Source organism: Neofelis nebulosa, chromosome 2 (genome assembly GCF_028018385.1).
Source record: "Neofelis nebulosa isolate mNeoNeb1 chromosome 2, mNeoNeb1.pri, whole genome shotgun sequence".
Classification (NCBI taxonomy): domain Eukaryota; kingdom Metazoa; phylum Chordata; class Mammalia; order Carnivora; family Felidae; genus Neofelis; species Neofelis nebulosa.
Genome location: NC_080783.1, coordinates 210191648 through 210248251, shown reverse-complemented (window position 1 = coordinate 210248251; position 56604 = coordinate 210191648). Strand labels below are relative to the sequence as shown.

The 56604-nt window shown below is 54.9% G+C and overlaps 1 protein-coding gene and 1 non-coding gene across 2 annotated transcripts; both read right to left on the bottom strand.

The window, feature by feature from the left end:
• Nucleotides 1–11579: 11579 nt before the first annotated feature.
• PADI2 (peptidyl arginine deiminase 2) lies at nt 11580–53694 on the bottom strand. The gene is made up of 16 exons (XM_058718925.1): nt 53494–53694; nt 40435–40618; nt 39430–39502; nt 33638–33699; nt 31392–31509; nt 30799–30924; nt 25009–25187; nt 23194–23297; nt 22369–22480; nt 21745–21852; nt 18852–19003; nt 16810–16954; nt 16026–16119; nt 14237–14322; nt 13425–13553; nt 11580–12777 (listed from the first exon to the last, which is right to left on the bottom strand). The coding sequence occupies exons 1-16, from the start codon at nt 53583–53585 to the stop codon at nt 12544–12546; spliced, it is 1998 nt and encodes a 665-aa protein (XP_058574908.1). The 5' UTR covers nt 53586–53694; the 3' UTR covers nt 11580–12543.
• LOC131505874 (small nucleolar RNA SNORA72) lies at nt 45577–45709 on the bottom strand. The gene has a single exon (XR_009258628.1). It is a non-coding gene; the product is annotated as a small nucleolar RNA SNORA72 (small nucleolar RNA).
• Nucleotides 53695–56604: the final 2910 nt, after the last annotated feature.

The following is a 56604-nucleotide window of genomic DNA, read 5'->3' as shown; positions in this document are numbered from 1 at the left end:
TGTCAGTAGTATCACTCATCTCTTAGTGATGAGCTTAGTGGCTTTGGTCAGACATTTGTCAGACACGGTGTTGTTTGCCCGAGACTGTCCTGGTTTCAGCACGGCTTACTTAGCTATTTAGCAGCAGAATCCATTGCTTGAACACCTGCTATACGCCTAGCATTGGGATCCATCATCTCACTTAAGACCCAAAACAGTCTTACGGGAGAGGTCTGTGCATGAAGTCTCCACTTTGGGCATCTCAGCTGCTTTCCCCAACCTCTCCGGGGCTCATCCCAGGACCAGCCTCCCTCTGGGGGCTTGATGACCTCAGTCTTCCGAGTCACATGGTCTCCTGGGTCACCTGGGGCGTTTATGCAGGTAGTTAGCTTTCCAGGTACTTGTGTTTGTCAGGAATGATGTTTCCCTTCTCTGCCTGCTTGTTTGTGACATACGAAGGGCGTCTTTTCATAGTCTTTGGTTTCCTTTCACAGCTCATGTAGATGCGGCTGGGGAAATTAAGATGGCCAGGCAAATTGGTTTGTTGGGGCTAAGTTTCTGGAGCCCTGGGCTGGAACCAGCCAGCTACACTGCTGTCTGATCTCATTAAAGGAGGTGTGTAGTGAGGTCACAAGAAACAGCCTGGACCCCTGGGTCTAACCTTGAATCTTCTCAAGGCTGTGTGACCTTGAACAAGTCCCTCCCCATCTCTGGCCTATAGTTTCCTTGCCTGTAGCATCAGGGTGTTGGGCCAGCTGATTTAGGGTTCTGGGATTCATGTGACTGTCTTGGGGCGCTGTCTTGGCGGTGACTATTGACAAGGCTGAGGTCACCTTGGCTTTCCACTGGGGCTGACCCAGCACTGGAATAGGGCTTCTCCAAGTCTGCCCCAGGGCCTCTTGGGCCACCCAACCTGGATGGAATCATGGGAAGATTATCACCCTCTCTCTAACTCCTCCTGGCTGAATCGTCTTCTGAGATGAAGGGAGAGCATCCTCTCCCTCCAAGGAATGTGTTCCTAAAGAATGGGGCCCATTGGCATTTTCACGACTCTTGTCTCCAAGGTCGATGCTACTCCTAGATAAGTGATAACTCTTTTACTGTACCCAGGTCACCTTGGAAAGAGCCATCTGAGGCCAGCAGAAGTGAGACCTTGATTTATGGAGGGGCTCCTGGTGCCAATGGGCCCACGCGCCCTGCAGTCACATCGTTCCTGGGCTTCATGGGGATTTGGGGAGCTCAGAGTTATGGAGGAACAAATTCCTGGGCGGCTGCACCTCCGCCCTGAACTTTGGGATTCCAGAAAGGCACAGCTGCACAGCTTAGAGGTTTTCATGGCCAGCTCCTGACAGATCTTCCCAAGGTGTCCTCATGGTGAGAACCAAGGTTTTTTTCTTTGTCAGTTTCCATTTGTCTAGCGAGTGAAGTATGGCTTTTCAACAGTTGGCTAGTCACTTTAAGTTTATGCGGAACCTCATCGCCTGCAAATGTGTTTACATAAACAGTCTGCTTCGTCCTCGTAACAACCCTTCCAGTTGGAATAACTCCTCCCCCTCCCCCCGCCCCCATTTTACAGACTTTCTTAGTCTTTGGGTAATGAGAAAGGTGAGCAATCGGGGGTGAGAATCTTGCATCAGGAGTGCTTTCTTTCCCAAGGGCTGGAAATCCACTCGAGAGTTAAAAATTAAACCCCAAGAGCATTGTGTTGTATCCACTGTCATTTGTACGATCAACTCTATTTCTAGTGTCTTGTGATTTAGGGCAACCTGCACTGATTCCCCTCCCCCACCCCCAACCAGAGGGCCAAGGATTTAAGAGAGATTTATTTTAATATATATATATATATATATATTTATTAAATATGAAATTTATTGTCAAATCGGTTTCATACAACACCCAGTGCTCATCCCAACAGGTGCCCTCCTCAATACCCATCACCCACCCTCCCCACCCTCCCACCCCCCAAAAGAGATTTATCAGGTAAGATTTAGGGGAGAAATATCAGATAATTTTATTGCCTGGGAGAGTTATTTGTCTCCAAGAAAAACCCACCTCACCCCAATTCATCTCTGTGGTGGGACTTAGGATCCGTGCCATCCAAAATTTAGGATTTCATGCTCCTTTGACCAATGGGCTGTCACTCTCTTCCATCCCTCTGGCTGACCCCCTCCCGCCCTTTGTCCAGCTGTCTCCTGAGCATCTGTCTGGGTGTCCCAATGGCCTCTGAAACTCAACCTGTCCCCAATCATACATACCACCTGAGGCGCTCACATCTCTCTTTTCAGCACCATCTACCCAATCTCTAAGCCAGAAACCTAGTGTGGACCTGACTCTTCCCCCTGCCACATCCAATCAACCACCAACCCCCAGCATGGCCTCCAAGGTCTCCAGGTCAGCTGCCACCTCGAGAGGTGCACAGCTGCTCCTGTGTACCAGGCCCTCTGCAGGGCACTCTGGGGACGTTTTCTCTGTCTAATCATTACAGCAACCCCACGAGGTAAGGATTTATGTCCTTCATTTCAAGTTGAGGCAGCTGAGCCCCAGAGAGGGTCAACGCCTCACGTAAGTCACACAGCCGGGAGGTCAGGTCGGTATCCTCTGTTAGAGAGACGGCTGGGCTCTGGGCCTGCCACCCAAGGAACACAGTGGTTCACGGGCTCTTGGGAACGTAGTGGTTGCAGCTACTGTGTCTGGTCCACCTGCAGAGGGGGCCCCTGCCTCACGGAACTGCCCAAGCCTCCCTAATAGCCCTTTTCATCCTGCCCTTAGAAAGGGCTTATCTAGCCCCTCTTCCCTCCAAACCCCACCATATAATTAGACTTCTCAAAATATTCTCTCCGAGTGGGATGGGGACAATCATATGCTACAGACTTCTCCAATTTCATGAGCAGCCTCTGTGGAACTCCCGGAGCAAAAGTCACGAGCCACTCCCAGTCCAGATGGGGCTGCGTTTCGCACAGCTGAAGTCAGCTCAGCTGCTGGGACTTAGCGAGTGGCCCAGGGCCTTCTGGGGACTGTCACGTTGCTGGGCCCTATAGCATCACACCACAGCACGCACCACACATGCACACACACAAAGAGCTCACCCACCCTGCTTAACCTCTGTCCCCCTCCTGTCTGCCTGCCCCATCACCAGCGTAGTCTCCAATTAGCAGTTAATTTGGTCCTCGGGGCGTGTGTGGGTGTGTGCTTTGTAAACGCAGTACATGATACAACTCCCTTTCCAGCCGAATCTGAAGTTTGAGCACTTCTTTCTATCAGAGACAGAGCCGTGTAAATGAAATGCAAAAAAAGGAATCAGTGGTAAATATTCATTGGTAGTGACTATTTATTGGCTTACTGCAAACAGCTCAAGTCAGAGGGGTGAAGAAACTTAAAAGCGATTTTGACCTTCTAGAGAGCAAGGAGGGGGAGTGTTTAAGTCTGCCGGCCTTTGGGGGTTCAAATCCTGTTTTATCAGACATTTGCTGTGTGACATCGAGCAACTTACTTAGTGTCTCGGTGCATTACTTTCCTATGGCGTAAAATGGGGGGAGAGAATCATGGTCGTCTCATGGGCAGGAGTAAATGAATTAGTATCTGGAAGGAAGTGTAAGTCTTAAACTGGCAGTAGGAAGCCCAGCTGGGGGAATAAAAGAGGCCGAAGAGAGCTGTGAATTATTAGAGAGAAGAGATTATGCTAATCAGGATGGGAAGACTGCAGCATAAATAAGATGCCAAGGGTTTCGGGCGGCTTTAAAAAATTATTTAAAACTACATACGTAATTAAATTCTCACTATGTAAAAATTTCAAGCAACATAGGTAACGTGTAAATCCCCTCGTCACGCTACCTTTCGCAGAGGTGATTAGTGTTGTCAATTTCAGGGATTGCTTCCCTATCTTTTTCTCTGCATGTACATACATATGTATGTTTCTATAGAAATCCATGGCTTTGCTTGGCGTTCTTTTTTTCTTTTTCTTTTAAATGCCAACATCACGTGCTCTGCCTCGGAGCTCTTCCCGCATCAGTGTCCAAAATCGATTTTATCTCCACGCTGCCAACTGTTCAAATGTAGGGATGTGCCGCAGTTTGATCATCCCTCAGGTGGTTTCTTAAAAAATGATTTTCCTATTAGCTTTTAATTTTTAATTTTTATTTTTTGAGAGAGAGAGAGAGAGCAAGCAAGTGCACGTGTGTGTGGTTGCATGCTTGAGCAGCCAAGGGGCAGAGGGAGAGAATCTTAGGCCCCATACTCAGCAAGGAGCCCATTGTGGGGCTCCGTCTCATGACCATGAGATCATGACCTGAACTGAAATCAAGAGTCAGATGCTTAACCAGCTGAGTCAGCCAGGCGCCCCATCATCGCCATTTCTTAAACGTGTCATACATTTACATCTCTGTAAATTGTTGTGTCTCTGCTCAGTTTGCCAGCCCTCCCTTCTCTGACCAGGGGAGGGGCAGAGAGAGAGGGAGACACAGAATCTGAAACAGGCTCCAGGCTCTGAGCTGTCAGCACAGAGCCCGACGTGGGGCTCGAACTCACGGACCGCGAGATCGTGACCTGAGCCGAAGTCGGACGCTTAACCGACCGAGCCACCCAGGCGCCCCCACAGCTCTTTGTGCCTTATTCATTCCTCCATTCAGCAAATATTTGTCAGGTGCCTACTCTATCAATCTGCCTCCTTGCTCTCCTGTCTCCCTGACTTGGCAGTCAGTTCCTGGGGAAGGGGGTGAGCTCATGTCTCACGCATAGGGGTTTCCAGGGAGAACAAGTATCCTGCTTTACCCAGCATGGCTCCAGTTTTCATCAGTTATCTGGGTGGAGTTATTGGTAGCGCCCCCTTTTCACTCTGGCTTAGATGAAAAGATCACGCGATCACTTGAGTTTTACGCACGATAGACGCTTACCGTAACCCTTCGTTGGAAACAAGAACGGATGGTGGATGAATGCATGTAATTTGCCGCTCACGATTTGAGATGCCGCCTTACTCTGGGCTGAAGACTGGAGGGAACGCGCTCCATTATGGAGAGGTCATTTCAACCTGGGCTCTGTTGCCGTTGAGGGGTTTGGTTTACGGAATCCTATAATCCCCAGACAGCTTGCTTATAGGTAGTGGGGCATTCTTGTTGTAAGATTCTAACGGGACATGCTGAGAAGTGACTGGCGCAAAGGCAGCATTTATGAATGAAAGACGACGACCCATTGAACTGGGGTTAGGAAGCTGTTTCTTCTTCTTTTTTTTTTTTTTTTAACGTTTATATATTTTTGAGACAGAGACAGAGCATGAACGGGGGAGGGTCAGAGAGAGAGGGAGACACAGAATCCGAAGCAGGCTCCAGGCTCTGAGCTCTCAGCACAGAGCCCGATGTGGGGCTCGAACTCACGGACCGTGAGATCATGACCTGAGCGGAAGTCGGACGCTCAACCGACAGAGCCACCCGGACGCCCCAGGAAGCTGTTTCTAAGACGAGGTAGTGCAGAGCAGAGCTTCAGCAGGTGAGCTGAACAGTTGTTTCATTGTGTTTCATTCAGAACATATTTGCCGGGGCGCCCGGCTGGCTCAGTCAGTAGAGCGGTTGACTGTCAATCTCGGGGTCTTAAGTTCGAGCCTCACGCTGGGCATAGAGATTACTCAAAAAAATAAAAATCTTAAAAAAAAAAAAAACCCAAAAAACCGCAAACGTATTTGCTGAGCACTAGGTGCCAGGAACCGCAGGAGGGAAGTAAAACAGTCTTTCAACATTTTCAGCAACAGGGTAGCAGGGAAGGAGGGCTCCAGAATGCAGGTCCAGAGACTGCTCTGTAAGACTGCCTGGCCGGGGGCGCCTGGGTGGTTCAGTCGGTTGAGCGTCTGACTTCGGCTCAGGTCATGATCTCGAGGTTCGTGAGTTCGAGTCCCACATCGGGCTCGCTGCTGTCAGCCTGTCAGCGCAGAGCCCGCTTCGGATCCTCTCTCCCCCTCTCTCTGCTCCTACCCCGTCTGTGCTCTCTCAAAAATAAATATTAAAGTCATCTGGCGGTATGCCCCATGACTGACAAAACGGGCCTTGCGGTATGCCCCATGACTGACAAAACGGGCCTTACTGACAGAGCATGAAGGGCTGAGGCAGAAACAGGCTTGACCTGAACCTGGCACTTTGCTTCGAGACTGGCAAGAGAAGCCCAGACCTTCGCTTTCTCAAAGATCACGGCTCAAAAGGAGCCTGGGCTGCCCAGAGGTGAAGCAGAGGGGAAGAGGCTGATTTCTCACAGCAGACAGGCTCGAGACAAGGCTGTTGAGCTGAGCTTTCTGCCTGGGCATGTCCTTTTTGTGGTTGTCCGGCTGGAGACGAGATTCCACACACTGTCACTTGATGTCACTCGCTATATTTAGTTACCAATAATATCGCCGTTAGGCCCCCTGGACCTGATGCCACTTGGGTCAGGATCCTGGATAAGTTCCACTTTCAGGCAGAATTCGTCCCTGGCTGCTCTTTTTTGGGGGGTGGGGTGGGGTGGAGGAGGGATCCTGCTTCTACACCTTTCGGCCATGCCGAGGTGTGGATTGGATCCCGTCTGGAATGAAGGGTTTGAGCTGATGAGGACCTCAACTCGGCTCACCCGGGACCTGCTGCCCACATCCTAGAGTAACACACAGAAGCAAGTTGTATCCCAGGCAATGGTGAGGGGAAGGAGGCTGGAAGTGAGGGAGTTATATTTTCCCTTTCACGGGCATGGGGCCAGTGGGGGTTCTCATCTTGACAGGGGGCAGAGGCGACCTGGCCAAAGGCACTCCCCTGGCTGAGAGAGAGGCCAGTTCGGGCAACACAGCAGCAGCCACAGGCAAGAGGACCTTCTGGAGGGACAAGGCCCTGCACACCAGGGCTCTGGAGGGCTGACGTCTATTGTATACTTCTCTTTTTGGTGTTATAATAATAAATTTTTGTTAGCCATTGCAGTCAGACTAGCCGGACTCTGGGGATTTTAGGAATGTGCCTACTCTTATAATTGGGGCTCAGCCTGGCAGAGAAGATTCTAGAACTATGCTTTCAAACCTGGTAGCCACTTGTGGCTATCGAACACCTAAAATACGGCTAGTCTGGGGGCACCTGGGTGGCTCAGTCAGTTGAGCATCTGACTTCAGCTCAGGTTATGATCTTGTGGTTCGTGAGTTCGAGCTCTACACTGGGGTCGCTGCTCTCAGCCTGTCAGCACACAGCCCGCTTTGGATCCTCTGTCACCCTCTTTCTGCCCCTCCTCCGCTTGTGCTCTCCCCAAAATAAATAAATATTTTAAAAGTATGGCTAGCCTGAATGAAGATTTTAAGTACAAAATATCCATCAGCGTTCAAGGACTTACTATAGAAGAATGTGAAATGATGTGGTTCTGGGGGTGGTCTGGAGTTGACAACCAAGAAAGAATTCTTGAGATGTCTTTGGTGCAAAAAGGTATTGTTTTCTTTTTTTTTTAATTAAAAAAATGTTTTTAACGTTTATATATTTTTGAGACAGAGAGAGACAACATGAATGGGGGAGGGTCAGAGAGAGAGGGAGACACAGAATCCGAAACGGGCCCCAGGCTCTGAGCAGTCAGCACAAAGCCCACCGCGGGGCTCGAACTCACGGACCGTGAGATGGTGACCTGAGCCGAAGTCGGCTGTTCAACCGACTGAGCCACCCAGGCGCCCCCAAAAAGGTGGTTTTATTAAAGCACGGGGGGACAGGACCCGTGGGCAGAAAGAGCTGTCCGGGGATTGTGAGAAGTGACTGACTGTATACTCCTTGGCAGTTGGGGGAGGTAAAGGCAAGGGGAGGTCTCCAAAGGACTTTCATAGGCTACAGAGGACTCACAGGGTCCTGGAGGCCTAGCTATTGTCAAGCTAAGGTTGTTTTTCCCTGGAGGAATGTCCTACTCTGCCTGCCTCAAATATTTGTCCATGTGCTGCAAACTATAAGCAAATTTAAGTTTCTCTACCATTTCCTTCTTGCCTTTGTTCCCCACATCACTATGGAGGGGAGGGTGATGTTGGGGCTCCAAGAAACTGAGCCTACAGGATTCTGGAGATGAGGCTATTGATAAGATTGCCTTTTTCTTGTAATTTACTAAGACATCTGTAAAGTGATGGAGACTCAGGTCCCACATGACTGTGATCTCTATCAATTAACCACTGGTTTTTCCCTTTCCTTTGTTCTTGGGCAGCCAGGAGTGCCTGAGGAACGTCACACAAGTCCCACCTGGGGAGGACAGGGGGTTTGTCGGGGTCAGCTTGCCTTATGCTCCCTCACCATGAAATATTTCGCTGATATTTAAAATTTTTAAAAAATGTTTATTTTTGAGGGAGAGAGACAGAACGTGAGTGGGGGAGGGGCAGAGAGAGAGGGAGACACAGAATCTGAAGCAGGTTCCAGGCTCTGAGCTGTCAGCACAGAGCCTGACGTGGGGCTTGAACTCACGAGCTGTGAGATCATGACCTGAGCCGAAGTTGGACACTTAACCGACTGAGCCACTCAGGCACCCCGATATTTTTAAATATTGATTACACGTTGAAATGGTGATAATTTGGATATATTGGGTTAAAGGAAACATATTAACTTCACCTTTTTTTCTTTTCTTTTTTTTTTTTTTTTACTTTTTAAAACATGGCTATGAGAAACTTTTAAAATTTCATGTGTAGCTTGCATATTTCTGTTGGAAAGTGCTGTTCTAGAAGTCTCAGGGTGACTTCCAGCAATCCTGAGGTAGGTGAGTAGCCAAGATATGAAAGTGTCACTAGACTGGATTTAACACACCAGCATCCTCTGGGGAGTCTCAGAAATGGGTGGGTCAGGAAACCACAGTGAAGATTGCCTTTGCTATGGCTTGGGCCACATTAGTTGGGTATAAAACGGAGGACTGACGTCAGAGGGCTGGACCCATGGGTTAAGTCTGGGAGTATAACTAGTGACTTTCATTTTGCAGTGGCTCCTTAAAATGGCATCACCAAAATATCAGTCCAGAATTCCAAGGTGGGGCTGAGGGGTAAGACCTCCTGAGGTATACCCCCAAAGAATTGGGAGTGGCTTCTAGGCCCAGCAAGCAACTAGGTGGCTTTATTTTAGGGCTTCAGAGAGTTTCACGAAGTTTCACGAAGACTGTGTTAGACCATGGCTATGTAGTATGGATTTTTCTACCATGGGTCAAATCACAAATATCTACATATAACAATTCCATATAAGAATATGATATTATCTACAGCAGTGGATACTGTTGGTGCCCTGCCGGATCGTCTTCTGGTTAAGAGCCCATTCCCCAGCTCCTGTGACTTTGCTGCTCACTGCAGCTGTGATCCCCTTTAGATGATTGCTCATGGGCTACTGGTGTCCCCTTGCCCATTTGGGGAGCCAAAGTCCCCATCGCCAGTGACTGCCTGGTGCAGGTGTACAAAACTCTGCCCCCAGTTGGGACGACTCTGAGCTGCCACGTATGTTCCAGAGCTCTTCTTTCAGTGAGCAGGCTGGGGCTAGACCTCAGGTCACATTCCTGTTTGGCTTCTTCCCTTTCCTCATCCTGCTTCCTCTACCCCCTTCCTGGTTTCTTTTGGACGGACTTAATAAATAATAAATCATTTGTTCCCAAATGCTCATTTCAGGGTCTGCTTCTGGGGAACACCACCAGAAATACATAGCCAGACTTTACTATGGGTATTGGTCTTGACCTTGGGTGGTGGCCATGTAATACATATGCATTGAATGTGTAGGGGGTTCTAAACTCTTGAGATTTCCTTGCTGAACCCTGACCTTGAGCCCAGAAGAGCAGGGGCTGAGCCCACCAGGACAGGGCCCATGTGTGGACTGCTTCACTCCAGGCTGTGTCCGTGAAACAACAATGAACGTCACACCAACACGTGACTTCCCCTCTGATGGTTTATTTTATTGCTATTTATTCAGGCTCTTCCCCAAACATGTTTCGATCTCCATCATGGCCTCGTCCAGAGAGTTGAAACTGTGCCCTGCTTCTTGCCCTCTTCACAACACCCCCCCTTCCCTCTTACACAGAATATTTCAAAATAAAGATCGAAACAGGAACTTAGCTGAATTTTGCAACACAGAAGTGTATCCTAGGCCTACATTTAGAGAAAGTGGGGGGGCGGGGAAGAGCAGTGAGTCCATGGGGGTGGGGGAGGCGTGCACGCGGAAGGCAGTCACACGGGGTGGGAGGCAAACAAGATAATAGGTATCTGAGTCCTGGGGGCTCCAGAATCATCAGAAATTACCGACTTCCCGATGGGAAGTTTTAGAAAAATCTGTAACACACACTGTCTCCACATGGGAGGCGTTCACTTCCCCTTAAGGTAGACTAGAAAAAAATGAAAGAAACCCCAAACCCCACAATAACCGAACACACACACGCAAACACACACACGACAAACTCTAAGTCTCCAGATAAACTCCTTCAAATAGGCACTCTGGGGTGGCAGATATCTGGGGCTTTGGCCCCAAAAGGCAGGGGGGCACGATAGCTCCTGAAAGCTCTGAGGTCTGATCTGTCGGGTGGTACCGGCCCAGCTGGATGGGAAAGGAAGCTGGTTTGAAAAAGAACCTTCTACCTTCATCTAAAATAGTGACTTACAGGAAGTTCTGTGCCCTGTGCATCTCCTGAATGTAGCAGGTTGGCATTGCTAAAGAGCGCATCACTGAGATGGCAAAAGCTGGCCATTTAGATGTGGGCATTGCATCTGGAGACCTGACTGGCTCCACGAAGCGAGGACAAGGTGCAGTCTGCTGCTAACCACCGTATCCTCAGAGCCCAGCACTGTGCCGGGCACTTAGTAGGCCTGCAACAAATGCCTGCTGATGGAATGAATGACATAAGCCAAGAAGAAAAATCCTGTTCTCTCAAGAAGACGGATGTATAACCTTTTCATTGGTTATAAATTGGCTCTTTTTAAACTCTCAAAGTGGAATTATACTTTACTTATTCTCCTGACATCAGCTGGCCCTACGCTTTTTTTTTTTTTTAGTTGAAACTGAGTCTTTCTGGTTGGAGCCAGGGAATTAGTCTAGTTACGCCCAAATTAGTGGTCGCTCAGCAAATGCACTGGTGAACTTCCATGGGACAGACGGTCCGTCTGAGGCCAGCTGCTGGCCCAGAACTGGCTGTTCGGCTGGAGGCCAGGCCAGGTCCTTACACGTTGAGTCTAAGATCTGGGGAGGACGGGTGGGTCTTTCACTGTATCCGGGGCGGGGCAGGGCTGAGCTTGGCTGGTGGTGAGGGGTCAGGGATTGCCCAGAGACTGGAGAGCCAGGAAGCAGAAGGCCAGGTGTCTTCACGCACTGCACTCTTGGGCACAAGGGTGCTGGTGTGGGGGGATCAAGCACTCGGGGGAGCCTGTGCCCATCAGAAAGACGAGGTATAAGGAGCATCTTGAAAATGGAGAAGGCTGTTCTGATAAAATCCGCTTCCCGGGAAGGTTCTAAGGTAAATGATTGGACCCTCAGGGAATAGGGAAGCTAGCCAATGGTGTCTACACTGCAGAGAGAAAGCCAAGGGGATCGGAGCGAGGCAGGGAAGGAATGACTAATTGGAGGCAGCCGCCTGGACACCCCAAGAGTGCTGAATTTGAAATGATGTCAGCAGTTCAAGGTATGTCTGGGGTCGGGGGGGGGGAGGCCCAGGGTCCCTTTCCGTAGGATCTAACTTGACCTTCAGGGCATGGCTACCAGAACTGGTGATCCCAGAGCCTCCAGAACCTCCTTCCCTTCTCCCCTCTTTCAATTTTGGACAAGAGACTAAGGACTCTTTGGGGGAATGATTTGGGTACAGAGTTTTGGTTTTCTTTTTTGTTTTTCGTATCAGGGTTATACAGACACTGGCCAAGTGCACGGCTGTTTTCAGGAAGGACAGAGTTGAGGCTCACCAGGGTGGTTTGGGTGGGTGCTAGGGCCCTTCTGAGAGATGACAAGGTACAGATATCCCAGATTCCTCATCTCTTGCTTCCAGTGGGACAGAATCCTTGTCAAGTCCCTGCCGGGCAAAGGGAAGCTCTGGGGGGTTCAAGGAGTCTGGAGAAGGAAGGGAGGAGGGAATTGTCAAGGCACCTGTAGTGTAAGCCCTGACAGTTGGGTTTTCTCTTCGGTGGCTCAAGTGCCTGACTTAAGCTTTGATTGCTGAGGTAGCCACTTTAGAGAAGGCTATCTCCAATAGGCATATTGCCAGCCACAGGACTAGATAAAAAGCCAGGCTTCTTCCTCCCCCCAGGCTCCTTTGTTTTAGATTTGGTTGGTTTCTATAGCTGACCATCTGGGCCCCTGGATTTCCCTCTTCCTGTGCTTTAAATTCCAGCTCTTATGTTTTAAGCTCACCAATAGGAGCGAGCCCGCAAAACCCTAGGCCCCCCCCCTCAACCCCCCCCCCCAAAAGCAGAACCCCAGGCCTGTGTGGTCTCTCTCTCCCTGTGACCTCGCTGTGTGGCCCCAAGCGTGCCGTCCCGCAGGTAATAATCCTAAAGTTTCCTGACAGTTACTGCCGAAGGGTATCTTGCGATCGTAAAGAACCACGAGGGCGGGCCCAGCCACGATACGGGTTATGGGTGAGCTGAGACCCGCACACCGCAGCCCCCTGAGATCAGGGTACCATGTGCCACCACTTGAAGGTGAAGGGCTTCCTGCGGACGTTGGTGCCGCAGTGGACTTCGCCCAGAAACTTGTGGTAGGCCGAAATGTCATCCACGAAGGTGCAGCAGAGGCCCAGGGGCTCCAGCAGGGAGCGCACGTGTGTCTCCAGGCAGCATACCTCCTCCACCTGGGGCCCGAACGGCTTAGGGATGCCCAGGTCCTTGTCCAGCACAATCATGTTCACCTGCCACGGGGGTGAGGCACCAGCTGCGTTTAGTGAGCGCCTACTACTCGCCGGGGCCCCGTGCGAAGCTCACTGAACCTTCCCAGCTACCCTACGATGCGAGTGTGGTGATTATCCCCACTTTACGGATGAGGAAACCGAGGCACCGATGGGGCGAAGCAACCTCCTACGTGGCAGAGCTGAAGTGGAAAAACCAGGCAACCTGCCTCTGCACGCACGCGTGGGAATATGCACACGCACACGCACGTGGTCAAATGTGTACATATCGGCGCGTGAGTATTTGCGTGTGCATCGATAGGGATCTGTGTGTGTGTTCTAACCTCCCTCCTTCTCATAGAAGACTCTCCTGTATGGCGACAAGGATCCCTCCTGTCCATAAAGGTCTTTTTAACTCGGAAAGCCCTTTCCGATCTGTTGAAGGATTTCCCGGGACCCCCGTGAGGCAGCTGTAGGAGGGGCATTCTCACCCCTATGAGGGAACGCGGCCCCGAGAGGACAGGTGCCTGGGGTGGATGGGCGAGGCCACGCAGCAGCTCATCCAGGGCGGGGACCTGGACTTCCCGACCCACAGACTTAGCCGAGGGGACCTTCTGGCTCTGGCTGCCCCTGGTTGGCCCTGACGAGGTTTGGGGCCCCGCGTGCCTCACCATATTTGGGAAGTAGGCTCTGGCCTGGCGTTTCTCATCCATCTTGAACAGAGCGGGCAGATCAATGATGTCCTGCTCTGTCAGCCCCAGCTCCTTCTTGAGGATGTCACGGTTCCAGTCCAGGCAGCGCTGGGGGGGGGGGGGGGGGCGGAAAGGGAGGGTAGGCAAGTCCGGGGACACTCCTGCCATCTGCGTCGACCCTGCTCCTGTCTGCAGCATCACACCTGGGGCCCCAGCACTCCAGGGAGACTTCCAGCACCCACCTAGCACCCCGCCACCTCTCCAGTGCCCCTCCCACCAGGGCTCAGTGACGGTGGGAATAAAGAGAACAAGACAGAAGAAGGTCACAGAATGACGCTTGGTGGAAATGAGACAGGGACTCAGAAGGGGGGATGCATCCATAGCAAACTTCAGGGAGCGCTGATCCCCTAAGAAAACATCAAAATCCAGGGCATGTATTCACACACGCATTTCCTAGAAAGCAAGTCCGAGGCTTGCATCGTATTTTAAAGGCGTGCGCCTCCCCCAATGTCATGGGTCTTACAGACCCTTGGCTCTTTAGCACCTTCCTTCCCAGGTCTCCTGTCTGCTCCTGGCCTCCGCGGGCCGCCACAGCCCGCCTCTGGCCCTCCACTTAGCTCCCAGCTTTGGCACAGCAGCAAAGCAGGGAGGCTGGACCGGAGGCTCATCGAGGCCCTTCCCTCCGTCTTGGACCCTGAACCCTCGGTCGTTCCCTATGGAAGCCCTGAGGACGTGAGAGGCGTCGCTGGGCACAACCCCATCCCTCCCAGGGCCCCCTGCTCCGGCCTCACCTGGAAGTACTGGTTCTCTTGCACGAGACTCTCGCTGGACAGAATCTTGTTGATGGTGATTCGCTTGCTGCTCATCCCGCCCAAGCCTGTGGAGGTCAGAGGTCCCGGGGGACAGTCGAGCCTCCGGTTCCCAGCCCGGGTGCTCCCCTCTGTCAGCCCTCCCCGCCCTGCTCCCAGCTATTGGGCTAACTGCTGGGATGGAAGAGATGGGGCCGGGGACAGGCAGGGACCCAGGAAGGTAACCCCAGGGCAGGGGAGGGCAGCGCACACACTTCCTTCTCCAGGACGGGCCATGTTGCTTGAGCCAAGGAAGGCTTTCCCTCTGGCCAGAGGGTGGAGTGGTACAGGAAGGTACCTGGGTCTCCCCCCCGCCGGAGCCTGCTTCTAAGGACCAGCAGCTGCCCAGAGTGTGGCGAAAGCAGGAGGCCCAGAGGTCGCCCTTGCTGTTTTCTAGAGCTGCCTCACGCTTGGCCCCTGCCCTGGTGTGTGCCTGCACCTGCCTCCTCCTATTCCACGCACGGCTTTTGGTCTGATTAGTCCTGCCTAACGCTCGCTGAGCACTCTTCTGGCTGCTTTACATGGATCAACTCAGGAATCTTTCCCGGATTCCTAGGAGGTAGCTGTTCGCAAGAAAGATGAAGAAACTGAGGCACCGCGAAGCTAAATGACTTGTCCAAGGTCTTTTAGCTTTGGCAGACCCTGTATGCAGACCAGGCAGTCTGATTCTAGAACCTAAGCTGTTAATTCTTCTTCTCCTTCTTCTTTTTTTTTTTTTTGGTGCCTGATCTGGGAAGAGTTGGCTGGTCCATCGCACTTCCCAATCTTGCAGCCTGTCAGTGGCAAAGAGACTGGGGCTGTCACACCCTGTACCTGTGCTGCCTCCACAGTGCCGCTTGGACCTGTCCGTATAAAGATAATGGCTCCTATATCCTATGGGTAGCTTTGGGGGTGTTTTTACTGTGTAAAGAAGCCTCCAGGAAATCCAGACTCATGCTGGCCAAGCCAAGAAAAAAAATTCCCCATCGGTTGGGAATAAAAACAGGACAGTGGTCTTAAATTGGCTTTGTTCTGGCCCCTAGTCACTATCAAGAGCACTGCCTTTGGATACGGAGGGCAGTGATGTACGTAAGTATCAACGAGCCTTAGGAACGCAGACTTTTGGGAGTAGGCAGACTGGAGATACCAACCTGAAAAGGGACAAAAAGTAATTTAAGAAAAACGTGTAAGAAATTGTTACGCCCTCTGTAACCTGGCTCGCCGTCTCCAGCCGATCAGCTTTCCCTCTTTCCATAATTAATTCAAGAGCACACCTAGTCTCCGTCTGCCTCTGTCCCAGTTAAGTGCATGCCTAAATTAAGCAGATAATTTCTCACTCTGGGACTGATAGTAACGACGTCTGGCTGTAGATCATGTCAGGCTATTCCCACTTTTCTTCCTGTCCCCCAACTGCATTATGTATATTTTTCTCTATCTCCCTTTCAAGCTCCTCAAATGCAGATCACAGGTCAGTTAGCTCTTTTTGGGGTCTGGTGCCACTTAAAGTGTTCACTTTAAATGTGTATGCTGATAATAGGGAGCAGAGGGCAGCTCGATGGTCCAGCTGACCACGGCGAAGGTCACAAGAGGCCGGGGCTGCTTCCCACCATGGTGACCTCACAGCCCGGAGCCGTCCGGACCCCCAGAAACTGGAGCCGGATGCTCAGGGGCAAAGTGCTCTGCCCCCTTCTCCTGGGCGTCTCTCTGGGGGGCTCAGCTCCCCACTCCCCGCCAAGGGCCCGTGGGCACTCACCTTTGAACATGATGGCCTCCCCGTGGCCCTCCCTCTGCTTCTCTCGGAAGAGCTTGTAGCAGGCCGAGGTACTGGCCATGAGCAGCCGGAATTGCTGTGAGAGAACGTCCAGAGGGACGGTGTCCACAGAAGGGAAGTGGCCGAGGAGCACGAGGGAGCCCCCCCAGGGACTCGGAGCCCTGTCTGCCTCTGGTCTCAGGCCTCCCCGTGCCAAGTGGCACAGACGGCCTGGCAGGGTTTTCTCCGCAATGCCATGGAGTCCAAGCTCAGAGTCCAAAGTGGCTTCGGGCAGAATGGAAGAGCTTCTCCACGTGGCCAAGAGGCCGGGCCATTTGTATGACATTCCCAGGGTATGCCGCTGCAGCCATTCCTTTCCCTTCAGAAAACAAAAGAGCCCCAGGCCCACGCCCCACAGCTCTCCAGAGCATTACAGTAGCCCCTAGCCCTGTGATTATTGGACACTTGAACTGTGTGGCTAGTCTGAATTGAGACGTGCTGTTCCGGGTAAAGTACACACCAGATTCTGAAGACTTGGTATGAATAAAAAAATGTAAAATCTCTCATTAATAATTTTTAGATTGATGACATGTTGAAATGCTAATATTTTGGTATATCTGGTTAAAAATTGACCCTGCCACAGCGACAACGTGCAAACCAACTTGAGCCTACTTCCTTCTTCCTCTCTGTGGTGCACTACCTCTAGATCCTGCCCTCTGCTGACGAGAGCTGGTAGCACATGAGTTCTCCACTATCCTATTCACTCAGGCCTCAGCGGCCAGCTCACCTTTGTGCCTGGGATGGGGACGAAGGTCATGAACTCATCGACGTGGCCCACGGTCAGCCAGTCTGAGTAGAGCTCCACGGGTGCCTGCACCTGCTGGGCTTGTAGGAAGTCCCGCACCACCTTGGTCATCCTCCGACCACCGGACCTGGGGTAGGGGTGGGGACGAGGTAGCTCTTCAGGGGATTTCCCGCTGTGCCTGCCTTACCAGCGGGCCTGCAGGAGTTCAGCCTCTGGGACCTAGCCTGTATCGAGGGCGGCATCAGCCAAAGTCACGGGAAGGAGCCTGAGGCTCAGGGCTGAGAGATCCTGGTGCAGGCACAGGAAGGCGTTTGTGCCCAGAGGCAAAGAAGGAGGCCGTGGCTGCAGCCGTGGCCTGTATGAATGGATGGCACGGAGCCCAGCCTTCAGCCCCTTCAGTTCCTGAGGGTGTCACGGGGTAGAAAGAGGCCAGCTTCTGTGCTCAGGGGTCCTGCCTGGACTGCTGGAGGGGGCTAGGGCACAGGCACAGTTCGAAAACCTGCCCTAGCCCATGTGCCTCTTTGTTGCATTAACTTCTACTGATCTGCGATCTTTAATCAGTTTAAGCAACACCTCCTCCAGGAAGCGCTTCCTGTTAGACTCTCTGAGGGCTTCGATGTCCCCAGTACCCTGAGACTATGACTCCAGGCCTTTGCAGTGGCCAAAATTCCTCTCTGATCTGGCCGCTGCCCGGGTCTGCTACCTCCGTTCCCTCCCTTCCTCCTTGCTCTACTCGCTCTGCTCGCTATCCCCCAAGGCTTTGCTTTTGCTGTTCCTTCTATTTGAAATGCTCTTTCTCTCTGATCTTCCCATGGCTGTTCCCTTCTCCTTCAAGCCTCAATTCCCAAGTCATTTCCTTAAACCCACGGAAGCTAACTTTACTCTTCACCACGTAGCCCTATCCTATCTCCTTCATTGCACTTATTAGCCTCCAGAAGGATCTCATTTATTTGCTGGCATCCGTGCTGATTTTCTGTACTCCTCCGACCCTAGCTGAAAATTTCCCAAGGGCTGGGCTTTGTCTATTTGGCTCACTGTTGTATCCCTACAGCCTAGAACAGTGCCCGGAAGAGGAGGCCCTCAAGAAGTATTTGTCTCTAAGGAGCCCTCCCTGAACTCCCCGAGGGGGACCTATTCTTTGGGTTCCCCTGGCTCCCTGTGCTTCTGTCTATCACTGTATATGTCCCTCCTCTGCCCCTTCTGTTTCGTGTCTGTGATCTCCACTGTCTCCCTGAAGGCGGGGCTGGGCTTCATGTTTAGAACGCCATGACTGGCACAGGGCTTGGCACTTGGCTGCTACTTGGAAAATACCTGCTGAATGGATGAGTGACTATGGAGTGGAGGGTGGCAAGAAGCTAGACCAATGGTCACTTCCTGGCCAGTGGCCTCCTCCCAGAAGGTAGAGCATCCTGTGTGGCTCAGAGGGACTTGGTGGCCAAATCCTGGCTGGTCCCATATAGGCAGGTTCCTGGCAGCCCTTCTGTGAAATGAGGACCGATAGCTCTTCATTGTGAAATGAAGACCGATCGCTCTTCCCACTGACTGTCCTCATCAAGAAAGAATCTGCCTTTTCACTGGGAAGTGGGTCATCCGGGGAGGGAGTGATGGTGTTACGGACAGGCCAGGGAGCCAGGGACTGGTGCTTTGGGGTAGGGCCACGTCTTCGCAGCCCTCTTTTATGCGTGGGCACCCCCAAGGACTTATTGGTACTCTCCCGCTCATTCTCTGTCAATTACCTTCTACAGACTCCTTTGTCCCTTCCCTACCTGGTTTATAGTCTCACTACACACCCTCCCATTTGGGGACGAGCTATGTATTTAGTTTTATATTAGATCCTAAGTCATGCTAAGATACAAAGGCCAACTTGGTTTCATTTCCAAGCGTGTCTACATCTTTTCAGAGTTGTGGAAGGGGTTCGTTCTCCCAGCCCATCACTCCACGCGTGAGCAGCCCAGGCCACTCCTAAAGAGAAAGAATAACTCCTCCACCCCTGCTCCCCCCAGCCCCGCCCTGGCTTCTCTTACAGAGGAAAGCTGCTTCCGATGAGGATCCGGCCCAGGGGGTATGTCTTGCCGTTGACAGTCACTGGTGGACTGACCTCCAGGTTCCCAAAGGAATCGAGGCTGGTAACAGGCTCATAGAGGGGCTCCCGGGTCACGTAGCCGAAATCTGGGCCCTGGGCATGGGACACACACCCATCATTAGTCTCCTGGAGCCCGAGGTCCTCAGCCCCCTCTCAGCCACCATCTGATGACTACTCTTTCACCACCTTATTAATCTGCCGCTTAGCGTCTAGAGCCTTGCCCATGGTCTTCTTATTCCCGCCAAAGAGCGGGGGCTGGGCACGGGGAGGCTGAGTTCGTGGGCGCGCTGGTGTAAGGGTGGGCATGCCTGACGGTATACAAGTGTGTATTAGTGTGTGTGTGCCCTGGGTCTCTGCATGTGCCTCTTTTTCTCAGACACAGAGACATATCGGTGACTTCAGAGTTAGTTCTCATTTTGTGCTGTTGAAATCCCTGCTCATTGCTTCATTTACCTGACCCTTGGTTTCCCAAGCTGTAAAAAAGAGGCATCCGATTAGATACTGGAGAGAGAGGGTGGTAGATTGTATCGTTGTTCCCAGCAACTTGCTACCCTTTTCCCAGTGAGAAGACTTTGCATCCTGAGCCGTGGCTGGTACGTGGGTATCTCCCCGTGGAAGGAATAGAATTCCCCGCCTAGTGTTGGACTTGGTCGTGTGACTTGCTTTGGCCACTGGCACGTGAGCAGAAGTATGCGTGCCAGGGCAGAGCAGAAGCCGTGAGATCCACTGCGTGTGCCGGCCAACTCTTTCTCTTCCCCTTGTGCTAGGAGAATGGCATTTCCCAGGCTGGGGGCTGCTCCTGCAGCGGGGGCTCTAGAAGGCGGAAGGTGTGAGGAAGCCGGACTGCAGGTAACCAGCCAACAGTCACTGCCGAGTTCAAGCAGTACATGGACCGTTAGTCGTTAGCCATTAAGATTTGGGAGTTGTTTGTTACTGCAGCCTTACTGAGGAAAAGCTGACCGATACACGCGGGAATGACGGACACGCAACGTATAGACCATCCCACCCATTCCCAGCCAACCGTATCTGTTCACTGAGCCCAGAGGCAGCCTCTGAATCCTTCTTAGCACAGGGCTCCAACAAACTGGAGTTGACACATAATATAGCCCTCTAGTGACTCTTGAATTTTAAGGTTCCTGCCCTGACTTTTTGGTGAAAAAGTAGGGGCCTTGCTTGGAGACTTGCCTTGGGGCCGGGACGAAGCTTGCCTGACAAAAATTCTTGTTTGAAAAGAAAACAATACCGTGGGGTGGGAAGATGTGGCTTGCCCTGGCCCAGCCGAGGGCTCAAGGGACAGCTGTGCCCAGTGGGGTGGATGGCTGCAGCTTAGCGCTTTCTCGCCTGGGAGCCCCAGATGGCAAGGTGTGATTTGCCGGGAGCTGGAGCAGCTGGGTTTTATGGCAGCACAAAGCCGGGCTTGGCCCAGGCCTCCGGGAACAATGCAGCCCGGGGCCTTGGAACCAGGCCAGCCCGGAACAAAGAAGGCAGGTGGTGACCCGGGAAGAGTGTGGGAGCAGGAGCTGGGAGGCCTCGGTTCTCATGCCTGCGGCCACCGTTGCTGGCGGCCAGTTTGATTCTACCCCTCCCAGTGTGGGAAGAAGTGGACAGTCCTCACCGAGGACGATGTCTAGGACTGTGGACTGACAGCCATAATGATGGCTAATAGTGACCATTGTATTAGGTGCGCCAGGATGCCCCAGATGTGCCTTCAGTCCTCACAACAATACGGTTTCTATCCCCATTTGCAGATGCGCAAACTGAGGCTTGAGGAGTCTAAGACGCGAGGCCAGGCTCTACCATTTCACCGTGGCGAGGGCCCCAGGTTAGGGAAGGTTCTCAAGAAGTAGGCGTGACCCTGTGGCCCTCTCGGGACTCCAGGAGAGGTTGCCATGCATGTGACCTTGGGAAAGCCCCCTGACCTATCCCCGTCTCTGTCTCTTGCTCCATCCAAGCATCCCCTGCCTGTTCAGGGTGGACGGTGAGGACAAAGGAGACAGGCTTCGGTTCTGCCCTTATTCTGCCAGTGGGTCAGGGCATAAGCGGGGTGGCAATGGCCTCTAGAATCAGGGAGTCGGATTGCTTTAAAGAAACACATACACTGGGGCACCTGGATGGCTCAGTTGGTTGATTTCAGCTCAGGTCATGATCCCAGGATTGTAGGATTGAGCCCTGTGTTGGGATCTGCATTGGGTGTGGAGCCTGCTTGAGATTCTCTCTGTGTCTCTCTCCCTCTCTCTCTCTCTCTGCCCCTCCCCTGCTCTCTCTCTTTAAACAAAAACAAAACAACAACAAAAAAACCACACATAAGCTAAAAAACCACAGCTTCAATGAGCTTTGAAGTTGGAACCATGATTTTCGACAATGGCTTCACTATAATTTTCCTCTTTGGAACTTATTTTTCTGCCAGTGGGGGGTGGGGCAGGGGCAGGAGTTAGGGTTCTTGCCCCATCTCTTTCCCATAGCTCCCATTTCCTGTGAGATAACTCTCCTACGAGAAAACTTTTTAGCCAGGGGATCAAAAAAGTCACGTCAGGGTGCTTTTCACTCCTGCCTTCCCAAGTGGGTGCAAGTGATAACAATAGAACATTTATCGAGCACTTGGGGTGTGTCAGGCCCTGGGGTAGTGTCGCACTTTCCTATGAGAAAATTCTCCAAGGAAAGGACCTTGGAGGTCACTATCCCAACTGACCCATTCTGCAGGGGAAAAGATGGAGGTGCTGGGCCACAGTCTAATTTGTCAAGGATGCCCAAGGTCTCCTGACCATTCTGTGCTGTAAGAGTCCTCAGGATTGTTTCCCCTGCCCCTCACCCCAAGGTGGCCCTCAGCATCTCACCAGAAGCTGCTTCATTGGGAAGTCCTTCAGGTATCCATCTCGGGGGGAGTCCAGTACCACGGGGAAGCCTTTATGGGGGGCCTCTATGTAGCCAAACTCAACTTCATCCTGTGGGGACACCAAGGAGAGCTGTCAGACAAGCCAGCCTCCCCAGTTCTTTTCACTAGCAAACGACGGCAGTGGTTTCTTACATATCCTTCTTCAAATAGTCTCTGCATGCTCCAAGCACGTTTGCACTCCTATCAACCCCACTTCTTAAAACATAATCAATAACATCCTATGCACATTTTCTTGCAAGTAACATCTTTGTTTGAAGTGCATTCTGTATATATAGGTTGGCTTCTTTTTAGCTGCTGTATAGTACTCCACAGTAAGGCTAGCCCATCATGCCATATTCCAGTCGCCTGTGGATAAACATTTAGGTTGTTTTATAATCTTTTGCTGCTATAAGGAGCAATGCTGCAGTGAATTGCCTTATACATTTAGATCTCTGTGCACATGTGCACGTATGAGTTGACAGCAGAATTCCCACACATGGAGCTGCTGGGTGCCAGGGCCCTGACATGAAGCCAACTCTCCCTGCGTAGCCATGGCCCACGTCCCTCCCAGCCCGGGGTTCCTCACCTGGATCCAGCGGTCGCCTCGATTTACATACTGGAAGCAGACCTTTAGTTCACAGTTGGTTTTCTCAACCAGGTTCTTCACCTCTTTCAGGAACAAGTAATTGTCCTTCATGCTGAGAAGTTTGGGGAAGAGAGGGAGGCCAGGAGGAAGGGTGAGGAGGGACAAGGGCCAGTCCAACCGAGGTGGCAACAAGCGGCTGGCACCTCCGGGCTGTGCTGGGCAGATGAGGCCACGAATGCGTTCATAGTGACCTTCGCAAAGGTGGAGCCAAGGCCAAGCGAATTGCTCTAGTCGCGGCGTTTGCCAAGGTCACAAACAAATAAAACGAGAAAGGGGGTTCTTGCCCCCACCTTCCCAGATTTCCAAAGAAAAGCTGTGTCTAGCCTAGAGGCAGGGGATGGGCCCGGGGCCTCAGGGTCCCATTCGGCTTGGCCGGCACCCAGGCAGGCCCTGCTTTTCCTTGTCTCTGCTTTTGCTGCAGGTGCCTAGCACATAATAGATGCTCAAAAAAAAAAAAAAAATGCTGCCTAAGATGAGCTGAACACCCATGGGAGGTTCCCAACCAGATGACACGGGCGAGAATGAGAAAAGAAATGATGGCTATCGTATTTGAAGCACAGACTGTACCAAGACCTTGGATTAATACTTTGCCTGCTTCTTTTCATGCCCACGGTGACCGTGTGATGTCAGCATTTCAGAGAAACGGAGGCACAGAGAGGCCCCGTGGGTCGCCCAAGGTCACACGGGCGGTAAATGACAGAGCCAGGATCTGAACTCAGGTCTGTCTGCCCCCAAAGCCCCAGCGTTAGCCCCTTGCTTGCTTACCAGCACACGAACACTGACAAGGGAGGCAGGATGTTGGGGGTCATGATCCACGGAGCAATCCGGAACACCACAGTGTCCGTGAAGATAGGTGTCAGGGGAATCTCCTGGGCACGGGACAAAGGAGGAGATCACAGAGTCTGGTCAGGGTGCGTCTCAGGCCTGCCTCGTAGAGCGGGTGGAATCGACAAGCAGCCTACATTTGTTGAACACGCGCCGCGTGCCGGGCCCTGGGGTAGCGTCACCTGTGCCCTCTCCTTTCTGCCCCACAGCAACCCCAGGGGGTAGATACTATCATAACCCCTTGCTTTGCAGGTGGGGAAACTGAGTCACAGACCTCTAGTCACAGGCTTGTTATGCGGCTGCCCACGGGCACGTGATCAGCAAGGGGTAAAGCCTGGATTTGAACCCAGGCAGTCACTATCAGATCTTGCCCCATCGAAGTCCACTTCCTGAAATTGGCCCACAGGACGGCCGAGCCGGCCCCGGGCCTTCTGCTTCTGCTCCGGGCACCTTGCCCTTTTCTACAGGTGAACGTTTCAAATGTTTGGGGGGAGTTTTGCAACGTCCAGGTTGTTCTTTAAGGAAATGTTCAGAAGGCTTGCCTGGAACCTGAGGGAAAACAAGCGAACTCCAGGGTTCCTTTCCGTACTTGGCTTTGAACACCTACAGGAAACGGCGCCTGCCCTTGGCAGAGAAGGCGGGAGCGGACGGGACTATGGGCCTCGCTGGCCTTTCCTGCCTGGGTCTGCTTTTTCAATCTCTGCTGGTTTCCACTAGGGGGGCCGGTCTGACACCCCGATGGTCAGGCTACTCCAGGCACAGGTGGGAACAGAAGCCTTCTCCTTACCTCGTCCGGTGAGCGTCACCTTTCCTGCCTTTCTTCTCCTGAGGGACCTGAGGGATTCTGAGGAATGGGTTCCTACAAGTTTGGATGCTCGCAACGGCTCCAGAAGGAGAAACTTTTGCCGTTTGTTTCATAGACGGGGAAACGAAGGCACGGGGGCAAATTCACCCGCCCCGTGTCTCAAGGGCTCGAAGCCGGGCAGTCTGACTCCGGAGCCTGTTCTCAGAAGTCTGAGCTAGACCCAGCCTCACCTTCTACAGAGCCCATTGTGTCCTGGCCCGAAGTGGTCTGGACCTGACAGTGGGCACGAGAGCCAGGTTCCTCCCTGTATCTGAGTAAAGCGGGCTGGGCCCGAGAGGTGGGAGTCTGGGCCTAAGACCCTTGTCAGCAGGATACATCTAAGTGAGGGTCGCTTCTCCTCCAGAGGGGCAGGTGCCCTCCTTCTCGTCCGGTTTCCCAAAACCAAGAACAAAGATGGGTGACATATGTGGCCATAGGGTGGGGGTGTGACCTGGGGCTGGGATTTGGGGTTCAGCCTGTGGGTCAGAGTTGGTGTAACCCACAGTCAGGTGAGGGGAGAGAAAAGCGGGGCATACGAGTAGTCGATAAACCTCACGTGTGTGGCCCAGTTTGCTCCCTGCGCTAACCGGGAGGGATCTGTGCCTCGGAACCACGCTACTGCAGGGGGGAGGGCAGACCAGGGGACAGACGTGGGGGATGTCAGAAACGTCACGCACAGGGAATCCTGGGGAGTCGGTGCGGCAAGCCGGAGGGTCCCCAGCGCACGGCTCCGAGGACCCTCGCAGACACGTGTGCCTGGCAGGGCGGGGGGAGCATCTAGGTCTCCAAGCTTGGGGTGGTCCAGGCTTGGAGGGCAGTGGAACGAGTGGGGGCCCCGAGACGGACCCTCTGGAAGGACTCCACCTGGTCCCCGGAGGCAGCCCTTCATGCTGGAGGCCTGGAGCCCTCACCTCGGCCATGTACTCCAGCAGGCTGACGTGGATGGACACCAGGCCCGGGAAGCCCTCGTCGGGAAAACGCAGGCCTTCCACAAAGAACAGCAGCTCTGCGGAGCCGCCCGTGTACTTGACCACGTGGTAGAGCTTCCGTCGGCCCAGGATGTGGATGTAACGCTGGCCAAAGAAAGGGTCTGGAGGGAGAAGGGCCGATGTCAGGTCCCCGCCCCCACCAGGGAGCAGTGTCAGGGGGGCAGGGGGCGAGACGGCAGAGAAACTAGTCCTCTAGACTTAGGGAGAAAAGCACAAGCAGAAAACGCCACCAGGAGGGCCATGGCCCGTTCGATGTCCCAGCACTGTGGCCCGCTCGCCATGTGGCGTGGAACCAGACGACCTCTCTGGCTCCCGGCTTCCTCGCCTATGAAATGAGCTAGCCCTCCCCGCCATGGTATACACAAAATGGCAGCAGATGATGGCTAAGCGGCTAGCCGCGTGGAGGAAGGACATTACGTCCCTGAGTTACAGACAAGGAACCCGAGTCTCAGGATAGGGAAATGGCTTCTCCGAGGCCACGCAGCCAGTGAGTGGCCAAGCTGGGACACAAAGTCATGTGCAATTCTGAACCCCAATCTCCCTTCCCCCTTAATAAACAAAACGTCGCCGTGCCCACTTGCACCCCAAATTCCTGTCTGCGGAACAGAAGTCACGTTGGCATGAAGAACCACACGTGGTCTCTGGCTGTACCTTCTCGTGGCTCTTCCCTCCGCTGGGAATGGTTGTTCCTCTCCTTCCAGGCCTGGATGCGTGTCCCTTCTGGGAATTATGCCCAGATCCCCCAGAGACCAAGGCAGGGGCTCTGTGTGGAGCGTCCGCAGCCCCCCCTCCTTGCCCATCACAGACTCTCTGAGGGAGTATGATCTTGGGGGCTAGTTGTCGGCCCTGAGAGACTGCCACCTGGGGGCAGAGACAGGCCTGGCTGGGCGCAAAGCCAACGTGGCACATGTTCATGTTGAATAAATATCTACCGAATGAACCAATGGCTTCCGCGCCATGCCCTATAGATTTTTCAGGCCAGAGCACACGTATTGAATTACAACTGTGTTGCCAGCATGGGCAAGGACCTCTGGGGAAGGATAGAAATGGTCGGGATGTAGCATCTCTCTCGGTCTACGCACGGTGCTCAGCCAACGAGAAGGTAACACGGGTGTGGGAAGCGTCATAAGTGAGCCACAGGAGAGAGATCCCGGCAGTTACTGGGGTAGGGAGGGTAGGGGAAGGGAGGTAGGGCGGGAAGCATGTGAGCAGAGGAAGGGAGACTTTGAGAGGCCCTTTAGGGTGGCAGAGGTGGGGCGTGGCGAGGAGAGGAGATACTTGCATTGCCAAAGGCATGGAGGTAGGACCCTATGCAGAGCTTCCAGAAGGAGTTTCTTTATGCCCTGCAGAGCTGGAAGGGCAGAATCAGGCTCAGCTTAATACTCATCGTCAATAACAATGGTAATGATGAATGACCAGTCACCCATGGGTTAGAACATGTCACCGGGACAGTCCTGGTACAAATAGGGTGCTTGATTAAAACGTGTAAATTAAGGGGCACCTGGGTGGCTCAGTCGGTCGAGCATCTGACTTCGGCTCAGGTCATGATCTCAGGGTTTGTGAGTTCGAGCCCCGTGTCGGGCTCTGTGCTGACAGCTCAGAGCCTGGAGCCTGCTTCGGATTCTGTGTCTCTCTCTCTCTCTGACCCTCCCCTGCTCACACTCTGTCTCTCTCTCACAAATCAATAAACATTAAAAAAAAAAAAAACCCTTGTAAATTAAATGGAGGAATCTCCGAAGCCCGGGTTCAGGACAGTCCCTCACATTAGGACAATATGCTCAACTAGACCCTGGTATAGGTCTGGTTAACTTATTCATCTCGCTGAGGGCAGGTGACCCTAGTGGTTATGACCTCCAGAGTCAGAGAGACCTGGGTTCAAATACCGCTCTAACTTCACAAGCAAAACCTTAGGGAGTTCACTTAACCTCCCTGAGCCTCAGTTCGCCCGTTTGTTAAATGGGGATAATAACACCGACGCCACAAAGTCATTGCAAGATAAAAGGACGCAGCATCAGTAACTTAGGGAAACCCAGTAACCCCGGGTAACCATCAGTAACCCACCTGGGGCCTGTTGGCATTCGTATTACAAGAGCCCGTCAGTGAGTTGGCACCGACCTTCCTGCGAACCTCAGGGCCTTCTCACTGAACGGCTTATGAACAGAAGGCGAAGAAATAATACCTCACCTCACCTTGCCTTGGGTGGGCCCAAGAAACGAGGCAGACAGACTCAGACACCGGATGTGCCAAGGAGCTCGTCACGGCCCGACCCGGAAACGACAGCGTGCGCCCTGAGTACCTCCCGATCACCAAGCAGATCCAGATGGGTGCACGTAATTGAGAGAGTTCTCTTCCAGGCCCTCAGGCCCACCCGTACGTCCCAGGTTGAACTTGCACTGATGCTCAGGGGAGAGGGCTCAGGCCTAGAAGCGGACCTGTCTTCGCAGGAAGCTCCAAAGCTTCCCCAGGACTCTGGGCACTTGGGCATTCGGCCTGGGCCTGGGCAGGGAAGGGGTCTGGTCAGGTAGCTGGGTCAGGTGCCAGGACACCTTCTTGCCCATCTGCAGGTGGTATTCTCCCCCTCGAGGCCTGCAATTTATGTTTCTCTCTTTCTGGTGACTTGGGTCAGCGCCGCGCGGATCGATTCCTTGGTGGGAACAATCCAGCCGCTGTCCCAAGGAGCCTCCTTCCCCCCCTGTCCCCAGCTTGGTGCGGGCCGCCTGGGCATGGCCGGCTCTCCCTGCGGGACGCCACAATGCCCTTCTGTTGAGCAGCCCACATGCCTCGGGCTGGGCCTGCCAGCCACCCTGACCTCTCCTTGGCCCCAGGCATTGGCCCTACCGGCCGGCGCGTGGTATGGGTTGGCATAACCCTTCCGGTCACTTTGGAGCCACTCCACCTCCCAAGGAGGCTCCTTGATAGTGCGACCAACTGTCCTGGTTTGCCGGGGACTGAGCGGTTTCCAGGAGGAGGGATTTTCTGTGTTAAAGCCAGGAAAGTCCTGGGCAGACTGGGGCACGCTGGTCACTGTATCCTTAGAGGACGAGGTCAGGCCCCAACGTTGGGGTCCTGGGGCAGAATCTGAGGCTGGAACACAGATACCTGTGTCTGCCTGACAGCACTGGGGACCACTGTCTATGGCAATGATTGTAATGAATAATCGTCAGAATAATCCCAACAGAAGCAACAGGTGCCACCTTTAGAAGCATTCCACGGGCCGGCTACTGTGCTGAGCACCCGACATCTGTTCCTTGTTTAATCCCCACCGCGAGCAGGGACGGTCAGGCCTCTCATCCCTGACCCAGGGATGTTCATGAACCCGTAGGAGTTCATCCCTACGTCCCAGATGAACTCACAGGGCGTGGGCTTGTGAGCAGACTTGCCCAGATGCAGGGTTTGAACTTCCCAGGCTCCGGAGTTCCCTCCTGGGGTCCCTTGGCCTCCAGCCCGGCCCCCAGCCCTTGGGGGACACAGGTGAAACACTGCATTCGTGTAACACAACACGCTCTCACCCATCGCCGTACTCAGATTTTGACCAAACCCGAAAATCTTTGCCCAGAAGGAAAGAAAACCGTCACAGATGGATTATTCCCTTCCCCCCACCTGTTCTTTCCAAGATTCCACATTTTGTGGGGAACTATTCTGGAATCGTCGCCGTGTCAGGAACGGGCCCCCCTCGCCCCTCGGGACAGCAGCCCAGATAAGACAGACGGGGCGACGGAGCCTCAAGGTGCTTGTCTACGCAGGGCCCATCTCGGATGGCAAGTGAGGGGCCGCGATGTGATTGCGGGGCCAGACGGCGACCCGCGCCCACTACCAAACAGGGCCCTCTGGATAACGTGCAGGTGTCACCGCCAGCAAATCATCCCGCGTTACAATTCAATGTCACGGTCGAGAGGCACAGGTGGAGGCCCGGTCCCGCCGGCAGCCCCTGTCGCTGTGGCAACCCTGGACTGGACGGGGTAAACATCAACCTCTCCGGCCCCCTGGGGCAGCAGAGCCGGCCTGTCTCTGGGGACGTTCCAACCTGTGTGAGGTCACTGTCCGGGCCCAGGGTGGATCAGAGGGAGGACTGGCTTTGGGTGGCCGCTGTCCACTGCTGTTCTGGTTAAATCACCCCCCGCGGTGAGGGCCCAGGGCCCCCGTGACCAACTCCTCGTGGTTCTAGCAAGCCTGTCCAGAGGTGGGCCCCAGAGGTAGGCTGGAGATCCGGGGCCCCCCAGACAGCTGGGCACACAGGGGAAGCCCCGCCCCACATCATGGCAAATTGCAAAGCAAACTATTTTGCTGAGAGAGGCTTTTAATACATAAATCAGATCTTGACAGCCCCTTGCTTAAAACCCTCTAATGGCTTTCCACTGCACTCAGAATAAAATCCAAGGCCTCTCTCTGCATGCCCTGGCCTCTGCCCAGATCGCTGACCTTGACTCCAACACAGCCACCACTTCTGGTCTCCCTTTTGCTCCTCCAACGCCCCAAGCTGGTCCGCTCCTCTGGGCTTTGTATGTGCTGTTCCCTCTGCTTGGAACACTCTTCCCTCAGCTCATGAATGGCTATTTCCTCCCCATTGTTGATTTGGGTCTCAGCTCAAATGTCACCTGCTCAGAGAAGCCTTCCCAGACCTTCCCAGGCTAGCGAGGCCTCCCCTCTGTCTCTGATGTTCCCTATTACTTGGTGGGTATCGTTCCCTCCAGTTGTGCTCCTTATCAGGTCTCCCTCACTCCCTCACTTATCAGGTCACCCCATCGCCTCCCCCACGGCAGGCCGGGACTGCAGAGTTCACTGCCAGGACCCCGGCACTGAGAATGGCACTTGGCACTGAGGGGGCTCAACGTGTATTTCTAGAAAGAATGAGACAGAGCGGGCAGCTGTGAGGGCTAGTTCTGCGGTGGAAGCAAGCTCCCTGCACAGCGGGGACCCAGGGTGCCCTGTCACCATCAAGAGGAGCAAGGGGTCAGCTCTGCAAAGGTGCCCAGAACCTCATTGGAGACCCTTTAAAAGTTAGAAGGCAGCCGGGGCACCCAGGTGGCTCAGTCGGTTGAGCGTCTCACTTTGGCTCAGGTCGCGACCTCACGGTTTGTGAGTTTGAGCCCCATGGGGGGCTCTGTGCTGACAGCACAGAGCCCGCTTCGGATCCTCTGTCCCCCGCTCTCTCTCTCTGTCTGCCCCTGCCCTGCTTGTGTATGCACATGCTCTCTCTTTTGAAAATAAACACTAAAAAAAAAAAAAAAAAAAGAGTCAGAGGTCGTTTTCTGCTCCAGAAAGTCCGAGATGGGCAGAAAACACCCAGGGAAGTGATGGGTGCATATTATGAAGGTGATGTGGCTCTAGAAAGGTGATGGACCTCAAAAGCCCTTCCTCCTTTGGTTCATGGGGAAGGGGGGACTCTGGGTTGTACATAAACCTGCGTCACTACCAACTCCTTTGAGGCGGGAGAGGCCCATCCCTGGGGCCTCGTGACTTCACAGGACAAGAGTGCTCCCAGCGGCTATTTCTAAGAGGCCAATCCTGGCCCTCTCCAGTCACCTGCACCCACAGGGGCCATAACTGCTAAGGGGTGGGAGGACAGGAGACTCCACAGAGGCGTCTGGGGAAGGCCTGGGGCAGAGCTGGGGATAACTTTGGGGAAGGTGGAGGGCAGAGCTGGGCCCCGGCGAGCTTAGCTCAGTGAGTGCTGAAGGGACGGAAGCGTTCAGAAGGGCAGGGGTCACTCACTCTCCACGTAGAACACGCCCACTTTGTCCGAGTCTGTCATGGAAATGTAGAGAACGATCTCATATCCCACGGGGAGGCGGTCTGGGCCTTTGGTCCGCAGGATCATCTGGGACATGTCCTTGAGGTCTGTGGCGAGGGCGGGGGGCGGGGCAGGGGGATGCACGGGGAGGTTAGAATTAAGAGACGTGGGGCTGGACTGTTGGCTCGCAAACAACCCTCACTTTTCCCATCAAGACAGAACCTGCACCCCCCCCCCCACATGCATATTGTGGAAACTGCAGAAAAGCATAAAACCCGGTTATCACCTCCAAAACCATGATCTCCTGTGACCTCTTGAGAATTTCCTTCCAGTCCGTTCCCTAGGTGTATGAGTATGTGTAACTCCTAAAAAATGTGGTTCCGATTGAACCACATTCGTAGATTTGTCTTTTTTTTTTTTTTTTTATTTTTTAGCAAGAGTGGATACTTCAGTCCACCATCCCCAGGAGACTGAAGGTCGCTCCAGCCTCTGCCTTGGCCCGGCCCAGGACTGAGCAGGAGTGTTTCTATTGCTTCTCCCTGCCCCCAACCCCGAGCGTGGGTCCCGCTGGTACCTTCCTTGCTGTAGACCTTCTCGTCGTTCAAATCCTCCTTGGGCAACCAGGGCGTGTCTCGGTCACAGTTCACCAGCAGGATGGCCCCCTGGCCCTCAGGGCCCCAGGTCCAGGATGCCTGCGTCGGCAGGGAGACAGGTCAGTGCCTTCTTGTCTACCCTCTGGCTGATTCCCGGCGCCACTGCAGATCCCACGGGACACCAAAGAGACAGCCCCAGGATGACAGAAAGAGCAGTCACCGCTCATCAGGGGCAGGGGGCACTTGGCAAACGCAAACTCCCCATCTGATGCCTGGAGAGGGGCAGTGTAAGCACTGGAGGTAAGCTCAGGAGGGGGACGGTGGCAGAGGGAGACCCAGAGATAGGAAAACTGACCGGGGCTTTTATGAGCCTTGTGTCTGGTGTGCCTGTGCCTGGAGGAGGTGGAGGCAGGGAGACGGAGGGAGGCCAGAGAAATGAGCCCGCCGACATTCTATGACCGGCTCTGAAGTCCACAGGGGATCACGGGGAGATGCCTGGACGGACAGACACCCAGCTGTTTGCAGACATGCTGAGTGGTCCAAATGGGACCTGCAAGGCGATCCATTCTCTACGCTGCAGCCAGGGCCGAATTGGAACGAGCTCCAACCAGATCATGTTGCTTTCCTGCTTTAAGCCCTGCCGGGGGCTCCCTGTTGACTTAGGATAAAGTCCCGATCCCTCACCGCAGGCTGCAAGGCCCGGCGAGACCTGCCGGCTCTCCTTCAGCCCCCCTCCACCTTCCCCCTCGCTCGCTCTGCTCCCCCAGCTCTCAGGCCTGTGCCCTTACATGTTGCTGTGCTCACTGCGTGCTCCTGTGTCCCCCTAACCTGGCCAACCCCACTCCTCCTCCTGGTTGTGGCACGGCCATCCGTTCTTCCTGGAGGCCCTTCTGATTCTCCAGCCCTGAGCATCTGCCCTGGGTCTACACTGAGGGCACCGTACAAGTCCTCTCTGGGGATGAACTGGCATATGCAAGTAACATAGGCCCCTGGCAAAAACATCGGTGACGTAGAAGGCCAGGAAATGGAAAATAGGTAGGAGCAAACCGCCTGGATATACGCAGGGCGAAACCAGTGGAGCTGAACAACCGGCTTGAGGGCAAAGGAGAAAAGCAGCATGAAATGGACAGCACAAGGCTCTCGACACGAGTTAAAACATACACGCGCACGAACCACACTGTGCGTTCTACGAGAATCCTGAGAACACAGGGGCGCCTGGGTGGCTCCGTCGGTTAAGCGTCTAACTCTCGGCCTCAGCTCGGGTCATGATCTCCTGGTTTGTGGGTTCGAGGCCCCACATCAGGCTCTGCACTGACAGTGTGGAGCCTCTCTCTCCCTCGGTCTGCGCCTCCCCCCCCTCGTGCTGTCTCTGTCTCTCTCAAAATAAAGAAAATTTAAAAAGGAAAAAAAAGAATCATGAGAACAGAAAGAAACACCTTGAGCCCATTAAAATGGCCCTTTGCAGGGGAGCAGAATGGGAGTGTGGAATGCAGGATAAAAGAGAATAAATGAATGATGAATGAATGAATGAATGAATGAATGAGTAGAACAGGAGAGGCGTTGTGTGTGCACCATGAAAAATAACATGCACGGGCGCCTGGATGGCTCAGTTGGTCGAGCATCCCACTCTTGATTTCAGCTTAGGTCATGATCCCAGGGTCTTGGGATCAAGCCCTTGCGTTGGGCTCTGGGCTAAGAGTGGAGCCTGCTTGGGATTCTCTCTCTCTCTCTCTCTCTCTCTCTCTCTCTCTTTCCCTCTGCCTCCCTCCCCCCACTTGCTCTCTCCTCTAAAGTGAGAAAAAATATATGACTTGAACTGAGAACGATTAATGCAATCTTTCCTCCTGACAGTCCCCCTCGTTCAGTTTTAAAATTAAAAAAAAAAGGGGGGGGGAATAATGAGAGCAAATGCTTTGGCAGCACTTTCTCTGTGGCAGGACGGTCATTATTTCCACAAACTAGTGTCCCATCCTGTGGGGGGGGGGTGGAACTGAGACTCAGGAAAGGGCTCTGTAGCTATTGCTTTAAGGAGCCCGGCTCCCCCGTGAGCTCTGCCACGGGTGTGCCGTGTCCGTGTGCGGGAGACTGTGCTGGGCCTCAGTCTCCTCCTCTGTAAAAGGGGAGCTGTCTGTGTCTGCTGGGAGAACTACGGGATCCATCCTGGGGCTCTGCCCCCAGGCACCCCCCCCCGCCCATGCCAGTCCCATCTGCCCCGGTAACTAGGTACCTTTCTTGGGTTGTTCTTCTCCACCACGCCGTCCCGGTCTGCGTCCACATCCAGGGAGATCTCTGGGGACAGACACATGGGTGAGTTGTTGAGCCTGCCGGACAGGGTGAGGCAGGCCAGGGATCTCCCAATACTTCACTGTTCCGCAGGCAGTTCTGGGGGGTGGGCGGGATGAACCTCACTCTACAGGTCTAGGAGCCTTGGCTCAGAGGGGCCAAATTGTGTGCCCTGTGTGAACAGGTCGCATTAGCAGACCTGGGACACACACTGTGTTTGGTCAGATCTGAAGCTCACATTTTAAAAACTTTCACAGGCAGGGCGCCTGAGTGGCTCAGTCGGTTGAGCGTCGGACTTCGGCTCAGGTCATGATCTCACGGTCTGTGAGTTCGAGCCCCGCGTCCGGCTCCGTGCTGACAGCTCGGAGCCTGGAGCCTGCTTCGGATTCTGTGTCTCCCTCTCTCTCTCTCTGCCCCTCCCCTGCCCATGCTCTGTCTCTCTCTGTCTCAAAAATAAATAAACATTAAAAAAAAGTTGAAAAACTTTCATAGGGGTTCCTGACTGCCTTTCCCAGTCTTCTGTCCTGATGGTGCACACACAGGTGGTGCATTTGTATGTGATCTCTTCTAGAACGCCCACCTCCCACCAGGGTTTTACTGTGGGTGGGAAACTAGGTCTCCAACCCCTCTGGATCTCAGGGTGCCCGAGAAGCCAGGCTGTCAGATAGAAGATCCAGGGTGAGGTCCCTGTTTATTCTTTCTTTTGGGGAAGGGGCGTTTGGTGACCTTAGGCCTGTCCCGGGGACAGGTGTCACAGAAACTGTGTGGGGCAGTGAAATGAGCTCAAGATTTAGCGTCAAGAGAGTGCTAGGTTTGAACCCTGCTTTTCTGCTTACGAGCTCTGTGACTTTGGGCAGGTTAGACAGCCTCTCTGAGCCTTAGGTTCTTTACCTGCAAAATGGGGCCCTTCCTAGTCGGAGGAGGTGTACTAATTGCAACAGTAGGCACTGCTGACATTTCGAGCTGGATGCTTTGTTGTGGGGACTGTCCTGTGCACTGGAGGATGTTTAACAGCATCTCTGGCCTCTACCTGCTGGATGCCAGTAACACCCCCCAATTTCAGCAATGAAAGTGTCCCCAGATATTGCCAAATGGCCCCTGAGTTAGAGACTAACAGGGAGGGGCAGGGGAGCTTGTCCCAAGGTGATGGGGATGTCACACAATGGGACAAGCTAGTCCAGGTCCCAGAACTGCCCCGTGGGCTTGGCCTCACGCTGAGCATGACTTGGACAGAGGGCAGGAGTTGGGTGGGAATGAATGCATTCCTGGTCTGTCCCCTTGGCAGGCAGGCTCTCTCCCTGGCTCGGGTGGGAAGGAGGGTCCTGGCACAGGAAGGGCACTGATGTCACCATTCCAGAGATGGCTCACCCTGGGGATTACACTCAAGTCTTCCCTTTGCCCATAGCCCGATTCCCTGAATGTGGCTTTTCTGGGTCTAGGAGGAGGCAGGGCAGGGGAAGCTTTTAGGGTACTCTTTCGTTGGGAGAGGCAGCACCCCAGGGTCCCAACCTCTGCCTCCCTAGGGATGCCAGGTGCCATAGGGCATGATTAGGTAAGCTTCTCCCATCGACCATCTGCTCAGCCAATCACTGTTGGTCATCTACTATTTCCAGGCACGATACCAGGCATGGGGACCCAGCAGTGGGCATTCAGGGCATAGTGCCTGCCCTGGAATCGTCGGTCCTATGGGATAAGTATTATTGTTGCCGTTGTACAGGTGAGCAAACCCAACCTCAGAGATGTCACCTGTCAGCAGACGGGGCTGATAACCTGGAGGCTGGTGCAGGGTAAGGATGCTGGGGACAAAGTGGTGAAGGGGGGTGCCCCCAGCTGCTGTTAAGCGACTGAAGTCTCAGATGGAAAAGCAGTATTGATTTTGGTTCCCAGACCTTCATGAACGTTCCAGCTGGACACTCCTCAGTCAATGCGGCCTCTCCGCAAGGTTGGCTTCCTGAAGCTCCGCCCCCGAGAACCAGCCACAGACCCGGGCTCCTTAAGGAATCCCTTTCTTTGCTTTTCAAGGTAACAATCTCTCCTGTGTGCGCAGTTCCCCTTGCCAGAGGCAGAGAACTTGCCATGCAGGGAGGAGTTATCACTCGCCCTGCCACCCTCACCACACAGACGAGGAAACCGAGGCACCCAGCAGGGAAGTGACCATGATGTCCCCAGAGAGTGCAGAGCCAGGCATCCCAGGTGGGCCTCTGACTCCAGACCCCTGGCCTTGGCCTGTTTCCTGCACTGTCTCAGGCTGATCTCCACCTTGGGCCGTTTCTGAAACCCAAGTCCGCCTTCAAGGGGAGATTTGCTCCCCTTAAGGTCATTCCCAGAGGGGCTGGCCACATCCCCACCCTGGCACCCCTGTGGCTTTTGTCTCTGGGTCAAGGTGGCGCCCCGCCATGGCAGAGGTGGGTCCACGAGAGCAGCGGATCACAGGAGAGAAATTACGAAGCACTTAATTGTGTTCTACCTCATGATGAATTCCTTAAGTTAAAACATTTTATCGATATAATATTTGCACATAATGCAAAAAAAAAAAAAATCAAATAGCACCAAACAGCTCCTAAAGAAAAATAAGTTTCCTGTCCATCCCATCCCCTCACCTGCCTGAGGCAATCTCCATGGTGCTAAGTAACATGCTCCGTTGCTTTCCCTCGATTTGTTAACTTCAGACACGTTTCATTGACTTCCTGTTAGGATATTCAGGCATTACCTAATTGGGCCCTCTTATGACCCGCGGCCCAACCGAGGACTTCTCCCCCTTCAAAGCTTCCTCCAAAGTTCAGTTTAACTAGATTCTGACGGGATGATCCTTGTAGGGACAGAGAATAGGGCTCTCATGACCCTCCCAGAGCTCTGCCCTCTTGGGATAGCTCTGTCTTCCCTGGGGGGAGGGGGGGAGGGGGTGGAGGGAGGAGAGGAGAGGACATCTGTTTCAGGGCATCTAGGCTCCAGACGACATTTCCCAGAGGCTCTGAATCCTACCTCAGCTCCCCAGAATAGCCCTGAGGTGTCAGGTGGCTTCTGGGGTGTGGGGCAGATTTATGGGAAATGTCACTGGGATTGGGTTCAAGGTAGTCTGCCCCGAGAATCAAGACACGGAGGCTTGACACAGAGGCCTGAGCATCTTGGCAGAGGCCGCCGGCCCCCATGGACAGTGGCAGGGTGCCTGGCCTTCTTACGTAACTGGGCAGCTTGGGGTGTGGTGGGGAAGAAGGACTTTCTCCCCCACAGCCAACTAGGGCAATCATCCTAGACTCTGGGGAAGGGGTACAAGGAGTGAGATTCTTAGGTTGATGCTAAAAATTCTCAGGGCTCGTGTCGTGCTCCTGTTGCCAGGATAACAACAAAGAGGAGCCCATCCCCCACCCCCATTCCCCTTAACGGGGGGGGGGGGGGGGCTTTGCAAATCAGCTGTACCTGGAGTCTCGGAGGCCCTCGGGGACCGCGGGGCCCAAAGGCTTCATTTCACAGCTGGGAAAAAGTGAGGTCTAGAGGGGTGGGCTCCTTGGTAAGGTCACACGGCAAGTCCTTGGCAGGACTGGGAACTGAGACCCGGTTTGGCCGAGGGCACCATGGGTTTATTTCCAAATCCCAGGAGGAAGACTGAGGGGCAATAAGGATCTTCCAACTTTGCTCAGGCAGAGGGGAAATGTGGCTACCCCCAAGCAGAAGGGAGAAAAGAAAAAGTCCTGAGTGAGCTGTCTTCTTTGCACACAGCATCCCATCGGGTCCCCATGAGCACAGCACAAGCATGCACCGTGAAGAGGAGGGCCCTGAGGCTCAGAGGGGTGACAGTCCCTATGTGGCTGAAGGGGCAGGGCCAGAACTTAGACTTATCTCTGTCTACTCCGCAGCCGGGGCTCTCTCTGCTCAGCGTGGGCTCAGGACAGAACTAGGGTTCAATGGGGGCGCCTGGGTGGCTCGGTCGGCTAAGCATCTGACTTTGACTCAGGTCATGATCTCATGGTTCATGAGTGTGAGCCCCACCTCGGGCCCTGTGCTGACAGCTCGGAGCCTGGAGCCCGCTTCGGATTCTGTGTCTCCCTCTGTCTCTGACCCTTCCCTGCTCATGCTCTGTCACTCTCTCTCAAATAAATAAACATTAAACAACAATTTTAATGGTCAGGCTTATTACTGGAGTAAACCACAATTTTACTGGCCCGTGGAATCTAAACTATCTGGAAGCATAGTTAGTATGTTCTGGGGTCTCGGCCCTGCTGCTCCTTCTGCAAACAAGCTTCAGGGTCTTTTCGTGGAGAGGGGGGTCCAGTCCTGCCTCCTCACGGGGCATTGCCATCTGTTCTGTGTGCCTCGCTTTGGCAGAATCTCGCTAATGGCATGGTCAGCCCTCTGGGACCACCCCTGTTGGACAGGCCTCTGGCCGCTGCCCTTCCTGCTTTGTCACCAGTGTCCCTGTCTCTGTGGGATTAGGTTTCCTCAGGGCCGGTCATCTGAGACATCCTCACGTGCATACACCTGCTGGCTCCCTCCTGCAACGGGGGAGGCGTTGGCGCCTGTCTCCCAAGGCCCCGCGGAGGGCGTCCTGAGGACCCCACCCCAAGGCTGGGCTCTCCCTCATGAGGTGCAGAAAGCGGGTCAGGGTAACCAGCAAAAGAACCCATGGGGGAAAAGGTGAGAAGCAGGGGAGTGCTGCTGTTGAGCCCATTTTGGTGGCTAACGGCACACGGCTGGAGGAGGCGGCCCTGACGCGGGAATGAATTGTTTTCTGGGGGCAGTTCTGAGACCCCCCCGTCGATCCTTGGGACAGCTAGGAGAGTAGATGGCAATCGTGACAGTAAAACGTCTAGGATTGGAGCCTGGCACACTGTAGGTGCTCAATAAAGCTCAGGAGTTTCTCCTTCTCCTCCTCAAAGCACCCAGCACAGGCCGGGACACAGAGTGGGTGTTGAAGAAATGGAAGACATTATTACTGGTTTTAAAGCGCTCAGCACAGAGTTGACTCTCAGTAACTGGTGGTTCTCGCCCCCTGCCATGTGGCAACTCTGTCAATGCTACATTAAGGCTGGACAGACAGAATGACCCCCTGAAATATCCTCCCGGAAAAAGCATATACACGTGTACGTGGAACACCTCAACTGCAGAAGAAGCCGACCTGAAGGACTGGAGAAGACCGCACCCATGTGCCCTAGCACCCGGGCAGTGGAGTGCTGTGCAGATGGGAAGGCCCTGGGAGGGGAATAGTCCTGAGCTCCGGACTCAACCTGCTGTGGAGTTGCGGTGTGACTTTGAACAAGTTCCCTAACCTCTCTGGGCCTTGCTGTGCCAAATGCCAAATGAAGGGCTTGGACTAGGCGAGTTAAGGACCCAGGCATCTCTGTTTCCATGGCTGGGTCCAGGGAGGGCCGGGGGTAGCTGGGATTATCAGGAACAGAGCAGACTTTGTAGAGAGGCCATTTCCCTCACTGTGAGAGGCCGACTCTTCTGCAGGCTGCAGGGGAGAGGCAAGGGAGGAACAGACTTTGCTCTTTCTTCTCAGTGGCCCACAGAGCCCGGGCTGGGAATGCCAACACTGGGGTGAGTTGCTGGCGGGCCAGGGCCTGCCTCCTTCTGCAGGACACCCCCCCAACCCAGTACGGAAGGGACTGGGTACCTGTGCATCCCTTCTCGGGCCCGCATTATTCAGAGGAAGCTCCGAGTGCCAGGTCCGCGGCACTGAAAACAGGCCAGGTGCCCCTGGGGAGCAAAGGCACGCGGGCCACAGCCCCACCAACTTACCGATGGCCGTGAGGAAGAGCCCAGCCTGGTCAATGGGCATGCTCCCCTCCTCCTCGTAGTAGTTGACGGTGACCTTGGCAAGGAGGGGCGCACCGGGAGGGAGAGAAGAGCAGAGATCACAGATCACAGGCAGCAAGGTCTGCAGGGACCACCTTCCCTGACTCATACCTCACGGCCCGTCAGGCCAGTTCTCCCCTAACATGCAAACCGTCTCCTCCAGGAAGCATTCCTGGGTTGCGGGGCTGCTTCTGTCCAATTATCCAACCGGACAGGGGCCTCCCCTCCTCTCAGAGGGCATCCGGGGTGCCGACTGCTTACCTGTGTGCCCCGGTCCATTCTGCTGGGTCTACCGTGGTGTATGACTAGCTTCTGCTAAGCAACCAGGGCTCGGGACTGAGGTTGTTTGCTTTGAATAACGCCCAGAGCCATCACTGCCGTGGGGCACATGGCAAAGCTCATAATCAAAGGACCCAGCGACGAGACATCTGGTCTCAGCTCCGGGCAAATCACCCAGGGGCACTCAGCGCTCCATTTAGACCGCGCTGAGACCGAGGACTTAGCGGGGTGTACCTTCCACCGATTCTAATAGATCACTCGGCAGCCGACAGCCTTAACCTTCCACGAAATCATCACTCGGCCGTCTGGCACGGAGCTTCCAAAACAGGAGCCACCAGCCACACGTGGGTACCGAGCACATAAACGTGGCAAATCTGATTTGACATGCGCCGTGCGATACAGACTTGGTACGACAAAGAACGTGAGCCAGCTCCTTAGTCTTTCTTTTATGCTGGTATCAGGTCAAACTCGTAAGACTGTCCTCTACGGTGTTAAGGGCCACGCACTGCGAAAATTAGGCCCACCTCTTTCTTTTCGCTCTTTCACCATGGCAACTAGACAGCGGGCAAAAGGGGGGCTGTGGTTCCCACTCGCTGTGCGCTGGGATCGCGCGGTCTAGCTGGGCCCCTCGTTCCCGCCGCCCTCGGAGCACCTCCCCAGCCGCGGTACCTTGTCGCTGCTGGCCTCGGTGCTCGCCTGGCTCATCGTGACCCGCAGCGTGGTGCTGGGCGACAGAAGCCAGCGCTGTTTGCCGTTGGCGGCCACCTCCTCGGCCTGCCCATCACGCACCACCTCTACCCGCACGCGCTCTGAGTGCTTCAGGCTGAAGGTCTGGGCCTCGGCGGGGGCCGCACTGGAGGGAGAGGGGAGAGAGGAGAGCGGGTTGGAGGAGGCGATCTCCGGACAGGTGGGACAAGGGGCTCCAAGAAAAAACTCCTGGGGGGCCAGGTGGCAAGGGCCCTTCTGGGGGACCGGGTCTGGGGCCCCCGCAAAGGACCCCGCTGCACTACAATCACCTGGTTGTGAGGAGGGCCCTCGGTTAAAATACAGATTCCTTGGGCCCGTCTCGTACCCACTGAGTCAGAATGTTCGAGGGTGGGGCCTGCGGCTCTGAATTCTTAATGGCTTCCTCATGGCTTCCGACGGGCACCCGTGTGGTACCTTACGGGTCCAGGCCCAGAGGCCTGGACCAAGGAATGAACTTGCTCCAAAGGCAGGGCCCGCCCCCCTTCCCGTGTCTGAGCTACAGGCGGAACTTGGTGGAAAGGCCTCAAAGCGGCAGGCGCCCAAGTGCGGGGTCTGTCCAGGGAAGGAGCCTGGAACTTGGGTCCTCAAAGGGTAGGGGTGGGTTGGCTCTGTCACAAAGGCCCCTCCCGCCGTGACTTTCTTTCCCGGCTTGGAACTTCCCCTCTCACAGTCATTCCTGGGGGCTCTGGGGCGGCCTTCTATGAAACGGTGGTACATTTGGAATTCTTGAAAAGCCATTAAGATTTCAGGGCAGGAAGTGAACTGGTTTGATCTGGTTTGATCTAGGCACATTTGTGTCCCCCCACAGATACACATGTTGGAGCCCTGCTCCCCAACATGACTGCATTTGAAGACAGGGCTTTTAGAAGATAATTAAAGTGACATGAGGTCATGTGCACGAGGTCCTGTCTGATAGGGTTGGCCGCCTTACGAGAAGGGGAAGAGAGATCTTTCTCCCACGCACCGAGGAAGGCCACAGCCAGAGAGCGGCTACCCGCCCGCCAGGAAGCATTCCCACCCCAACCCGACCACGCCGGCCCCTGATCTCAGACTTCCAGCCTCCAGGGCTGGGAGAAAGAGTTGGCTCTTTTCAAGCCCGCCAACCCGCGGTATTTTGTTACTGCCTGAGACACTGGTTTAAGGGGAGGCCACAGGAAGGACAGGGAGACTGGGGGAGGAAGGTGTCCGGGGAGGACAGTTTTGCTAAAGCCAGCGCCCAGTCTGAAGAGGGCTCAGAGGGATTTAGGTGGGATTCCCCTGGGCTTTGGGACTAAGACATAGAGGTAAGTGTCAGCTTTGAAGGCACATCTGCCGTCCCGAGGGCCCGGCACTCCCGGTTCCTGAGCCGTTCTCCACTATAGCTGGGCATCAGAATCACCAGAGGGTGCGGTCTAAATCCTCAGGGTTTTTCTTTTAAGGCTGGAGATTTGCGGATCCTCTCCCCGGAGCGTCTGGCTGGCAGAGCGGAGGTCCGGCCGGGGCAGCTGCAGAGGTGAGCAGCGGCCAGAGGCTGGGTGAGAGGTTTAGGGCAGAGGTTCTCAAAGCTCAGCAGCATCACCCGGAACACTTGTCTAAATGACGATCGCCGGGCCCTCCTCAGAGTTTCAGATTCAGACGCTCTGGAGTGGGGCCTGAGACTTTGCATTTCTACCATTTCCTTCCTTTCTTTTCTTTTCTTTCTTTCTGAGAGAGGGAGGGCACAAGTGCGCAAGGGGCAGAGAGAGAATCCCAGGAGGTGCAGAGAGAGAGGGGAAGAGAGAGTGCAGCAGGGCTTACCCGAAGCGGGGCTCGAACTCACGAACCGTGAGAGCACGACCTGAGCCCAAGTCAGATGCTTCACGACTGAGCCACCTGCGTGTCTACTGTTTCGGGGACCTGTTGGTGATGCTGCTCCAGAGCTACACGGGTCTAGGGAGCCACTGGTTTAGACGCCCGGCAGTGCAGTCTGGTGGTTAGAGCCCTGGGGTGACCAAGGTTGCGAGTGAGTCTGTAGAGGCCGCCAGGCAGGGTGTCTCTGAGCCAGGCCATGGACTGCAGGGGCCGCTGGCCAAGACCACTGGTCCGGGGCACTGCAGGAGAGCGCGGGTCAGGGTCTGGCCGTCCATGCCCGGGGCTGGGAAAGGAGCCTGAAAAAGCTCCAGGGCCACCCTGTTTCTTGCCCGACTGCCCCCTTCTGAACTCCTGAGCCCATCTCGGGGGTCACTGAGCTGATCTGAGGCTGGACGCTTGTTGGCGGTGGGCTGCTGTCCTCTGTCCACACTCATGGTTGGGAGAAGCAGAGTCGCAGCAAAAACCCGGATTGGGGGTCCCCTTGCTTGACACGTGGGCTTGAGCCCAATTTTGCCACTGAGTTGCCGAGGGAGGCTTGGGCGTGTTCCTTGCACCTTCTGCGTGTCCATCTGCCCACCCAGAAGACACCCACCCATGCCTCCTGTCCCTCGGGCTTTGTCCGTCATCCATCACAGGGCAGGGACTGAGTTTTGTCTCAGGGTGTTGCCACGGGGTACCTGTTCTCTGGACGGCAAGCCCCCGAGGGCTTCAGGGGCGCCCCGCCTCCTGCAGAGACCAGCGTGGGGCTGGGGACATCACACACACCCAGCAAAGACGGTGGAGCTGAGCAGGACAGAGGTGAGCCTTCTAGAAGTGCCAGGCGGCATCGCCCAAAGGGCATGCGCGTAACACGCTGTGAGGTGGCACGTGGATGCACAATTGAAAAGATTTATGTATTTATTAAAAGTGTTATCTTTTCGGGGCGCCCAGGTGGCTCAGTCCGTTGAGCGTCCGACTTTGGCTCAGGGCATGATCTCGCGGTCCGTGAGTTCGAGCCCCGCATCGGACTCTGTGCTGACAGCTCAGGACCTGGAGCCTGCTTCTGACTCTGTGTCTCCTCCTCTCTCTGCCCCTCCCTTGCTCATGCTCTGTCTCTCTCTGTCTCTCAATAATAAATAAATGTTAAGAAAAAAAATTTAAAAAAAGCGTTATCTTTTCATGGCAATTGATAAAGGTTTGCCATTTATGGTAATAACATAAGTTCTCCATTTATTTATTTTTATTAAATTTTTTTAAGTTTATTTTGAGAGAGAGAGAGAGAGAGAGAGAGAGAGAGACAGTGCAAGTGGGGGAGGGGCAGGGAGAGAGAGAGAGAGAGAGAGAGAGAGAGAGAGAATCTCAAGCAGACCCTGAGCTCTCAGCACAGAGCTCAACTCGGGGTTCGGACTCCCGTGAGATCATGACCTGAGCCAAAACCAAGAGTCAGACACATAACTGACTGAGCCACCCAGGAGCCCCTATTTACTTATTTTTTAAAATAGGCTCCAAGACCTCGTGATGGAGAGTCACATGCCCTACCCACTGAGCCAGCCAGATGCCCTGCAAGATCGCCACTTAAATTTAGGGGCGCCTGGGTGGCTCAGTCAGTTGAACATCCGACTTTTGATCTCAGCTCAGGTCATGATCTCATAATTTGTGAGTTCGAGCCCCGCATCAGTTTCATCCCCTCTCTCTCTCTGCCCCTTCCCTGCTCAAGCTCTCTCTCTCTCTCTCAAATAAAGAAATAAACTGAAAAAAATTAAAATAAGATAAAGTTATAAAATGTGAGTTGATGTAAAGAAAAATGTTAACAGTACTACAGGTAGAATACAGTGTGGGGGAAAAAAATCACAAGTCTGGGCAATTGTGGTCTCAGGTCAGGAAAATATTCCTCTGGCCCAAGTCCCAGCTTTGACCATCAACTTGCCGGATGGCTTTGGGCAACGCACTTTTCCTCTGTTTCACCCAATGGAAAATGGGAGCATGGCACCAGCGGGAGGTGGCTGGCACCGGGGGAGCGCAGGCCCTGCACCCAGGGGTGAGGAGGGAGGCACTGAAAAGCTGGGGATCTCTCGGCTGGGTCCCCACTTCCCTTTACGCCCAGCCACTATGATTTCATCTGGTTTTATACGTTGGGTTTCTGCATACAGTTTAGAAAAAAATGCTTTACAAACTCACAGGGCAGGATGAGTTTTAGGACCCGACTTTGACAACTGCTGCTCTAAGTGATGCTTCCTGCCACCTTCGTTCCTCGGGGCCAGTGAGAAACTGAAGGAGGCCCCAGAGGCTCAGGGGGTTAACGCCTGGCCCTGGCTGGCATTGGAGCTCCAGGGCCCCATTCCCTCCTACCCCAGCACCAGCCCTGCTCTGAGCTGAGCAAACAGCTATTCTTGGAGCGGCTCTGGCAGAAACAACAAAGGCACCCATTGTCCCCTGGAGATCCTGTTGGCTGCCTCCCTCCCCAGAAAGAACCAACCTCTCAGAGCTCATCCCCCAGAAACCCGAGAACCAGGGGCTGTGGGCACCTTGATTGTCCCTGGAGAAGGCAGGGAGGGGCCCAGGATAGTATCGAGGGACCGAGTGGGGAAATTGGTGGCGGCCACGATCAGGTCACGATCTCACGGTTCATGAGCTCGAGCCCCACGTTGGGCTCTGCACTGACAGCGTGCAGCCTGCTTGGAATCTTCTCTCTCTCTCTGCCCACCCTCCGCCCTGCTTGTGCTCTCTCGCGCGCTCTCAAAATAAATAAGTAAACTTAAAAAAACCCTGCATTTCTCCCCCCCCCCAAATTTATGGAGGAACAACTGACAAATATAATTGTGCATATTTAAAGTGTCCAACATGATGATGTGCTACGCATACACGTTGGGGAATGAAACTGCATGTCTTTTCTTTTTAAAAAAATTTGTTTAATGCTTATTCATTTTTGAGGGAGAGGGAGAACGTCAGCAGGGGAGGGGCAGAGAGAGAGAGACACAGAATCTGAAACAGGCTCCAGGCTCTAAGCTGCCAGCAGAGAGCTGGATGTGGGGCTTGAACTCATAGACTGTGAGACCAGGATCTGAGCCGAAGTCCAACGCTCAACCGACTGAGCCGCTCGGGTGCCCTGTGTCTTTTCTTCGTTTCGTTGTTCATTTAGTGGCAAACAAACAACGGTTATCTTCAAAAGTTATTACAGCAAAGGTGCTATCATTTCTCGAGGTGAATGGGAGACCTAGGATCACAGACCCTTCCCACCTAAGAGGCATCCCTGGGGTACGTCACCAGCATTTGCAAAACCAGGACTAGGGACGGGACAGGGGTCTGGGGACACACGCGTGGTCTTAATACGGCAAACGTGTAGCCTGGAGACTGCCTTTCTAACAAGCTCCCACAGTTTGAGAAGCAACGAATTGGACACAGAGAGGAGGAAGACGAGCAGAGGATTCCCAGCAGCACGGGTAGCCTGAGGCGGCTGAAGTGGACGTTAGCCGAGCGCATTGGAGAAATGAGGGAGAGCAGTGTGGCCGCGGTTTGTGAGCAAAGGGGAGGGGGGTGGCGGGAGGAGAGGACCTAGCTCATGGCGAGGAGCTGGCCTTCCCCCTGCGCCCCCCCCTGAGGGCACTGATGGCTTCTAGGCTTCGGTGACATGATCGTTTTTGCGCTGTAGACAGATGGCCCAGGGTGCGGGGTGGGGAATGCGTTTCAGGAGAGCAACAGCGCAAGGTGGGGGGGGGGGGTTCAGTGAAGTGACTGCCGCTGTCCGGGTGAGTCAGGATGGCGGTGTGGGACAAGGTGATGGCCGTGGGAATGGAGAGTCATGGCTGGTGTCACACAAAGGAGCTTTGAGCAAGACTGGAATGCGGTGTCAGATGTGGAAGAGGGAGGTTGGCTGAGCCCGGCCCAAGGGAATGGACTGCAGAGACCTAATGTGTGCCCGGCCCCGCGAAGGTTTTAGGGCGTCCGAGGAACCAGTCGGTTTCTCCGATCTTTGCTCAGTCAGAGGGAAGGGTCACCAGCTTGGCCTCATGGGGCTGGGGTGCCCACTCGGCCCCAGGCGTGAGGGCACGGCGTGCCCGCTCCTAGCTGGCATCTGGAACTCTCGGCTTATCCACCTGTCCCGGGCCTCGTTAACACCAGGCGGGGATCACCCCCACAGGGAGCCCAGCTCCTGGTGGTCTGAGTGCGACATCCTGCCCTTGGGTCTCTGCAGGATGGGAGGGGGTTCGTGGGTGCCAGCTTGGCAGGCAACGCCACAGCGAGTACCCTCCAGAAGGGAGGAAGGCAAAGCCTCTAGCTGGCGTGATGGGGGCTAGGGACGGGGATTGGTCTCTCTTCAGCCACCCCCTTCTCTGCCTGGTGACCTCAGCAGCCTCTCTCAGTAGGCACCGGTGCTTCCAGCCGCCCCTCTCCTTAGGGCAGAAACAGTCTCCTCTGTGGTCACTCCCTCCCCAGACACCTTCAGTTGCTCCCCACTGCCTACGTCACAAAGTCTAACGTCTGAGCCTGGCAGTCAAAGCCCTGGCTTGAGCTCACTGACTCTCTAGCCTTACGCTCTAGGCTACGGAGTCGATGCCCTTTCTGCCCCTGTGGGTCCCTACTGTCTTGCCAGGTACCTTTGCTCCTGCATGGCATGTCCTGGTCACACTGTGCACCCTGTCCATCCTTCAGCTTGGCTGCCTCCTCCTCCAGCAAGTCTTCCCTGATGCCATCCGCCAGGATTCCTCCCTCCCCCCACTTTGTTGGTGCCTCAAACGGCACTTAAAACAAATGCTTAACATTTCTTTCCCATGAGTCTCATGGATGTTTTGAGGCCATAGCTCGTTATCGTTTTACTAATATTACAATAAGCCCAACGGTACTTCACGATAATGACTTACTGAGTATTTACTATGTGCCAGGCACTGTTGGAAGCCCTTGACTCACGGGATCTCGGTCCATCCTTCCGACACCCCATGAGGTCTGTCTCAATATCGTCCCATTTTACAGGGGAGCATGTTGAGACCGGCAGAGGGTGAGCACTCGCTCCGAGTCTCAGGGACGGTGTTGGCAGAGCGTGGGGGTAAATTCAAGCTCTCTGAGCTCTGGGTCTGGCGGCTCCCTTCCTGGGGGAGGATCCACAGGTTACAGTCTTCCCTAAAGGTCCTCTGGTGGAAGGCGAGGGGAGAATGTCAGGCCTGGCTCAGGACAAGAGCAAATGAGAGGCCCTTAGGGACCCCTAGAGCTCCCTGCTGATTTTGTAGGTGGGGTCAGAGGCCCAGAGAAGGGACACCGAAGGCTTGGGTGAGTGGCCTAGATAGTCAAAGCCCCTGGCCATGGAGTCTGGCATGGCTGGACAGGCAGAGCTGCCTCCGAAAACTGCCCCCCCCCCCCCGCCCCATCTAACAGGTGTCTGTCCAGCCGGGGGAGGGGGGAGAGGAGAGGACAATGGTGGTGAGCCCCTGTCACCATGCTCCCAACCTGATGCAGGGCCCTGAGGGCAAGGAGGGAAGGCTCTCGGGGACCCCAGCTATGCAAGCTGGGCCAGACACACAGGGTACAAGGTCCTCCTTAGAACGCGGGCCCCCCTCCCCCCAACCCCTCCCAGGAGCTAGCCTGAAACCAGAGCCCCTGAACCGCTCCTGGCGAGGCCTCCTCTTTAGGGTTGAGAGCGCTGGGTGCTGTTCTAATTTATGAGGCCTCCTGACTTGGCCTGATTCCTCCTACCATCATTCTCTTAGGAGCAAGCGCTGCTCTGGCCAAGCTCGGCTACATGCCCTTGACCTTCCACTGGCCAGTCCAATGGTGCTCATCCCTTGAGGCTGGGGGTGGGGAGCTCAACCCAGTGACAGGCCAGTCTACATGCATCACTGGCCACATCCATCCATTCATTTACTCAATGAAGGAGCCCTTCATTGACTCGAGGGCTGGAGGTGTATGGGAGTGAGGAAGGCAGCCGGTGTGGAGAATGCTGCTCAGAGGAGGTGATATCTGAGCTAAGCCTTGGTGGATGAAATGTCAGGCTTGCCGAGGTCTGGGGGATAGTCCTCCAGGCAGAGGGAACAGCATGTGCAAAGGCCCTGTGGTATGAATGAGCTTGGTGTGGTCGAGAGCTAGTAGGATCCACAAAACCAGTGCGGCCAGAGTGGAGTGTGTGCAGGGTCGTTGGCCGGAGATGGGATCGGTGAGGCAGGGCTTGGCACTCTAAGGGAAGGGGAGATCATGGCACACCAAGTCTCCATTGCTTCTAACTGGATCGCAGACCCTCCCTGGCCTTTGTCCTAAGGATACTTTCTAAAACACTCATACCAACCGAGGAACAGGGAGGGAGGGAGTCTGAGAAGAGTCGAGGGAGTGAGGTGGTGAATTTTGAGGCTCTGGGCTCTTCCTCAAAGTGGGGTACAAATCTGTACCCCTCCCTATTTTCCCAACATTTTACTGTGCCTGCTTCTCCCGCCCTGGCACCCTCCTTCCTATCTTCTGCCCGAAAGTGATGGTCAAGATCCTGCCAAGAGACATGGCTGGTCAGCCTCTGCCCTGGGGTATGCCAGGGGAGGGCGCGGGATCATTCCCACCTCCCTTCTCATCCTGAGGTCAAGTGTAATTTAGGAGACCACTCTGCAGAGGCAAGAGACAATTGTTCACATCATCTGTGCCCTGAAGTTCCTGTGGACTTCAGGATACGGATCCTGAACTTTCTCCGACAGAGTGAGGGGGCCACCTCTCACCCCCCAGGACTGTGTAAACAAAGGGAGGGGTAGGAGAATCTGCCTTCACAACTTGGTCTGTGGGTCAGCGGGAGAGTCAGGCAGAGCGTGATCACCCCATTACTTGACCCCGCGGCTGCCCTTTCTCCAACGCCTCCCAGCTCTGGGGGTGTCCCCGCTGGGAAACCAAAGGTGAGTGGGGAGGAGGGTGAAACCAACATGGGAATGTCACGGCTCTGTGCCCTCACTAGCTTCAACCAGGATCAGGCGGGGGCCCCGGCAGCCCCAGTGAGGAAGCAGCTGCCAGCTAAAGGGAACATCGGGGGAGATGGTGCGGGCGAGGCGTACCTGTGCCAGACCTAAGATAAGATGCTTGGGCGTGAGAGAAGGAAACAGAAAGTGCCTTCAATAACTATGGCAAAGCAAATCTCTAGATAAAAATCCCCACTTCCCCTTTTCTGTGTGTTTAGTCACAGCTCGCTAGAACCAGCACCCAGAATGTGCCTGGGTCAGGGCGTCCACCCCCAAAGGGTCAGTGTGGCTGGAGAGAGGGGGGGTCAACCATAGGGTCTGCTGAGTAACGGGGCAGGTCGGCCCCCACCGTGTGTCTGGGAGGGGAGCCGCGTGTGCGTCTTAGGAAAGGGGGTGTGGGTGTGGAGACTTGTTCATTCTCTTTTGTCACTCAGGAGTGAGAAGTCAAAGATACTCCCTTACTAACTGGGCGCAGGGTCCACCAGGCCTTGTCCCTTGATGCCTCCACAGAGACCCTGGCGGGGGCGTGGGGGAGGGGGGGCTCACGTGGGGTCTGGCGTCAGTACCTGTGTCCGGGTCCAGGAGGACTCATTGGGAAGTGCAGGGTTGAAAGGGGGCGAGTGAAGTGTCTGGGGGCAGCGGAGGGTAGAAGGGACACAGGCTGAGAGGGTCGCCCAGTTCAACCTGCTAGTTTGAAGGTCACACAGGATAGAGTGGAAGTTAAGTCAGACAGACCTGGCCCGGAGTCCTATGTGACACCTCTCTGGGCCTCACTTTCCTCATCTACAAAATGGGATGATCTCAGCATGACCCCCAAGGTCTGCGATGAGGAAGATACAAGATAATGCATTTGGTTTCTCAGTGCTCCCTAAAATCTCTGTCATTATTAATACTGACAGTAGCTCGTAACGCTACCGATATTAGGCGTGACAATGGCAGTAATAGCTCCAGCTCCTTTGTTCTAGAAAGGGCTTCCTTCCACTAGACCGGTGGTTCTCAAACCTGGGGGTGACTCTGTCCTCCCACCAGGGGACTCCTGGCGTTACCTGAAGACATTTTTGCTTGTCACTTTTGCAGGGGCATTGCTACTCGGGTTAGAAGCCAGGGATGCAGCTAAACATTCTATGAGGCACAGAACAGCCCCCTCCCCACCCAGCAAAGAGTTATCTGGCCCCAAGTGCAACGGCGTTGAGGTTCAGGACCTCTGCTCCAGACTTGTGCTGTTCAGTACAATGACAACCGCCTCCCTGGGGCTCTGGGCACCTGATGCTCGGTGAAAACTGAACTGAGATGTGCCGTAAGTATAAAATTTACACACTGGATTTCAAAGACTTAGTATGAAAAAGACAATGTAAACTATCTCACTAACAAGTTTCATACTGATTACATACTGGAATGCTAGTATTTGGGATATACTGGGTTAAATAAAATATATTATGAAAATTGGGATGCCTGGGTGGCTCAGTTGGTCGAATGTCCAACTCTTGGTCTCAGCTCAGTTCACGATCTCACAGATTTGTGAGATAGAGCCCCGAGCTGGGCTCTGTAGAGACTCATAGAGCCTGGCTGGCTAAGATTTAAGAAAGAAATGTTTGCAGCCTGGGAAACAGCTGGTTGAAAAGCAGCAAAGCAGACCAGGGAAACCAAGTGTCCTTTGAAATGTCAAGCCTGGAAACAGCCAGACCTTGCCCGTGGATCAACATTCCCACTGTGTAAATGCTTAATCTAAGGTAGAAAAACAACCCCCTTCCTGTGATGTATACACTGCCCCCATCATGTTCCGCTCGCCTGCCTGCACGTCACTACCCTGATTGTACTCATCAGCCAAAAACTTAGGAATAAGCTTTGATCCTGCTTTTGAAACTACATATTTCTTTCCCCTGCAGCCTTTGAGATGCACTGATAAGATTCTCAATAAAAACTAGGCAAGAGCTTTGCTCCGGGCCATCACCACTCGAGTTCTTGGCCCCCTCGCTCTCTCCTTTCTCTGATTCAGGAGCCTGGAGTAATCTGTCATTTGCTGCCCCAGGGTTTGCTGATCAAACCCGGCAGGGCTCTGTGCTGACGGCCCTGCTTGGGATTCTCTCTCTCTCTCTCTCTCTCTCTCTCTCTTTGCCCCTCCCCAACTCGTGCATGCACACACTCTCTCTCTCTCAAAATAAACATTTAAAAATATGTTTTATGAAAATTAGTTTCACCTCTTTATTTAGTGTTTTATTTATTTTTGAGAGAGAGAAAGAGAGAGAGAGGGAATGAGCGGGGGAGGGGCAGAGAGAGAGGGAGACACAGAATCTGAAGCCGGCTCCAGGCTCTGAGCTGTCAGCACAGGGCCCGACGCGGGGCTTGAACTCAGGAACCACAAGATTGTGACCTGAGCTGAAGTCGGATGCTTAACCCACGGAGCCACCCAGGTGCCCCACACCTCTTTCTTTTAATCCTAAAAAATGGGGCCACAAGAAAATTAAAAATTTACACTTGTGGCTCAGTTTGTAGCTGGCATTCTGTCTCTGCTGGACGGTGCTGGTCTAGACTGCACCTCTTCTCTCGGGGGTGGGGGAGTCTTAAGGGAAGTGCAGTTGCAGGGTGTGGGTTGTGGTGGCAGTGGCCGCTTTCTTGAGAAAGGACAAAGCGGATCATCACAGCTCTGCCCTCTGGCAGAGGGAGGGTGAGTCCACACCTCCCCGACTCCATGCCCGCCCCACCCCCACCCCGCCCCGGGGCTGGGCCTCTCTCTGCCAGGACAAGGTAGGGCAGGAGGCCTGAGCATGGCCCCTCTCTTTTCTCCCCATCCCCCCTCTGGAGGCACCATGCCAGTCTTTCAGGCTGCGGCAAAAGGGCCCCAGTGCACAAACAGGCGGGTATGGGGACAGCTGAGGCTTTGAGACCTGAGTGCCCTGGCTACCTGCCCACCCCCTGGCAGTGCTCAGTTTAGGACTGGGGGTGGGGAAGGGAGGGGAGCTCTCCCAAGCACTGAGGCCTGGACCACACTTCACTGCTGCGTTATGACCCTCAGAAACCACCCCTGGAGTTTCCATGTGGACAACCGAGGCCAGGGGCAGATGCCTGGGGAGGGTCCCTCATCTGCGTGGTGACCAGGACCTTTGCCTTCATGGAAGGAGGCTGGGGCTTAACGGTATCAGGGTGGCCAGTGCCTGCCCAAGAGGTGGCAGGTGACTGGGTGGGCAGGGCTGCTGGGGCCACCGGAGACGACAGAGGATGGGCTGGGGAGGGTGTGTGGGAAGACACAGGGATGGGATTGGTAAGGGTCTGGGGAGGCGGGTGGTCCAGATGACAGGGCAATTTGGGAGCAACACGTCACACTGGCACCTCCAGCTCAGCTCAAGGCACAGGGAGGTTAGGGGTCCCGCCTTAGAGTCCGGCATGCTCTCTCCTGTTGGCACTGACCCCTCCAAACTCTAGCGACGAGGAACATTTCACATGCTTGGAATAGAGGGCTGCTATGGCAGAATGGTCATAGAATGATCCTACCTGGACCCCGTCCACCTTTTCACTCACACCAGCCACACCTTCGCAAGGATGCCCCACAGAATTACAGGAGATGGACCACTGGCCTTGCCTGCTTCCTGGGGGCTTTGGGGGGCATGGCCTCAATCCCCCCACCCGATGTCCTGCTGTCTCAGAAATCCTGCACCCTGCCAACATTTGTGGGCAAGTGAAGACGGGGAGGGGACAGGGTCTAGAATCAGGGACGCTCTTCGGACAAAGACCCCCACCTCTGCACCCTCCAGCCTGGCAGAATAAAGTCCTTCTCAACCCCAGGGTGAAGTCAGGGGAAGGCATTTGGGGACAGGAGCTCACAGCCAGTGCCTGGGGACAGGCAACCACGGGCAGCCCCCACAGGGCGAAATTGGAGCCTGAGCAACCCCCAGGGCCAGATTCCGCCCCAGGGCAGCTCCCCTCTGGCCTGGCCCCAGCCCCCCCCCCCCCCCTCCCCCAGCAAATCCTGGAGAAAGCTCAGCTGATTCGAGGTGAGTGGGGAGTCGGGAGGGTCTGAGAGGAAGGGGAGGGCCTGGGGGGAGAAGGGAGGTGCTGAGGGGAGAGGATGGCGGGAGGACTAGGGGTGTCTCTGGGGTTGTCCTGAAAGGGGCTGGAGGGGGTCAGACCGTGGGAAGCTTGGAGTACAGGGGAGGGGCCCTGGGAAAGGGGTGGTGAGGTTGCTGGGTCTGTGTGAGGGTCTCGGGATTTGGGGGGCGAGTGGCGGGGGGTCTCGGGCCGTCGCGGTGGCCCTGCTCACCTGTAGACATCGGTCCAGAGGTGCGTGCCCAGCACGTACACCGCCTCGACGCGGCTCCCGTACTGCAGCCGCACGGTCCGCTCCTGCTGCATCGTCCCCCAGTGGCCGGCCCTGCGCCGGTCCTCGCTCGTCCAGGTCAGGTCCGCCCCGAGCACCTGCAGCAGGTGAGTCCCCTCGAACCGCCTGAGCCGCTGCGGCCCCGGGCGGCTTTATCTACGGCCGGTGGGCGGGGCGGCCGGCCGGCCTCCTCTCGCAGTGGGCTGCGGGCCCGTCCGTCAAGCGTGGCCACGCCCCCACAATTCCCGCGCGCGCGCGGCCCCGCCCCCTCGCCCCCGGAGCCTGTAATCCGGGTGAGGTCAGCGGTTGCCAATTTCCTCCTTTCCACGCTTGCTTTGCTGGCTCGATACGCTTGCAGTGGGCTCCCAGCTACCCGCGCCAGGACGCCGGGGCCAGTCTGCCCTCCGGGCGCCCCCAGTTTTTCAGGGCAGATAGTGCAACTGTGGAGCTGTCAGAGGTCAGAGGGGCGAGGACAGGAAGCGGCGGGAGCCCCGAGGGAGTGGGCGCCCAAACCCAGCCTGGGGGCCGGACCGAGGCCCCCGCCTGCTCTTCCCCTGTCCCCCACCCCACCCCCACCCCCGGGGCCACATCACAATGCCTTCTTAAAGGAGGCATTTGCAAACTCGGGGGAAGGGAGGCGGGGGAGTCGCCGGAGCAAAGCCAGGAAGCCAGATACAAGCTGACATCCCTCCGCCCACCGGACAATCAGGGAAAATGGGGAGGGGGTGGCAGGGGAACCCAGCAGCCTACAGGGTCAGGATGCCAAGTCAAGGCATTGGTGAGTGGGTGGGCGGTGGGAGCCTTGGCGTGGCTTCTTCAGCGAGGAGTGGTCGGGTGTGGAAGTGAAAAGGGCCATTCTGGCTGTGGAAGATGGAGGTGCCCTGGGGCAACGGGGGTGGGGGAGGGGGGTGGTGGTGATGAAGACCCCAGCTGGGGCTGTGTGAGTGGGGGCCCGAGAGGAGGGGATCGACGACGTGAGCAGCGGTTGTGGGGTATTGACGTTCTGGGGGGAAGGGCAGTGAGGGGTCCCGTGCTGGTCTGGGTTGCGGGGCCAAGGAGGGTAGCACCGCAGGGGTCAGTTCGTGTCTTGTGGAGGCTGAGGTGTGGGACAACATCCAGTGGGAGCCCAAACCGGTCCCCACCCCTGTCTCAGACCCTCCCCGCTCCGAATCTGAGCCAGGGCCTATGCCTATTCAGATAATTCACCCAGCTATGAGTAAGTGTTCCTTGGTAGAGTGGACAGGAGCTGGTGGGGGGGGGGGGGGGGGCTGGGGGAGTGAACAGAGGCTACAAGAAAGAGGGGGCAGGCTGGAGGGGGTGTGCGTTTGAGGAGGGGGCAGGACTGCTGGGGCATGGGAGCCCTGGGAGGGGGTGCACTTGAGTGAGAGGGTGGAGGCTTAGAAGTGCCCAGAGCTGAGGCACACCCAGCCCCTGACCCCATCAACTTTCTCGACGTGGCCCAAACTAGGAGATGTTAGAGCCCAGCTGCTCGTGGGTAGAGCAGGATCTGGGAGGAATGTGGGTGGCGAAAGGGGAAGGCCTGAGTTGGGCTAGGGGGGCATGTGCCCCAAAGGGCTCACAGACCCAGGGAGACGCTGGTAACTTTTAATAGGCCCCTGGCAGTGCTGAGGGAGTGCACCGTCCAGTCAGGAGACAGCTCGAGGGGAGCTACCTTGTGCACCTTGGCGCTGACTTTGAGGGTCCCCCCAGGTGGGACCTTGTCTGGGCATCCCTCTACTGGAGTCACTTTTGCAGCCCCTACCCTGTGGCAGATACGGGGCATATGCTGGGGACCCCGCCTTCCTGGGGATCGTAGGGCATGGTACCCTTCTCTCACCCACCAGGGAACTAGGGCCCAGAGTGTGTGTGTGTGGGGGGGGGGGGGGTGGAGGGACATTGCACCCCCACCTAGGCCCCGGGAGGTCACGACAGCAGCCGCGTAGTGATAACGTCAGGCAAGAGGTGGTGATTGCCAGCAGACAGAAAATAACAGCGGGCCCTTAATGCGTTCTTTCTGGAGTGTGCCAGGCACGGCTCCAGCGGCACTTTTCATGGATTAGAATCAGATCATCGTACCGTCCCAATTAACCCTGCCACTTTACAGATGAAGAAAGTTAACCCTGCCACTTTACAGATGAAGAAAGCGAGCGGCGGCACAAAGGTTAAAGAATTTGCCCTCAGTCTCCTAGCTCCTGATGGTGGCGGAGCCAGGGTAGGACTTGTGTGGCCCCGGGGGGTGGGGGTGGGGTGGGGTGGGGGACAGGGGAAGAGCAGGCGGGAGCCGAGAAGGAACGTCGGCTCTTAATTGGTAGACGAGGAAACCCAAGTTCTAGTCCCCTTGTGGAGCCTTGGACAATGCGCCCTGCCATTTGGAGCCCTCGGTTTTGTCATCTGTGAACGGCTGCTCTCTCCGCATCGACGGGAGGGTGGCATCACATGAGACAATGTATGGAAAACACTAGCACGAGGTCCCTGGCGCGAGGCAAAGCAAGAGATGAGACTCCCTCTCCTTGAAAAATTCCAACCGGGACCCGGTGGACCCACACTCAGGGTTCCTGTCCTTGGCTCAGGGCCTGGTTGGTGTTAAGATTGGGGGGCAGGGGGGGGGGCTCCCGGTGCCCAAGGGTTTAAAATAGCTGAAGTGGTCACAGCTGTTGGTGGATTCAGGGCCGGAGGTCTCACGCATCCCTGCTGCTCCCACCGCTCCCCTGGGGGCCGGAAGAGCCGCAAGGCATCTCATTGTGCCTTTTGGGGAATGCCAACAAAGGACAGGCTTAGCGTGGGCCAGTTCCTGGCACTGACCCGCACCCCACACCCCTGACTCCGGCTCCTGCCAAGCATTTGGCTGGAGAGTCTGGGCTGGAAGGGCTCCTCTGCGCTGCTCAGTGCTACGATCCTTTCCTGGGGGTCTCTGTGCCCCCCTGTGCCAGGCCTTGGGGAGGTGATGCAGACATCTCATGGGCCTGCCTTGAGCTCACTGAGGGCATCATTCACGCTAGAGTTTAAAAAGAAATATATAAGCAAGACCTGATGAGCATAGAAAAAGAAAACAAG

Excerpts from the sequence above, each read along its gene's own strand:
- PADI2 (XM_058718925.1), bottom strand. The coding sequence starts at position 53,585 with ATGCAGCAGGAGCGGACCGTGCGGCTGCAGTACGGGAGCCGCGTCGAG. Across the intron at positions 21,853-22,368 it reads GAGGCGACCGCTGGATCCAG|GATGAAGTTGAGTTTGGCTA; the intron begins GTGAGGAACCCC and ends GTGTCCCCACAG. Across the intron at positions 12,778-13,424 it reads GAGCCTACTTCCCAAATATG|GTGAACATGATTGTGCTGGA; the intron begins GTGAGGCACGCG and ends CCCCCGTGGCAG.